Source organism: Benincasa hispida, chromosome 4 (genome assembly GCF_027475165.1).
Source record: "Benincasa hispida cultivar pf3 chromosome 4, pf3_genome.v1.1, whole genome shotgun sequence".
In the NCBI taxonomy this organism is placed as follows: Eukaryota; Viridiplantae; Streptophyta; class Magnoliopsida; order Cucurbitales; family Cucurbitaceae; genus Benincasa; species Benincasa hispida.
The window spans coordinates 5,788,540-5,860,628 of NC_143481.1; the positions used below are offsets into that span (position 1 = coordinate 5,788,540).

General features: G+C 34.1%; 3 protein-coding genes across 9 annotated transcripts; 2 read left to right on the forward strand and 1 right to left on the reverse strand.

Annotated features, from left to right (window-relative positions):
• Positions 1-657: 657 nt before the first annotated feature.
• Positions 658-7,382, forward strand: ERDL6 (Major facilitator superfamily protein). 2 transcript variants are annotated; one of them, XM_039028926.2, is made up of 19 exons: positions 658-1,097; positions 1,202-1,486; positions 1,803-1,865; positions 1,949-2,038; positions 2,135-2,194; positions 2,290-2,355; positions 2,429-2,494; positions 2,598-2,673; positions 3,343-3,407; positions 3,497-3,589; positions 3,737-3,817; positions 3,908-3,992; positions 4,984-5,030; positions 5,115-5,177; positions 5,254-5,313; positions 5,404-5,469; positions 5,550-5,609; positions 6,181-6,295; positions 7,069-7,382. In XM_039028926.2, exons 2-19 carry the CDS (start codon positions 1,295-1,297, stop codon positions 7,179-7,181), a joined length of 1,461 nt encoding a protein of 486 aa, XP_038884854.1. In that variant the 5' UTR covers positions 658-1,097; positions 1,202-1,294; the 3' UTR covers positions 7,182-7,382. The 2 variants fall into 2 exon arrangements, with proteins under 2 accessions (XP_038884854.1, XP_038884853.1); XM_039028925.2 differs by having other exon boundaries at positions 658-993.
• An 81-nt stretch (positions 7,383-7,463) lies between these two features.
• Positions 7,464-13,520, reverse strand: LOC120075490 (plasma membrane fusion protein). 6 transcript variants are annotated; one of them, XR_016529065.1, is made up of 9 exons: positions 13,186-13,515; positions 12,978-13,085; positions 12,776-12,903; positions 12,431-12,531; positions 12,081-12,140; positions 11,451-11,509; positions 9,992-10,139; positions 9,564-9,768; positions 9,172-9,463 (listed from the first exon to the last, which is right to left on the reverse strand). XR_016529065.1 is itself a non-coding variant. In XM_039028928.2 (7 exons), the coding sequence occupies exons 1-7, from the start codon at positions 13,406-13,408 to the stop codon at positions 10,126-10,128; spliced, it is 693 nt and encodes a 230-aa protein (XP_038884856.1). In that variant the 5' UTR covers positions 13,409-13,515; the 3' UTR covers positions 9,303-10,125. The 6 variants fall into 6 exon arrangements, 2 of the variants coding, with proteins under 2 accessions (XP_038884856.1, XP_038884855.1); XR_016529064.1 differs by having other exon boundaries at positions 9,564-9,840; XR_005481344.2 differs by having other exon boundaries at positions 7,464-9,768.
• A 6,186-nt stretch (positions 13,521-19,706) lies between these two features.
• LOC150036425 (uncharacterized) lies at positions 19,707-25,827 on the forward strand. Its single transcript, XM_090313122.1, has 4 exons — positions 19,707-19,854; positions 23,792-23,967; positions 25,024-25,167; positions 25,414-25,827. Exons 1-4 carry the CDS (start codon positions 19,707-19,709, stop codon positions 25,825-25,827), a joined length of 882 nt encoding a protein of 293 aa, XP_090169248.1.
• Positions 25,828-72,089: the final 46,262 nt, after the last annotated feature.

Below are 72,089 nucleotides of genomic sequence, written 5' to 3' on the forward strand. Positions count from 1 at the left end.
ATTAGATTTTGGCTAAAAATTCAGCTTTTCTATTTAAGAAAGATGCAAACTATGGTAAGAAAATGAGAGAATATAAACTTAATTTTAAAAAACAAAAGACGAAAGGATTATCAAACGAGGCCTTAATTTTTAATTTTTCAAAAGTTTTTAATCCATCTATTAAACAAAACATTAACTATTTAGAGGGTCACAAAACTTAAAATTTAAATTCAGGTGTTAAAGTTGGATTAATTTTTGAAATTTTCGAATTTTATCCTAACCTTTTAGATAAAAAATAAGAAAAATTAAATGTTCATATATTTATTATGTGCAAAATTGAGAAAGCAAAAAACTTATTAACACGAAATTAAAAGTTTAGACATTTATTAGACTCTTTTCAGAAAGTTCAACCTATCCAATACAAAGTCAACGTCCATAACTAAATTTGTAATTTAACCATAGAAAAAATTTGGGTGAAGCTTAGAAGTATCCATTCTATATACCAGAGCTTAGAAGTATCCATTCTAAAATATTGTTATGTGTCAATTTAATTTTTTTTAAAAATTATTATTTTATTTTATTTTTATTTTTTATTTATGTGGTAGAGAGGAGGAGAACATAACTGCGTTATCGCTCTTTTATCTATTAGATTTAGCTGCACTAATCATTGCAACTATTAGACTAAAATGAGGTCATTAGCTTTATCTACCTTAAGCAATTCCACACTTAAGAAATTTCAATTCTTAAAACAATGTGATCACTGATAAACAGCATCACTCGATTCTCGACAAACGATGAATTTGAGCTGACGTTTCTGGAATTTTATAAGAATGCGGCTTAAAAACGTGCTCGTAAATTCAAACCAACCAAGTCTAAAGCTCGAAGAACAAATAATTTATAGCGCAAGCTGTACCACAACAACCTCAGATTCGACTGAAGTCGCCAAATTGCCAACCAGTCGCCACGATGATGCTGAGAAGGGATGGCCCAGTAAAATGAGCTCACAAATTATATGTAATCTATTTGTATATTTATACGTATTGATGTATGATTTTTGGTGAATCTGTCCGTTTGTGGCCTAATTTTAGAGAGAAAGATTGAAGGAGATAATTAGAGTTGTGAGTAACTGGGAATATCTTACTTTAGGAAGTTATATATATCCACTATTTTCTTTCTTCAGTATCTACAAAATTATTATTGATTGTGGCATTTCTACAAACAGATCGCGCGCCAGGTTGGGGGTTTGATTACGAAAGAGCTGTTGATCTTCGTCAAAGAGGTTTTGGAGTTGGGTTTCGAGAGAGTGTAACAGAGGATGAGTTTCAGGGACGATAGTGAAGATGGGAGGGATCTCAGGAAGCCATTTTTGCACACGGGGAGCTGGTATCGAATGGGTTCGAGGCAATCCAGTCTGATGGGTTCGTCTCAGGCAATTCGTGACAACTCAATCTCTGTAGTTGCTTGTGTTCTCATCGTTGCTTTGGGCCCTATCCAGTTTGGTTTCACGGTAAGTACTTGTTCTGTCTTATTTTCCAAATCTTTGAGAGAATTTTTTGCTGATTTGACTGCGGATTTTGTGGGTACTGGATTGATTGGAAGTATATTAGTTGGTTTCAGATGAACCTTTAGAATTACTGGGATTGATTTTTTTTATGGAAGAAACTAGAATGAACTAAAAGATCTGATAGAGAAGAGCATTTCAATTGCAATTAGTTCTGTTGATTGTTTTTTTAATTAGAATTTTGCTTGTTGGTAACTCTGGAATTCGTCGCAAATTGTTGATTCTGTTGAACAAGCATTCAGAGTAAGTATTGACTTTGCAGGGAGGGTATTCATCACCGACCCAATTTGCAATAACTCGGGATCTTGGACTTACTGTCTCGGAGGTGTGTCTCTGTTGTCTTGTTTTTTCTTTTCTTCATTCTGCATTTGTGAACTACAATCGTGTCTGACCTGATTCATGAAACAGTATTCTTTATTTGGTTCTTTAAGCAATGTTGGTGCTATGGTTGGGGCTATAACCAGCGGTCAGTTGGCTGAGTATATTGGGCGGAAAGGGGTAATACTGGTTCATTGATTCTTGCTTTAATTCGTCTTGCCGAAAGTTTTCTTCTGTTTGGATGACTAAATCTTACTTTTATGTTCTTAATGTCAGGCCTTAATGATTGCTGCAATTCCCAATATTATAGGGTGGCTTACTATATCATTTGCAAAAGTTAGTTTGAAATATATCCATTTTGTAACCAACACTTTTCCATATGCAGACTGGCAGCATAAGCTATATATAACCAATTTTCATTGTTTATGTAGGATTCTTCTTTCCTCTACATGGGGAGGTTACTGGAAGGATTTGGCGTGGGAATAATCTCTTATACGGTGTGACTTTAATTTCAGCTAGGTTATATCAGATTGTGTATTTTTACTGAAGGGACTCTATCTTCTATTCTAGGTTCCCGTTTATATAGCTGAGATAGCACCACAAAACTTGAGAGGAAGTCTCGGTTCAGTCAATCAGGTTGGTTACATTTGGTTTTTGTACCGTGAACTGGCCTTGGAATTTGTAGTCTTTTTAGTTCCAACCACCTCTCAACTTAGCTACTTTCATTTTTGTGGTGTAGCTGTCTGTTACCGTGGGAATTATGCTGTCTTATCTGCTGGGACTATTCGTACCATGGAGAATACTTGCAGTTTTGGGTAAGTTATCTAAAAGGATCTATGCGAGTGCTATTGTCGTTTGCTATTCAATGATGTAACATAACACCCTAAAAGTTATGCTTACAAATGCAACATAACACCCTAAAATTTATGCTTACAAATCGTCAAGCGTTAAAAACATTATGCAACATTCTACCTAAAATGAAGTTTTGAAATGTGGAAGGTGCTTGGCTATTTTCTCACCGCATATTTATCTAGGCCTACTTCAGTAAAGAGAAGAACCTTCATTTAATAAAGTATTATGAAAAAGACATGCTCTGAAATCTTGTCTTTATGAATGTGGAATTGATGAAAAACCTATAGTTCAACATTGTTTCATTATAAAAATACTGCTCTCAGCGAGGGATCCCCGTTGATACCAAGCTCCAACTGAAGTTGGAAACATGAGCATCAGATTTTGGTTTGTGGTGATGTTAGAAAGTTCTTCAGAGTGAGTGGTGGTTATGTTGAACAGTTTCTAATGCCATGCTGTGACACTATGTCTTCTTCTTCTTTTCCTTTTGGATTGCCATTAAAATAGGGATGATAAAATATGTCATGTACTTGTGTGATCCTGTCCTGGCATCATTAACCATCCTTTCCTCCCTCTTTAACATCAGAAAGTACAAATTTTAATTGATGAAACATCACGACAAACTTCTTTTGCAGGAATTTTGCCTTGTACAATACTGATACCTGGATTGTTTTTCATCCCAGAATCTCCAAGATGGCTGGTGAAAATCATGACATCGATGTCTTTGACTTATAAATTTTAATTTTTACAGTTTTTTTTAAAATATTTATATTGTTTGTAAACCTTTAGGCAAAGATGGGGATGACAGAAGAATTTGAAACATCTTTGCAAGTTCTTCGTGGGTTTGATACTGATATAACCATTGAAGTAAATGAAATCAAGGTACACATAATAAATTCACTGAATTGGTTTTTCCCCAACTGTCAGCCACGAGTCCTGTTTCTTCATGAAGAACCATGGAAAGTATGTTTATCTGTAACCATCTCACACCATCAATTCAAATAACTGCTTCCGACTTACATGATGCAGAGGTCTGTAGCTTCTGCTAACAGAAGAAGAACTATTAGATTTGCAGATCTGAAGCAGAAAAGATACTGGTTGCCTTTGTCGGTATGGAGATTTTAAAGATTCTGTTCACGTATATTTCATATTAAGCCTAGAATTCAGGAACTTACTTTTCCAGCTCTATCACATATGCAGATTGGTATAGGATTACTTATTCTGCAGCAACTAAGTGGAATTAATGGTGTTTTATTCTATTCGAGTACCATCTTTGCATCTGCCGGTAAGTAAATATATCTGGCCTGCTTTAGGTATTTGGTTTAGATCCTTTCTTTGGTCCTTTACTTTTTTCCTTTGTTTTGTTGATTTTTGGTCAGTCTATTGTAGTCTCTTTAATTTTGAATCGTCTATTTTAGTTCCGTACTTTTGAAATGTAATCATTTTAGTCCTTTTGTTTTCATTTTTATTTCATTCTTCTCTATCACAATTTTAACACAACACTCCACTCAATACATTTCTTGAAATCTTGTCATGATATTAAGTGGTTTTTGTCGGTGTATAAAATTTGTGTTAGAATTTTTAAATAGACACCAAAATTGTCACTTTGTAAATTACATGAACAAATATGGATAAAAATGGATATTTTGAAAGTATATAGGCCAAAATGAATATTTTGAAAGTAGGACCAAAATAGAAATTAAACCTAAATATTTCCTTCTAAGTGGTGTATGGGACATTGTTAGAGGCTTGAGTTATAGATTTTTAATTGAACAATGTTGCTCAGGGTCCTAATTAGTTCATCCCTTATAATTTTAGGGGTTTAAGCTGGCCCTGTTTCTTCTATTTTCTAGTGTAATTATGATTACCCTCCATGGTAGGAAACAGAACTGAGACTGAAAATCAAGAGAACTAAAAGCGGAAATATGTTGCACTACCAAACAAAATTAAAGGGTATTAATCATTCGGGAGACTCAGTCCTCTCCTTAACCACTCTCAAAATATGCTAGCCGAATAACACCACTCCAACCTACTCTATTTATAACCTTAGCCAATGAAAAGTATGTCTTCTGAATATCCTAATAATATTCCTAATTTTGTCAAAATAATGATAATAATAATAATAACATTTCTAATATTTTCCCACTCATATTTCTTATATATTATATATCTACTACTTCTATTATGCATCTCTTCAAAAAAGTATTCTTATCCAAAAGTCAAAATAAATAGAGGAGAGAAATGTAATCTCCACCAAATGTCGCATCTTGAAACAGGTATTACCTCCAGTAATGCTGCTACATTTGGCCTTGGCGCTATTCAGGTACAATCTAAAATTGATGTGCTCAGTGGCTGATTTTCTCCATCTGAACTCTGCTTTTCAGCAACAACTTGCATGTTCTTTTAGGTTGTTGCCACTGCAGTTACAACATGGGTGATTGACCGAGCTGGACGTCGTCTTCTACTTATTGTGAGTTTCATGTTACTATTCTTAATTCTCTTAATTTGTCTGCATCTTTGTTAATATCTTAAAATTTTATTTTCAGATCTCCTCTGCTGGAATGACTCTTAGCCTTCTGATTGTTGCTGTGGCATTCTTTGTGAAGGTAAACTGGTTCTTTATTTGTTTCTTTCATAGCCTCAAGATCTTAGTGCAATGCATCTAAAGCTTTGTTGTGTTGCAAAATTGATGTCAGGATGCTGTCTCTAAGGATTCCAGTTTGTATAGTATAGCAGGGATTGTCTCTGTAGTTGGTGTTGTGGTATGTTGAAGTTTACACGTCAATATAATTAGTTGCAAAAGTTTGATCCTGTGAGTCAATAGGAGATATCCTTTCTGCAGGCCATGGTTGTCGCTTTCTCTCTTGGTGTTGGAGCAATTCCATGGATCATAATGTCCGAGGTATTATGCTCATTGTGCTACTTTTTCCTAAAAGATAACTTTTTTGTTTCCTTTTTATGGTTGAATCAGATCAGAGTCGGACTATGAAAAGTGTTGGAATGCCTTGAATCTGTTACATGGCGCTTCGTATTTGGCATGTTTAATTATTTATAGTTTATTTACGATTATGATCCTAGGGTTTAGAGAAGTGCACCATATAAACTCTCTAATTCCAGTGGCATGATTATTCTGTATTTTGTAACATTCTTTCTAATAAAATTGTTCTACTCCTGCTCTGTGGACGTAGCTAACATATTGTTAGTAGTCTTTACTTGTCAATTTTGTATAAAAAAGGATCTTCTCTATTCTTTACGTTTTTTTATATTCTTTACTTGTCGATTTCGTACCAAAAAGGATTTCGGAGTCGAAAAGATTTTTGGTCTTATCTCATCATTTTCCCCCCTCTTTCTACTGTAAAATGATAAGACCTTGAGTTGGTGTGGTTGAGGGGTTAGTAAAGTTATGTTCATTTAGAACATAAGCTACAAATTTCTCTTGCAACTTTAAGCTAACATGTAGTATTGGGGTGCAGATTCTTCCTGTGGATATCAAGGGTCTTGCTGGTAGTATAGCAACACTAGCCAACTGGTTTAGCGCATGGGGAGTCACAATGTCTGCTAATCTGCTCTTAGCATGGAGCAGTGGAGGTATGTTTCTCTCTTAAGTTTTTGCGTCTAGTGACGATCTAATACGACAGGATTGGAGTTTTGGTATAGAATTCTGCGATGTCATTTGCTTCAGAATTGATATTAATAATAGTTCACACCTTAGGTCTTTTTTAAAACTAAATTAACATCTGGGCTCGTGAAAAGTTATATCAACTTCAAAACTAGTGTAATTTTATCGGTTAAGACACGATTTGTAGGTACGTTCTTACGTTTGATGTACTAGTCTTGGAAAACAAAATTAAATTAACATCTAAAATCGCACGTGAGAAGAACAATAGCTGTAGGCAAACATAATTAACATCTGAACTCACTTTGCAGTGTCCTTCGTTCCATTATGAAATGAAGATCTGAAATCACACAAGTTTCTTTATTATAACTCTACAATGTCATTTGCTTTCTATTGGTATTAATAGTTTACACATTCTACTTGTTTTAAATCAATTTTACATTTGTCACACTTGATAAGTAGTATCGACCATATGTGTGCATGGGCATAATTTAGCAAATCTAAAACGGGTTTTAGAGCGAATGAGTTTAGATGATGGTAGCCACTTATGATTTGATATCCTACAAATTTTCTGAACAACCTAATGTAGTAGGATCATGTGGTTGTTCTGTGAGAATTTGAAGTGTATGTAAGCTTGCATGATCGCTTATCGATCATTTGGTGATAATAATAGAAATAGTGAGCTTAAATCCATCAGTTTAAGCTCTAATGAATGTGAATCTGAGGCAAATCATGGATTTGACAGGAACATTTACAATCTACTTGATGGTGACTGGTTTCATGGTGCTATTTGTTACTCTTTGGGTACCTGAGACAAAAGGCAGAACCCTTGAAGAAATTCAGTTTTCCTTTAGATGAACCCTCTCTTTTCTTTTCCTATTCGATTTATTAGTTAGGAAGAGGACATGTCTGCAAAAGTTCTCTTTCTGCAAGCATCAAACCAGAAGTCTTCTCTTTGGCTTTTATTATTCCATATTTTTGCAATATCTTTCTGTTGTTGCACCTCTATTTGGCCAATAATTTTGTTTATATAATTTCATTACATTAAATTTGACTTTATATATGTTTCTGGTTTTTTTTTCTGCATTATATACTTACCGCGAACTTGGTACACATTCGACATTTTCAACTACAAAAATGTTCTGTTTTTTTTTTTGTTTTTGTTTTTTTTTTTTTTTTTACAATGAATGTGAAGCATAGCATGGAGATATGCTAATGGAGATATGCTAATTACCACTGAATTAAACTGGAAAAAAATATTTTTAAAATTTATTTTTTAGAGTTACACAAATAAGCAGTTTTATCCTCGAAGAAAATGTCGTTCTATATTATATTTTTGTATGAAAATGTCCGTTTCGGTTTCAAAATTTTAAGTTCACTTTATAAAATAAAAAATTAATTACGGTTACCACTTGGCGCATTATTTTATTTTATTTTATTATTTAATCAAGTTATATGTGAAATGATAAATTCCAACTTTCAATTTCATGGAAAATTGTTTCATATTTTAATAGATAAATAATTCAGATATAACCATGTATTAATTTTTTTTTTTTGACATAGTTCCACATTTTCATGGACTCGATATTGACGAGGTAAATCTATATTTCCATTATATCATAAAAAATTTTAAATAATAAAATATTTATTTACTAATTTAGATTAATTTTTTGAATTTTTTAATATCGGAATTGAAGTTTATCATTTATATCAAAATTTATAAAGTCAAGTACTTTGATCATAACTTTTAAATCTGTACTTTCAGAAGGGGGTCTTGAGAGAAGTTTGGACACTAATTCCTAAACAGACATGAAATCTAAATCGAGCCTCCAAGAATTGGTGCACCCCTACCCACATGAATGACAGGATTATCATTATTATTAGAAAAAATCATAAACAGTTTGACACATTTATTTCTTTTTGGTTTAAAAATAGATAGGTAAATCGAATATTAATTCAGAAAAAAGCATAAGTCAAACTACAATTTTAGTCCATGAATTTAAAATCAAAAGTTCAAAAAATTAATAGTCCCATTAGGTATATAATTATCGTACTAAAAATAAATAAGTAAACAGATGAAAGAATGAGCTGAATTAAGGAAATAAAATATAGAAATAGAATACACGTTACTATTGGAAAAAGTTTTTACTATCTAAATTAACATACAAACTAGAGAGGTAAGATTCTTACGCTATAACCAAACAATCCCAACCCCAAGACTAGGCCGGCGTGGTAATCAATACCCCGTCCTCAGGCAAAACTAGGGAAATTAGTATGAAAACTTTTCCATGATAAGGTGAACAAAATGAATATGATATTACAATCACCTTAAACTAGTAGTACATTAATCTTACCTACTACTCCCATGCTAGATTATCAATTGTCACATGCACAGAATTAGAATAAGAATAACATTTGTCATCTAAATTTAAAATTATTTTTTTTTAAAAAAAAAACTCATTTAGTAATTATTTAATTTTTTATTTTTAATTTTTAAAATAAGATATACATACACCTCTTCCGCGGTTAGACCCCTAGATTTCTTGTTTTGTTATCTTACTTACTATCCACATTGTTTTTAAACTAAGCAAAGTTTGAAAACTTTTGAAACCTAAAAAAATAATTTTTAAAAATTTATTTTTGTTTTTAGAATTTAGCTAAAAATTTTACGAGAAAGATTTCAATCTGGTAGAAAATAAGAGAAAATATGCTTAATTTTCAAAAACCAAAAATAAAAAATGTAAGCCTTATTTAGTAACTATTTCATTTTTTATTTTTAAAAATTAAGCCTATAAATATTTTTTCCACCTCTAAATCTCTTGCTTTTTGATAACTATTTTTACCCATGTTTTAAAAAAAAAAAACTTGTTTTTTTCTTTTGGAATTGGGCTAGGAATGCAACTTTTTTATTCAAGTTTCATACAAACTATGGTAAACGAAATGCAAACAAGCTGTAATCGTTAGCAAATGCTGCCAAAGTACCTGTAACGTACTCAAAATTTGCCCTTTTCATTAAATTGAGTTTTTTTTTTTTTTTTTTTTTTTTTTCGGGAGAGTGGGGGTAAGCGTTGGTTGTGTGTGGTTCTCTTTCCTTATCCCTTAAAATCCTGCTATATTTTTCTTTCTCGCACACCTTTTTCCTACAAAAACAGAAGAGTGCTTTATCTGCTTCCCTATTTATTATCAATTCTAAAAGCCAGTTTTAAAATAGAAGCATGACTGATAAAGAGAATGGCTCACCAGACACCCAGGGTGGTCTGAGTTAAAGCTTACAGATATGGTTGGCCGACAGTGTACGAGAAGTTTATGCTAAAATTGAGGCTGAATGTGGGATTACCTTCAACGCTTGGAGAAGAACAATTTGGAAGCACGTGATACACTAGCAGAGTTACTAGCTGGAGCCTGAGAAACCTTCATGAGAAGATAAAGAAAGATCGAAGCAGCACTGCAAGAGAGATTTCTGGAGTGATTCTTGTTGGTTTGATTCAAAAATTGAAAGTGCCAGTTAGAGTTCATACTGCATTAAGAGGTCCCAAACATAGCCAGATGGGTTAGAACTAGAACTTAGCCATAGCCAAAATAGCAAAAATAACAAATCTTGTTTTCCTTTTCTAGCAAAACGAGTCCTAATCGGTGTTGGTACTAGGAGTCTAGACATGCAGACTCACCCTGATGTGGAAAACCCTGCAGGCGCTTGTATTTAGTACAGGCTTCTGGTTCGCCTCAGCTACCGTCCATCCCATAAAGACAATCCACAAGATGAAAATCTTTGAGTAAGTTGGATGAATGTCAGACGCCACATCTACCTGCTACATGCTTCATTAAAACAATTCCATAGAGAGGATGTCAGATTATAATGCCCAAGGTTTCTACACCATTCCATATCACAGGTGTAGTCATACACGTGTAAGTTTAGTATGTATCCTATGTAAACTATGCAATCAGAACAAAGACAACTTTGGACCTAAATTGTGCTTTCTGAAAGAAGTAAATTATAAGCATTCCACCACAATGTTTACACTTCTGCTTGTGAAAAGAAATCACCTGTACAAATATGATTCCTGAAATAGGGTCTACTAAATTAATGACAATGGCCTAGAAAATTGGACTTATTTCATTACTCGAGGACACAGTTGTTAAGTAAGAGATCATGAAATTGGACTTGCAATAATTAATTGGGAATCCCGCCTACATTATTCAACAGGCATGTGATTTTAACTCAATCATATGCAACAAGAGAAAAAAATTTACACAACAAAATAGCAAATCATCGGCACATAGTTATTTGATCCCCAGTTTCATTGGTTTTATACACTCTGGTAGTTGGCTATTTAATTTTTTATACATCACGGTGTACTAACGTTGAAAGCATCAAAAGATTGCTGCAATAATCTGTGAGAACGGGATGTCTTTACCTTTGTTAGTACAATGATCTATGTTTTTAAATGTCTAAGGCACAATGGCCCTCTGAAGCTTAAATGTAAAGTGCACAAAAAGGAGTAATTTTTTTTTTTTTTGTGAGGCACACTATATATAAAAATATTACATTAAAAACAAAAAGCATAGTTGAAGTGAAAATATGAAAAAAAAAAAAAACCAAAACATAGTAAACTTGATTCTTTTAGCTAAGAAAGAAGTAAGACACTTGATAATTACTATTTTTTAAAAATAATTAAAAAATTTCAAGGTAGGACTTTGAGTCTGAGAGCTTCACAAAAGGCATGCTAGCATCTTATTTTGTGAGCCTCGTCTTTCCAAGGCAAGGCACAGGACTTACGCTTTGAACCTAGTTTTTAAAACACTGACAATGATACATAACGACTAAAAAAAAGAATGGATTTGCCCACAAATATCTAAATAGCGTGGCTTGGAAAAGAAATTAGAACCAAATGGTTAGACTTCCAGACTTTCAAGATATATAATAATTCTAAACTAAATATGAACGCACACATACACGCACACAGAAGCACATATATGATAGGGTGTACATCCATTTTAACTTTTAAATCATAGATATATCGACAGCATTGCTTTTGGTTTCATCTAGTTGTCGCTTGTTTGGACAAGAAAAATATAATTACAAAAAAATAAATAATTGGACTTAAATTTCAAGACAATCCTTAATACCCTTCTCAAATTTGTCGAGGGAAGACATGGTATCATTTAGTGCGTCCAGTACCCTTTGTCTGCAACAAAATAATAACAAATAAATAAATAAACAAGTATACACGCAAAAAAAATTAGATTACCACAATTTTTTGTACTTAAATTCACAGGAAAAGTTCCCTGCAATATTTATAGCAGAATGAAAGAGCTTCATTTGGTTGTTAAAGTAAGTCAGCAGAATATTGTATCTGAGTTACACGGCTGTTATGGCCTTGAAACCAAACTACAATTCCATTCATCACTTCCATGGATTCCTCAATCTTATAGCATTGCTACCCTCTAGGAAGATCTTGCAGTTGAGTTTCACTTATGCACACCCAAAATACGAATTCCCATAGAATCCAAATCTAGTTCACGTCTTTACCATTTTACTAAGCCATGTAATAAAAGAAAATGGACCACCTACTAACTGAACATCCTAGATTGGGAAAAGAATCATCAAAGGATGTGAAAGAAAATCTAACATTTTGGATAATCTAATTACTAAGTAACAGGACTGTTCTATTAGAATATTGATTTGAGATAAGACAAGTAGCTGTTCAAGAGTAAAAAAAAAAACTTTATTTGAGCCTCAAATGATGGTGTACATACCTATTGGAATCGACTTGAATATCAGTTTCATATGCAAGACTATTAAGAAAAGTGAAAGAGCTGCATCATAAGAGCGAGAAAATATTACAATGACAATCAATACAAACAAAACTAATGACTGTTGGATTATTGAAAGAGAGGATATACAGCTCTTCAATTTTGTTGGAACTTTTTTATCCAATAACCCTGAGAAATTTAATCTTTATTCTTATCTTCACTGTACAAATAAACGTAAAGCAATTACCTTATAAATTAAATGACCAAACAGGTAATGATTACTTATCAAAATCAAAGCACTTCCAATTGAAGAAATAATATAATAGGCATCAGCAAATGAAATGGAAGGTTACCTTACTAGATCTTTTAATAGACTTTCAGCTTCTAGTTTTATAGGATCTTTGTTTCCAAGCAAGGAGGATGCATTTTTCACAATCAATTGAAATGTACAGACCTGCGGAATTCAAAAGTTGAAACCAAAGAACATTCAAGCTGGGATATTGGAAAAATATTTCAACATGTCTAACCTTGTTCAATGTTAATTTAGTACATACTTCAAAAGATTCTATGAGTAGCGGCATGGAATGCTAAAATAATAGTTTGAATTGCACGTTATATTTGGATAATTCATGGTTTACAAACGCAAGTAATTCAAAACGATTGCAGAGAGAAACACAAGCAATATTAGGAAATTGAACCTCGACTCCAGTGCTCGCTTGAAATTGAACAAACGAATTCCTGTCCTTCAAAACGCAATCCCTTGCAGCAGACTTAAGCAGTCTATGAACATCCTCCATATCCTTGTTTGAGTAATCGGAATCGTTGGCTGCAACCGAAGACGATGTAAGAAAATACCGAACGAGGAGATAAAGGAGAAACAAGAGACGGTGAGAGACTTACAAAGCAAAAGGTGAACTGTTTGAAGGCTGTCTCTGGAGGCCTCAATTGGTGCCAAGAGGAATTTGGAGGCCTTCTTCTTCTGCTCCTTCAGCCAATCCTTTGGTCCTGCTGCATAGAAACCAATAAACTAGGGTTCCAACAACAAAATAAAGAACACAATGAAAACGAAACAATTGAAAAATCAACGTTGTGATTGCGTGGTGCTTACAAATGCCGATATTGAAAGCAGTGGCGGGAGCGGGTAGAAACAGAGACGGCACCGCAGAGATAAATGAGAGCATGGTGAGGCCTCTGCGAGATGTTGTAATCGGAAGTTGATGGCGCGGTGGTTGGCTTTCTTGGAATGGATCATTGTTAGGATTTTGAGAAAGTGGAGAAGGTGGTGACACGGCGGCACGAACCGGGGTAAGGCGGAATCCGATTGTTGTCATGCCGGAGAGCGGGGATGCTTCTCAGTTATGAATTGATTATGCAACGAGCGGATTTTTTTTTCTTCTTTTCTCTGAAAAAATATATATTCTTTTAATCCTACTTTGGTTGTACACTTCTAAGTTTGTTCAATTTTATTGTTTATATTTTCAATTGTTCAAATTTTAATTCTTTTACAAAGGTAGTTCATTGTTGATTTTTTTTTAAATGTTATTTATTAATATTTTGAAAATAAATTCACGTAATATATTTCTTCACATGAAAATTATTATTATTATTTAATCAATTTTAATTTGAGGAACAACATTTAAATTTTATTAAAAAGATATAGATTAAAATTGGACAACTAAAAGTATAAGGACTAAATTTGAACCAAATCCAAAGTATAAAAATGAAAATAATAATCTAATCTTTTTTCGTGGGTTCAATCTCCACCATTAATAATATAAGCTTATATGCTTTCTGTTTTATTTTTAAATAATAATAATGACATTTTTATCGAATTTAAATTTAGATACAATTTTTTTTAATGTTAGGATAAATTTTCACTCCAAATATCAATAAAAAAAAAAAAAAAATTGTCTTTGAATTATAGAACATAGGTATGTAATGAAAATGATTTTAAAGAATTATAGACTAAATTAAAATAAGACGAAAATTATAACATTTTGAATTTGACCAAATGCAGAGGTGAGGTGGTGTCAGCTCAATCGGAGTTCCAGTTGAGACTGACGGAGGCAGATGCAGGGGAGGCATTGGCGCTCCTGTCTAGGCTAAAGCCTGCAGATGAATTGGGTTTTGCTTCTACTTGGATGGAGTCTGATGCTGAAGTAGTGGTGAAGAGGATTAACTCTTTAATCTTTGTGTTATTTATGCTCAAATTTTCAATTTCATATCTGAAATTAGGGTGATGGATTTTAATTTCGTTCCTATATCCTATAACAGAGTGGTGCATAATTTAGCGGGCTGTGAAAAAAGAAATACCTTTGAGGTTTGGTTTCCATTTTTTGTTTGAAAGTTAATTGACATCTTATTTAATAATGATTATCTAGTTCGATTTTCAACCATATTCAGAACAACATGAATGAACTTTTTTTTTTTTTTTTTTTTTTAATTACAACAACTCCTAGTAAACAAAGAAATAGTATTCTTAATTCGGCTCATTTCAATTTCTAGTAAGTAAATAGAGTTTTAATTTCTATTTGTCTGTGAAAGTCTAAAATAGTCATTTTCGATCAATGTTACACTTGATATTGCTTGAATTTGCTGGATTTTTTTTTTAATACCATGGAGATAGGGGATCTGAACCACTAATATTGTAACGAGAAAATTTCTAGTCCTACGGTGGTGTGGATTCTTCTATACCTCTTCCTCTCCATGAGTGATATGTGTCACCATTATACATTATTAGGAAAAATTTTGATCATGAGTTTTTAATGATAGGTACCTTTAGTCTAATTTAATCAATTTAGTCTCTCACTTTTGACAAATAAGTTTAATAGGTTCCCAATAAATTATTGAGGTATTTTTAAAATTATTTTAAAACATTTTTAAATTTAAAATGAAAAATTCTCTCTTCCCCTTTCTCCACCAAATTGCTCATCATCTCCGATGGCTGTTTACTATTCACGACGAACACTGCTCGCAAATTCAACAAACCCAGAATCACATTCTACGGTTTCAACTATTTTTACAACTTAATGATGAGAAATACCTACCAAATTCTCAACACCACAGGATCCAAAGACGAGAATTTCATGGTTCCCAATCTTCTTGATCGAATTGAAACCAGCAGGGCAAGATCCCCAACCCCAATTTTTCAAAATCTCAAAGAATTTGAAATCTTCTTAGGCAGAGATGAAATGTAATCATATGGGATGGTGCTAAATTCTTTTGAAGAAATGGTTGAAACAGTAACATAATATATTATGTTGGCCCTATTTCGCTCTACAACACGAACAAAGTGGACAAAGTTTTGAAAAAATAGGGAAAATCACCTAAATTACTAAGTTCCGGGCGTTAATCTTTCCTGAGATCTATCGAGAAAGGCCTAAAAGTCTAAAACCATCCATAAAAAAATAAAATTTTCAACTAAATCTCGTTGGTGCCGGAGGACTACCGACAAAAACTAATTTTACGACTTTTTAAAATGCATGGTAATTTTAAAAGATAGAAAGTTGAGGATGTTATTTCTGATAATTTCCTAAGATATAACGACCCAAGTTCAGGAGGTGAAGGTAAGTTTAATTATAATATCTAACACTCCCCAATTAATATTCATTTCCATTTACTTGTTCTTTTTCATATTTCAAGCTCGCAAATGAGAGGGAGTGTTAGATATTATAATTAAATTTACCTTCACCTATCAACTTAAGTTTTTTGGTCAATCTGTGATTTAAGATGATATCAGAGCAGATTGGTTCAAGATGTCCTGCAATTAATATCTCATGTGACGACCTAGTTTATGTGAGGTACATGAATGAACTGATATCACAGATGCACCTTCCTTTTTGGTGGCTTGGAGTAATTCTATGAAGCATGCAAAACATGCTGAAAAAACCCGTGTTCGTTTGTGGAGGACAACTTTCACTTCTACGAGCATTCAAGACACGTAAGGACGACGAAGCCAGGACGTAAGAGAATGATTTTGGGGCCATCAAGTGTCGAATCCGGATTCCAAATTTTGAATCTGGAACGTTATAGAAGAAATCTGTTGTTGATGAGCATTCTTGTATGAAGTAGCTCGTTTCGCAAGAACCAAGCTTTGTGTCTCTTTGTCTATTTTGGGAGCCTTTGCAATTTGATACCCATTCAATCGATGCTTTCATTTACTCCATATTTATTGTATAGTTCAATAGTATTTTTATTTTCAAATAAAGTTATGTTATATGTTCATTTTCGTATTCCGTATTATCAAAATAATTTATATTTGTTATTAACGTTTGAATATTGGATATATATGGGCTCCGAATTGGATTCCTAACCAACACGCTCCAAATTACAACGACACCCAATTCACTCAAGCAAACACAACTTCGTTTCTAAATAAGAAGCACCAAGATGGGTAAAATCAAATGATTTTGATGTGTGGAGATATACGTGATAGTAGAATTTCAATATGATTTCGATTTTACTTATTGTCTTTTCTCGATATGCATTTATTATTTGCACATCAAAGTCTCTTCTTGATGAATTGTTGATTTAGTTTGTGAAAACATTTATTTAATCATTCAAATCTAAAGTTACAAACAAAAATATCAAAATGATAATCATAGTTATAAATATAATATAGACATAATAATTTAATTGAAATGAATCATATTATTATTGTTTGTTTTATTTTAAAAGTACACAAAATAAATTAAATGGACAGTAAAAAAACAAATAAAATTAGGAATAGAGATGGGAAGTGTTGAAATTAGTTCGAAAATAAAAGTTAAAATGAATATATGGATTGTTATACAAAAAAACATGGGTTGTTAGAGATGAATAAATATAAAGAATAAAAAAAAAAAAAAATTTCTTTTTTCTATATTCAAATGAAAATAACGAAGAAAATGGTAAAAAAGATAAAAATAAGGGAGCGACAAGAAAAATAAAAATAAAAATAAAAAGAATGTGAAGAATTAGAAATCAAATATAAGAAAGAGAAAATGGAACAAATTAAAATTAGGCATATAAACAATAATATAAATTAAGGATGGAGAGAGAAAGTTGTTAGGTGAAAAAAGAGGACATAATTGTTTAAAACTACTGGTAGGGCCCATGTAAAAAATTAATATAAAAAAGTATAATGGTGACACATGTCACTCATGGAAAGTGAGAAGTATGGAATAGTCCATTCTATTGTAACTTTTGAATTTTTTTCCATTGTAAATAATGTATATTAGTTGAGTTATATTCACATTACCTTTTAATTAGTTTACATAAATGTTGCTTTGATATATATATATATATAATTTTTTAAAATTTAGAATAATACATAGTAATTTATCTTGAAACATCAATGGAATGTACAAAGTACAAACTCACGAAGTCTCTAAGGAGTGTTTGAAGCGCAGGTTCGGAATCAAGAGCATGACAATCAAATGTTGAGGGCTTATTTGAAAGGATTCTGAAGCCTAGGTATTACAAATGCCCGTATTTAGAGTGCAAGCATGGGTTTTGGTAATCTGATTTTTTTTTTCCTGTTTTTTAGTGGTTATTTTGTGAACTGTATAACCTCTATGTATCCTGTATTAATTTTTATGATAATTTTGAAAGAAAATTTTAATCTATTCATTTTTAAATGAAATTTATATTAATTTTGTCTTTTGTAATCCTAAATTATTTTATTTGGTTTATTGAATTTCATGACAATAACGTATGAATGATAACCATTTAGTTATTTTTATATAAAAAAATAGCTTTTAGTGACATAGCAATAAAACTTTGAAATTAAGTTCTATAACAAGTTCATTTGCCTTTTAATTTTTAAATACCAACAAGAGCGTAGCTCAATTGCTCAACTGGCATAGTGTTCATATTATCAACCTAAATTATCTCTTTTTCTTGTAGTCATTAAATGATTTTTACCTTTAATGTTTGCATTTAATAGCATTCTTAATCCATTAGTCAGTTTTTTTTGTTCTTGTGAAAAACGAAGAAGGAGAAGGAAATGAGAAATTGAAGGGAAAAAAGTGGAGAAAGGAGGAAAGAAAAAATTGCCGGTGACCGCTAATAGATGACTATCACCAACAACGGTAGTGTAGCGGCCCGTGAAGAGAATAATTTGATGACCCATAACAAGATATCACAAAGAACTCCTAATAAAAATGGGAGATAGAGGAAGAAGAAGAAAGAGGGAAAAACATAAAAAGAAAACCCTAGTGATCAATAATAGTCACTGACACAAAGAACATCTGACTATCCATGAGTCCACGACTAGCATAGTCAACATATTGCTTTAGTAAGAAAGATCCTATAATAAGGGAGATTGTTTTTATTTTTGTGAAAATAAAGAAAGGGAAAAGAATGAGAACTCCAATGGAAAAATGAGAAAGAAAGGGAGACGAAGGATAAAAAAGGTAGCAACGACCAATGGTCACAGGCAGTCTGCTGATAGTAATTGTCGACTATCACCGGTGACCATGCATTGTTTGAAGACGATCACAACAATCAATGGACGATGGCACAATGGTCGTTCAATTATTGACGATTAAGACGATTGCCCACCGACTATGAAGACAGTCAATGGTCACCGACAATTAAGATAATCGGTCGTTAATAGTCACAATGGTCAGTCGTCGACGATCAAGATGATTGCCTACCGATGATAAAGACGGTCAATGGTCGTCGATAGTTAAGACAATTGGTTGGTCGCTGATCGTCGGGTCGCCAAGAGTCATTACATTTGGTCGTTGACCGTCACAACGATCGGCCGTTAGCTCATGATGATTGGTAGTTAAAGGTCACAATGGTCGGTCGTTAACGGTCATAACGATGGGTCATTGATGGTCACAACAGTAAGTCGTCGATGATCAAGATGGTTGCCTGCTGATGGTGACGATTAAGGCGATCGATCATTAAATGTCAAGACAATCGATCATCGACGATCAAGTCAGTCGACTTTTGTTGTCGACGATCATTGACAACTATTGATAAGAGGTAGGAGATGAAGGAAAATTTTTATCAAATCTATGGCATCCATTAAAAATTATATTTCAAACCCATAGATTTAGTTTCTTAATTCGAGAATTTTATTCCGAGTATCCAAACATGAGTTTGCCTTCAAATGCCAAGTCCTCTAGTTCTAAAATTATGGGTCAAACACCTCTTAATATGGTATATTTCTTAAACTATACTATTCTAATTTTTTATTTATTTTTACAGATCTTAAGAATTTCCCGGCGGTATCATATTTTTCATTATTTTTTTTAACCATATTCGTGCATTAACTTTAATTAAATCTAAATTAATCTGAAATTATTTCACCTACTCTTAAATTATTGCAAATATAATTTTGGTTAAATAAATTGAAACTGAGTTATAGCTTTTTATCCTTTTTTAAAAACAAAATTCTAAATCCATATATGTCAAACCAATCCAATATTCTAAACATACAGAGCATTAAAAAAAATCAAAACGAAAAAAGAGTTTATCTCTTCCCATTTTAAAATTTATATAATAAAAAATAATTTCAAACAGAAAACTAAAAATCCATATCTATTTAATGAAATATAATGGAACCACTCATTGGCTTTCTTAACCACTTCAAGAGAAAGAAAGAAAAGAAACTTTGATTCAACGCTACAAGAAAATATGGCATTGGGAAGAAAGAGGCGTAAGAGGAAGAACGAGGCTGTTGATGATAAAGCAAAGAAGGAGACTCGAAGGGAAGTTGTGTTTTCTGTGACCATCGAGATGTCGTCGTCGTTGCAAGACCGAATCGTCGAAGTCGGTGACTACGGTATCCAAATTGTTATTCAAAAGTGACTGCAAGACATAGATGTGGACGAAGATCATGATCAATTCTCCATTTCATTCAAAAAGTTTGAAAGCAATTTCGCAATGAAATTTGAAGGACAAAAGAACAAAGCTAATGAGATGGAAGTGCTTATAATTGATCATTATGTAAGAGAAAGTGTAGTTTTCTTGAAAAAGTGCAAGATTGTAATGTACGAATTCTACTATTTGATGTCGGAGTGGAAATCTGTTGTGCAAAAGAATTCATTGGAGAGTGGAGACTTCAACCAACTTTGGAGTTTTAGAAAGAATATAGTCGATTTTGCAATTGAAACAATGATTTTATACATTTATACTTTGCTATAGTTAAATTCGACGCCTCTCAAAGAATCTTTAAATTTATATAATTGATTTCATCTAAAATTAATCAAGAGAAAATAAATTTTGCAATGTTGAAGTATCTTGAATTTTTATAATTACTAGGATACATACAAAATTTAGAATTTAAATCCAAAACTATTATCACGGTTCATAAATTTTCTTGCTTTTTAAGAGTTGAGTACATTAATATTCTCAAAGTAGACATTTTTTTTGGTAGCCAATAAATATTTTAATTACAGATTATGTAGAAGTTTTTGGATGTTAGCCATGTGATATTTATATTGCCCTGGTTGATTTGAACTCTGAAGTCAAAGTCAGACGTTTCTTTTTCCCATATATATTTTATCCTTTTTTAGCAAAATTAAATAGGTCATCTTTATTATATAGAAAAAAAATACTACCTATATTTTTATATAGGTTAAAATATCTGTTGGTCCACACAGTTTGAAATTTATTATATTGTAATCTTTTTTCGATAAATCTTAAAAAATAAGTCTTATTGTTATTGTGAAATTTGGATTTTTTTTTTCATCAAATTTGAGAAAATAGTAATTAACAATAATTTTACTTTGAGAAAATACACCCAACATGAATATATAAGTTTCGAAAAATATGATAGTGGAAAGATTGACTGAAGACTAATTATATGTATATTATTAACCTTTAAAAAATATTTAACTACTCAATAATACGTTTTTTTTATTATTATAATGTATTTTTACTGATATATAGTTGTATTTTTCCCTGTATTTCTTCTCTGTATTTCCTTGGATATATATCCCTTGCTTCATAAATAAAATGGCAAGGTCAATTTAGACTTTGTATTTTAATATGGTATTAGAGCAAATCAATTCTCTCTGAGAATTCCTTGCACGATGACTACTCCTTCTCTACCAAACCCTAATTCTGATTCTTCCATGAGTTCTTCGACTACAACTTCATCAACGAGTTCTTCAATTATAGAGCACTATGCCAATCCTTATTATCTTCACCATTCTGATTCAACTAATATTGTTCTTGTTTCGAACTTGTTGACGAAATCCAATTACTCATCTTAGAGTCGAGCAATGATGATTGGCCTCACTATGAAGAACAAGTTTTGTTTTGTTGATGGATCTCTTCCATGATCGATTGGCGAACTCTTAAAATCCTGGATCATTTGTAACAATGTTATTACTTCATGGATTCTCGATTCACTTTCGAAGGAGATCTCCGCCAGTGTCAAATTTTCTGATTCTGTTCACAAAATCTGGATCGATCTTCAAGAGCGATATCAACGAAAAAACAACCCTTGCGTTTTTCAACTTCGTCGCGAGTTGTCTAATCTCTCTCAAGATCAAGATTTTGTTACTACATATTTTGCAAAATTGAAGACCTTGTGGAATGAATTATCTTCTTATCGTCTAGTTTGTTCCTGTGGACAATGTACCTGTTGGAATTAAAGAAGCATGCATAGCGGAAACAACGGATCATAATGCTCTAATTACAAATAATTAAGCAAGGATTAAGTATGCAAACAAAGTTAGAGATACAACCTTTGTAGTTTCCATGAGAATCTTCGTCTCCACGATCAATCGACACCACCAATGGTAAATCTTTGCTATTCTCCAATTGAAGAACACGGTTGTGACACCGAATTATTAGTGAAAGATAGGAAATTTCACCAATTAAATTGGAGAGTCAAAGAGAATTTGTGGAAAAAATATATTGAATATTCATTCGTTTTTAAATTTTGAAAAACAAAACTTAGTTATAAACAAAACACATGTAAAAACCCTTTTTACATGGCTTCCACCTCAAACTCCATTAACATGAATAATGTAGGTGTCAAGCTCAGCAAAAGCCACTTTAAAACCCACTTAGTTAGTGGGAAAATCCAAAGATTTTTTCACTAACTATTTTTTTATTAAAATAAATTTATAATAAAACAATTTTTGACAAAAAAAATATGAAATACTAATTTCATATTTAAGAAGTTATTTAATTAAAACAATTTTATTTAAATAAAATAAACAAATTTAATATCATATATTAAATTGTCTTTGATACCTAGCTTTTGATAAATCACATTAATCAATTTTCAAATATTTTCATTCTAATATTTTATAAAAACTTATATAAAATATACTCTCCAATAATAATTAATCAATTATTAAATTGTAAATTATATCTTATATAAAATATAATTTTCCTTAAAGACCGAATTTGAACATCCAAATTCTCACTTCACATAGTTCTTCAATTTTGTCCATTGTGAGCTAGCAATCAAACTTGATGGACCTACAGATCATGGGCTCCACGATCCAAGACTAACCGATCAAACTCTTTAACCTAGTTAATCAACATTCATTAATTAACAGGACTGTCTACTATAGCCTGTAGTTGCACTCTCCTCACTGTAGATATATAATATGTCCATTTGATATAACCATCATCGATAAGTTGATCATTCACAGGTTGTTCGTAACCTCAACTAGGTTAATTACCATTTAACCCTTAAGTTACATATTTTCTCCTTAAGTACCATTGTCTCTCTAATGAACAATTGATTTAGGATCTTAATCACTAAACTCATTCCTTCTTAGGCGAACGAGAGGATTGGGCCCTTTGTTCAAGATCTGGGATCAGCCCTAAAGGAACAACCTTTCTACTGTCCCTAAAATTGGTATGAGTGAATTCCATTTTGCAAATTCTATGTCCCCAGCTATTTACCCAATCTTATCCCTGAAATGGGAGGCATATTGAGCATTACTGTTGAGCTTACCCTCATCTATGCAGATCTAGGGAGAATCCCAAATAAACAGGATTTCATAAACACCTCAGAATTCAGATCAAGTTATCTAGGTCATCAAGAAGTGAAATTAATCAGTTTACATTAAATGGTGTTAATACGTAACCGTGATTATTTCGTGTTCAGTCTTACATAATCTCGTCGTGTAGAACACCCCCGTTCATATGTCTCTACATGAACGAACTGATTACATCTTTTATGACACTTCACAACATTTGTAACAATCATAAAGCGGTCGTATTCAATAGTATCTCTAGAAATAGGTACCCAATCTAATCCAAGTACTATAGACTATTTAGGCTATTATACTCAGATTTTGTTGATGGAGCTCGAGCCTACGATTAATCGTGTTTTTTCCCTCACCATCCAAGAAGTCGAACAATGTGCACTTCCTTCTTCCATTGTTGTTATTGTACCTGATGTTCAGAATGCTATTGCTCTTTTGGTTAAGAGCTCCACTCCTTCTAATTCTCGTTATTAATCAACCTCCAATAGGAAGAAGGATCGTCCTATTTGAACAAATTGTGGAATATCAGGTCATGTTGTTGATTGATGCTATAAGCTTCACGGTTATCCACCTGGACATCGATTTTATTAGAAGCCTTCTATTGCTAAACCTTCATTTGATGCTTCTTCCTCAACTGCTACTGATTCTTTGGGATCGTTGAGTGTTGATCAATGTCAAGGTTATTAGCTATGTTACAGTCGCATACTGCCAAAGTTAAGGCTGATTCTGCTTTACCAATGTCTGGTACTTCCTATGTGGCAGGTATTTGCTCCCCTTCTCCTGTTTTTACTCCAGATTTAAATACTTGGATACTTGACTCTAAGGCTTATGTACATATTTGTAGTAAACGTGAGTTGTTTGCATCTCTTACTGCTATTTCAGATGCTTCTATTTCTTTGCCAAATAAGTTGCACATTACTGTTGAATTTGTTGGCACTGTTTGTATTTCGACGACCTTGTTCTTTAGAATGTCCTGTTCTTACCATCTTTCAGTTTTAACCTAATCTCTATTAGCTCTTTGACTGCAAACTTACCAATAATTGTCAAGTTTCTCGGTGATTCTTCTTTTATCCATGACAAGTTCTCTTCGAGGATGATTGACAAAGCTAGGCTATGACTGGACTTATATCTTCTGCATTCTTATCACAGTTTGTTGTTTCTATTTGTTCTAAACTTATTGATGCAATTGTTTGTAATAGTTCTTTGAAATCCTATTCTATGCATATCTAACATAATCATTTGGGACATCCATCACATAAATATTTGAATGCATTATAGAATATATTGTGTTTTTCTTCTCTAAAGAGTGATGTTTCTTCTTACTTAGTATGTCCTTTTGCTAAACAACGAAGATAATCTTTTACTTATCACAATCGTCTTGCAAATAAAAAGTTTGACTTGATTCACTGTGACACTTGGGGCCCTCATCAGTCCTTGACACATAATGGCTACAGATTTTTTCTCACCATTGTGGATGACTATTCACATTACACTTGGGTTTTCCTGATGAAACAAAAATCTGATGCTTTGGCTATTGTTCTAAAATTTTTCACTTTTGTCGAAACCCAATTTGGCTGTTCTATTAAGTATTTCGGATCTAATAATGCTCTTGAGCTATCCTTCACAGATTTTTTTTTCTTTTCTAAAGGAGTTCTTCATCAATTTAGTTGTGTAGAAAGACAAGAACAAAATTCTGTTATTGAAAGAAAGCATCAACATTTATTGAATGTTGCCCGAGCTCTTATGTTTCAATCTAGGGTCCCTATTCAATTTTGGGAAGAGTGTGTTTTGATTGCGGCTTTTCTCATTAACCAAACTCCTCCCGACCTTGATTGGCAAACCCCTTATTACAAACTACATAAGTATGTTGCAGATTACTCTTCCTTGTGCACTTTTGGATGTCTTTGTTTTGCCTCTACCTTGTCTTTTCGTTGCTTAAAGTTTCATCCTCGTGTTGTAACATGTGTCTTCATGGGATATCCTCGGGGTGTTAGGGACTTGAACTTGCTCGGTCAACTCAAGGTATTTGTCTTTCTCAACGCCATTATGTTTTTCAGCTCTTAGAAGATACAGAGTTTCTTGCTTGTAAACCTTTTGTCGTTCCTATTGATCCGAATATAAAGCTCCAAGCTGATGATGTAATTTTATTAGAAGATCCTTAGGTTTATCGATGTCTCATTGGTTGGTTGTTATATCTCACTGTTAGTCGTCCTGATATCAATTTTGCTATGCATAAACTTAGTCAATTTGTAGCTAAGCCGAGATCCTCTCATCTTGCTTCCGCACATGACCTTCTTAGGTATCTCAAAGGCTCTCCAGGACAAGGACTTTTCCTTAAGAAGTTTGATTCTTTTCAATTTGAGGCCTTTACTGATGTTGATTAGGGTTCTTGTTTGGATTCCCGTAAGTCTACTATTGGTTTTTGCTTCTTCTTAGGTGAGTCTCTTGTTATTTGGAAGGCTAAAAAGCAAACAACTGTTTATCGGTCTTCTGCAGAAGTCGAGTATCGTGCATTAGTCGCAAGAACGAGTGAGCTTATTTGGTTGCATCAATTGCTTAGAGAGTTGCATATTATTTTGCGTTCTCCTTCTTTGATTTTTTGTGATAATACTGTTGCTGTACATATTTCTACTAATCAGGTTTTTCATGAGCAGACAAAACATATTGAATTAGATTACCATTTTGTTCAGGAGTGGATTGTTCAAGGTGATGTGAAGCTGCTACCCATTCAGACTCATCTTCAATTGGTTGATTTGTTTACAAAACCACTATCTTTGACATCTTTTACTAGGGAGTAATCAATTTATTACTACCATCTTGAAGGGGAGTATTAAGATGTATTTTTACTGACGTATAGTTGTACCTTTTCCTGTATTTCTTCTATGTATTTCCTTGGATATATATATCCTTGCTTACTTCATAAATAAAATAGCAAGGTTAATTTAGACTTTGTGTCTTAATATTTTTTCAAAATGTTAAAGGATGAATGGATTATATGAACTAATTTTATAAAAAAAACACAAGATAATTTTAAGTGCTCAAAGGTATATATAAAGATTAAAATAAAATAAATATTAAAATATTATTTTGATTCATATAATTTGAAATTTATTTTAATTTCAGTCTCAATAAATTGTATATTTAGTTTCTACAGTTAGTTTATTATTTATTTTTTAGAAGGGAAAGTTTTTACCACTAATTTAGAAGGATGTTATGTTCGGTTGCTATAAATTATTTTTGAAGTATAAAGGGAGATAACGTATTTTTTTTTTCTTTTTTCTTTCAATTATTATTATTATTATTATTTAATATTTGGTAATCGATGTAAAATTAAAACGCCTTCAAGATTTGAGAAAAATGCTAGGCATATAAGTTCAATTACTTCAACATGAAAGTGGAATTTTGTGGAATAGGCATATGGTTCTAATAGAATATAACGTGTCTTTAAAAGGTATCAAAGAATAGGTTTTGTCAATGATGTTTGATCCAAGATTTGAAGTATCAATATCACTAGAAACATCGAAATTTTAATTTTATGAAAATACCGATATCGATGAAAATTTTGAAAAAAAAATTATGAAAATTAATGAAAATTGTTAGGATTAGTTAATAAAACATTGATTGTGACATAGCTATGTTATAATTGACCATTTTAATCATAATTTAAATAAGTAAGACAACATTTAGATGTCTTTTGTAAATGTTTCTATAAATGTTGATGCGAGAGCATAAATTTAAAAAGAAATAGAAGATGATTACAAAATAATATAAAGCTTAAGAATATATTGAGATGAAATAATGTGAAAATTATAAAAATTTTGAATGGTTTTAAAGGAAAAAAAACTCTCATTAATTCAACTTTGAGGTGAAATGATGCGAAAATTTGCTAAAAAAAATTTGAATAAGGTTAAAAATAAATATATGTTATTTTTTGTGGTTTTTTCAAATTCAAATTATTTAGAAATAAAATATTTAGGTCAAAACTAAAGCTCAAAATTGAAAAAAGATGGAAATTAAAAAAAACAAACAACACATAAAAAAGCTTAATCTTTTGTCAAAACTGATATTGATGTGTAAAACTATAGAATTGTGTGTAATTGGATCATAAAATTAAAAAACTTGAACTTACCTAAAGTAATTAATTAAAAAAATTGAAATTTTCTCGAAATTTTATCGAAATCTCAAAATTTTGTCGAAATGAGAAAGTCAGAATATTATCAAAATATTCTTGGAATTTCAAAATTTCTCGAAATTTGATCGAAATTGGGGAAATTTAAATTTTGAGGTCATTTTAAACCATGGTTTGACTTAACTTAACAAGTGATTTAAATAATCCATTCAGTATTATTTTTACCAAACACACACACAAAAAAAAAAAATAAATAAATAAATAAAATAAAAGCTTAAGATTATTTCATTAAAAAAAAAAAATCAACTTCTTAATGGCAGCTTTTGCCATGGACACTTTTATTATTTTATGGGAGAAGACAATATTTTTTACTAAAACAATAATATAACAACCTCTCATCTTTTAGTCGATATTATATATTTTATGTCAAGTAAATTATAGTTATGTTATTATTTGTTTACTAAATACATGTTTGAAAGTCATTTTTTAAATGGTTTAAAATCACTTATCGTATATTAAATCACTTAAAATTATTATTTTAGTCTCTTCAAATCAATTTAATAATGCTATTAAAATTTTCAAATTATTTAAAAATATTTTTAAGTGACGTCGAAAATGACAAATTATTCCGACTATTTTAAAAACACTCACACCTTCTATAAGTTGGAAATGTTATACATCTGGCTCATTTGTCTTCTTTCCCTTGAGAATATGTTCTAAAAAGTTATATTAATAAATAAAATAAAATAAAATAAAACTCATAAGTTATACCTTATACTTGACATGATGCTTCTAGCTTACTTTTCATTCCAAGATTTTCAATTATTTTCACAAATTTCATCCACTAGTTTTTTCTTCTTTTCTTTTTTAAAATAGATATTACATTAAATTAAAAATAAGCTCGAATAATATAAAGATGGCATATTATTGAACAAATCTTCCGAAATTCACAAAATTTAATAAGAATTTAATCATATTCTCTAACGACTTGTTTGCTAACCATTTAGGCCTTGTTTGATAACTATTTTGTTTTTTTTTTTAAAATTAAACTTATTTCCTTCCCATTTTTTTACCATGATTTATATATTTCTTAAATACCATAGTTGAATTCTTAGCCAAATTCCAAATACAACAAGAAATTTTTAAAAGTTATTTTTATTAGTTTTCAAAATTTGGCTTGATTTTTTGAACAATTAATAAAATGTGGATAATAAAAGAAGAAATTTGAAGGTGTGAGTAGTGTCGATAGACTTAATTTTGATAAACAAAAACTAAAAAACCAAATCGTTATCAAATTGGATTTTAGTTTTGAAAATTAAACCTACAAATCTCACTTTCATCCATTAGTTTTCAAGTTTAGTTGGCCACAGGAGTGTTTTTAAAACTAAGTCAAAATTTGAAAATAAAAAATAAAAGTATATTTTAAAATTTTGTCTTTGTTTTTAAATTTTGGCCAAACTCATCTCTTTTACCTAAAAAAGATACCAATTGTGGTAACAAATTGAGAAAAAATAGATTTTTTTTTTTTTTTTTCAAATGGAGTGGTTATGAAAAAAGACTTGAATATTCTAATTTATTAAAGTAACGTAAGAATTTTTTTAATAGTGAAAATGAATTAAAAAGAAAAACTTGTAACGCTTATGATAAATATTACCGAGAGGATAAATAATTTACAAAATATGGGGACTGTATTTTTTTTTCTTTTATTAAATAGATATAAAAAAGTTAAGGGAAAAAACTAATTAAAAATAATCAAAAGTGTCCTTCCTATGATTAAAATATATTATTATTATTATTATTTAAAATTAAATTAAAAGAAGATAAATAAATTACATCTCACACATGCATTACATGTTTCTATTAGATTTATGATTCTAAGTTTTCAACGAGATTTTATTTTAAATTCCTCTATCAATTATTTAAAATTTAGAGTCCACATGAACCATAAAAGTTGGAAGCATATTGTTTTTTTTATTCAACCATTTATAGGGTGAGAGATTGGAATATATGTCGTCTTAACTATAGTTTATTAATAAATCAAAAATATTTTTTTTTTGTTTAAATGCTATAATTAATAAATTAAAAGTAGAATATTATTAACAAAAATATGATAATAGAAATGTCTTACAAATTATATATAATGTATTTTCTTACAATGATTGCTCTGATATTTAATATATAATTTAAATTAATAATGATTAATTAGGATACTAATTACTATCAGATACGTTTTATTATTTATTTTTATAAATTTAGATATCTATTTTTTTTAACATTTTCATTGTATTCCGTAGAAAATATATGGTTTAATACTTTATAAATACACTATATATTAGTACACTAAAAATAAACTTATTTGAATAATCTTTTAAAAGATTAAATTTAAAATTAAAATAAAATAATTTTCTTCAATTTTGAATAATATATTTTTAAGAGGCTGAAAATGTGTTAGTTTATTTATTTATTTTTTGTTTAATTCCTATCTGAAAAAAAAAAATTGTTTAAAATTCTTTTAAAAAAACACGAGAAAGTAAATAAAGTAAAAAGTAACATTACTATAGCTTAATTTGATAAGACATGAGAAAATCAATTAAAATTACATTAAATACATTAAAGATATATAACTAATAACTATCATGTGTGCACGTGCACGTGTGTGGGAAACTAGAAACTTCTAAGATTTTTGAAATTTTATCTCTTTTTGGAATTTTATTATTAATTATAATTAAATGAGAACTAATATTTTTTTATTTAAAAAAATGGTTATATAAGTATTTAGTCAGCAGAATATTTTACATTCAACATATTCACATTCTTAGGTTTATAGTCTTATCAATTAACGTAATTGATAAATGAAATAATGGTCTTTTTTTTATAAAATATATATATATATATATACGAAAAAATCAAGGAACAATCTATTTCATGATAAAACTACTTTTTTTTTTAAAAAAAAGTTTGATTAAACTAGTTGTAACATATTGCACACATCATTGGAATAAAAAAAAAATTCACTAATAAAATAACTTGAAAACATCTATATGAAATTTTGATAACTACTTGTGAGAGCATTTTGCTAAAGCATATTTATTGATGCTTAACATTACTTTGCTTTTATACAAACTTATAAACTTTGAAAGAATAAATTAAGAATGAGATACTCCGATTTTCGTTAAATAATAATAATAACAATAAAGGAATATGGGATAGCTCTTTAGGTAGTTGAAAAATTCCTTCGATTATATTATTGTAATTTTATTATATGAAAAGTAATGGAATTTTGTGACCTTTGCTTTTCATCTTCCATATGGTTTAAAAAATCGCAATTAATTATTATTAAAGTGAATTTTACTTTAATTATAATTTTACAATGAACATTATTAACAAGCATTTATTTATTTAAAGTACTTTTACTATAATTAATTGAATTTTGTGACATTTCAAAAATCTACCTGTGACCCTTACACTTCTCAAGATTGTTTGAAAAAAGAATGCGATGTATTAATTATAAAGTAATTTTGATTTTAATAATAATTTAAACTTAACTATTTTTTTAATAGTTAAACTTAATTATCCAAAGAACTTAGTTACAAGCCATCTATTCTATCTTGATAAGATATTAATATGTAAAAGTGCAAACAATCTCTCAAAAATTACATAATACACTCGACTGTAACAAAAGATGGAAAGAAAAAAAAAACATTTTGGCAAAGTCCTATGTTCGGCACAAAAGATTTCTTTTTTGTGTTCAGTGGAAAACGCTTAATGATCTGATTTTATATATATATATATAAAAGAGATAAAATGAATATGTAAAAGATTATTCCTAACTCTCTCACTCTACGTATACTAAGATGAGATAGAATATAATGTACACTTATTATATTTAAACCATTAATTAATAATATTAATGTTTATAGCTTAGCCAATAATTAAGGATAATAACTATGTGCATTATATGTATAGTATGTAATTGAATTTTTCTATTTATAAGATTTTCCCTAAATTTATAATGATTTTATATATTTTGTAAGTAACCATAGAAATTCAATATGTTTTTTTATGATATAGTTATTTTAAGTATCAATTTTGGTACCTACAACAACGAATGCCTCATTCAAAAAATTTTAAAAAGTAAAGTTTTTTATTTTAAAATTTTAATGAAAAGTGTAAGTTACACAATTTAAAAAATTAAAAATTCAAAATAAAACTTCAAATTTACAAAATTGTACCTAAAACGGTGTGTTTTTTCTTTGAAAATTAAACTCCTCTCATTCTTTACAATTATTAAAATTAATTCATTAATATTTATTATTTCAAATATTGCTAAAAAGATAATTATAATAAAATATTTAAGAAAAAAAGAAAAGTAAAGAACAAGATGGAGAGAAAAAGTTTCTTCTATTATAAATATTATGATAATAGATGCTCATGTTTAATATCCATTGATAATGTGTCATGCTCTCATTTTCCATAGCGTTGTCCATGTGTCATTATATATTATTAGTGTTCATGTAATCCACCTTCTACTTGCCAAATTGCTTAAATAGTGATATTTTGTGGGTTTTGGAATACATATATTGGGCAAAATCAAAAAAGATTGGAGAGAGTGGAGAAATCCATCTTTTTTATTTTATTTACTTTTGTTATTTATTTATTTCAAATATTTAATATTATATTTAATTTATTTTAATATTATATTTTATTGGTATCATGTTGTGCTCCTCAAATTCACAATACGTTATCAACACGAGCTCCTATCGTTTTCCTTGCTAAAGGTAAGTCCTAAAGGTATGTTGGGTTTTCTCTCTCTTCGTCATAATTAATAAATTAAATGTTGTTTTACATATTTTATATATTAAAATTTTAATATAAATATAATATTTTGTAATAGTGTCACTGTGGAAAACATTACAAAATTCAAATTTGTAGCATCTGATATTAACAGTAATAATTATTTGTCATTAGTGCTTAATGCCAAAATGCACACGGATGGATGCCATAAAAATGTGATCATCAAAAAATAATTTTTCTTCCTAAAACTCGTTGAAAATAAATGCACTTGAGGCTCCAAAATTTTAAATCAATATGTTAGAGAAGACATTTTTCTACATTTCGGATATACTCTTGCAGTAGCAATATTAAGAGAAAGGTTTTAAACAGTATTCTGAACTAATTTCATGTCTTCTCGTGGTCGAATAAAATAACGAGTTATTGATGAAAAATCATGAATCTCGACCAATTGGAGCAACACCATTCCCTGAAATGAATGTTGTGGATGTTAATAATCATGGTCGAGGTCGTAGTCGCAGTCAAGGTCGTGACCGTGGCAGAGGAAGAAATAATTATTATTTTCGTAATGATCATTCTAATCATTCAAATTTTAAAAGAACCACTCAAAATGATGATCACAAAGGAAAAATTACACAAGATAAGAGTTCAAAAAGTGTTGAAAATAAATGCTTCTGCTGCGGAATGACTGAGCATTGGTCACGTACCTGTCGTACATCAAAATACTTAGTTGTTCTCTATCAACCATCTCTAAAGGAAAAAGAGAAAAATATAGAAGCAAAATTTTCATACTAGGATAATGACATATTTGACCCTTCCCATATGACAAATTTGGACGTGGCGGACTTTTTTGAATCTCTTGAAGAGAAAATTGGCAGAATTGATGGAACATCAAATGTTTCATTTGACTTTGAAAATATCTAGATTTAATGTTGTTTTTTTTCACCTCTATGTTTTTATTTCCTCTTCGTAAATGTTAACCTTTATATATTCCGAATGTTGTTTTTCTTCTTGTAATTATTTTCTTTTAATGAAGAAACGGATCATTTTCATATGTTTGGTGACTAAAAATGAGCAAAGAAGATTTATATCTAGCAGATAGTGCAACTATACATACAATACTTACAAGTAGAAAATATTTTTCCAAACTGACAATGCAAAAGTTAATACGATACCAGGTTCTGCAAACCTGATGGAAGGCTTTGGAAAAGAAATTATTATTTTGCCTAGAGGAATAAAATTTGCAATTGACAATGCATTGTTTGCTAGTCAATCAAAGAGAAATCTACTTAGTTTTAAAGATATACGTTGTAATGGTTATCATATTGAGACTGATAGAAAGAATAATATGGAGTATCTTTGTATCATATCTACCATCTAATATGTAAAATATATATTGGAAGAGTTGCCTATTTTATCTTCTGGATTATATTATACTCAAATATGAGTAATTGAAACATATGCAATAATGAACTTGAAGTTCATGAATCCATACATATTTATAATTTGGCATAACAGATTAAGTCATCTAGGATCTATAATGATGAAAAGAATTATTGAGAATTCAAACGAACATCAATTGAAGAGCCAGAAGATTATTCAATCTAATGAATTATAATGTGATGCTTGCTTTCAAGGAAAATTGATAATTAAATCATCAATAGCTAAAGTGGGGTCTGACTCACCTACATTTTTAGAACGAATTCATGGTGATATATGTGAACCTATTTGAAGGAAATCAGACATGAGGATTTCCATGAGCAAGAATTGATCATTCCAAATTTCATTCGTATTTGAACACACACAATTAGAAACGAAAACTAACCAGTCATGCATAATACGAAATTACATCATGCTTTACAATAAGTTTAAGGGATAGAACATCATACCTTTGAAAACTCATCTTCAAAATCACTCGATCACGAACGCTCATACAATCTCCAAGACTGCAACACACGAACGCTCGAACACAGTGAACGCAACACAGCACGATCAAACAACAAACTCGAACTCAATGATCTCCAAGATCACAAACCCAACGAACTAAAGGAAATCAAATCCAAGATTTCCATGAGTAGCGAAATAAAGATCATTTCAAATTATAATCATGAATGAACATTACAAATTACAGTCGTATAGAAACATGCGGTTATGCAATTAATACAGAAATTACAGCATGAATAACTACAAATGAACAATGAGAAAACTCTACAAACATTTGTAGACTCGTCTCCACGCTCCTTGCTCACGAACGTTCGAATACAGCAACCTCGAATGCTCGAACAACACGACTGCAACTCTACACGAACACTTCGCGCTCATCCTCAACGATCACCTCGATCACGAACTTCTCAACAACACGAATGGCCTCCACAAAATCTCGACGGTGTCGAGTTGAGCATGACACCACCAAAAAGGTTACCTTAGTATTCTCGGTGTGAGAATCCAGAGAGTGGGCTCTGTTCGGACTTGGTATGAGGCAGACCAAGGAGGAAAGAACAATCATGTACACGATCGAGCAAGTGGGAGAAGACAGAGATCTATCATATAAGTTGATGCCTAATCGTTTAGCTAAAGCTAAGTGATCGTCTAGCAAAAGCTAAGCGATCATTTAGCTCAGTGTCTGTCGCCTATAGACACTACACGATCATTTACTTTTGGCAAGTTGTCGCTTAGTAAATACTGCACGATCGCTTAGCTCGCCCAAGCTGTCGTTTAGTAAATCAGTATTTACTTGACAACTACGTGAGTTTTCTTTTGCGAGAGAAAATCTCAAAACAAACTTTTCCAACATTTTGTAAAACTTTTCTAAAATTATGAAAACCATTTTCCTTTTAACTCACGGTTACCATGAAAATTCAATAACCACCCACTCAATTGGTTATTAAAGAAAAATAATTAATTATCCAATAATTAATATTATTATAAATATAAATGATAACCAACTTATCATACTATATTTATAACCTATAGTTTTAATATTTCATCTCATGAAACATATAAACCATGTTCTTTTTCTATTCCATGGTTCTTAATGTAAATCTCATTTACATAAATTCTCCACTAGATATATCTCATACATCATACCGATTATATCATATATATAATTAATATACCTCTTGTCAATTTGAACATTTCAAACACCAAGAACTGATCCTCAACTGAATCCATTGAGCTACCAAGGGGACCTTATGAACCTGTAGCTCGAAGCTCCAACGGTACGTGAATAACTGACTAAACTCTTTAGTCACGGGATCCACCATCCGTTAGCTGCCAGGCACTCCACTAAAGACCGAAAGCTGAACTTTCCTTGCCACAGATATATTATATGTGTCCATCTTAACCAATTAGCAGTGCGACAACCCTTCATAGATCGCTCGTAAGTACAACTAGGCCAATAACCGTTATGCCCCTGCTTCGGGGAAGGAGTGAATCCATCTTGTGTGACTGAGTTCCTAGCTCCCAAATCAGACAAATCCCCAAAAAGGTAGATAATGTTGAGTTGACAATCTAGCCACTCTCTCACCCATACTAATCAAAGAACCACCCTCAAATGCAAGAGTTCCCAAAACACTCAAGATTGAGGTCATGTCACCTATGGTCGTTTAGATGAGATGTAAGTCTTAAGTATCAACGACGTTATATAAAGAGACTAGTCATCTCGTGGTCCGGTCTTATACAAACTCTTTGTATAGGACACCTCCGCTCGCATGTTTCCACATGAATGGTCAGAATCTATCTGTAGTGGTTCACAATACTTGTAAACCTCTACAAAGCAGGTCGTATCCGTAGTGCCACCAGGATTAGGTATCCTTACATAATCCTTATACTACATACCTATTTAGGTTATCACTTAAGGCATGATCCACTTGTATATCTCATATAATGCTTAAGTTTACATACAATAACCATTGAGCTTTGTTTATTGGATATGAGTAAATGCCAAATAAAATAACTCTTATTTTATTCATAACAATGTGTACAGTTTACAAACTGCAAGACTTCGGGAGAATTAGCACACCAATCCCAACAATCTTCCACTTGTTCTAATGCCTTGGAAGACTAATGTACAATACATGAAAAAATACAAGTATAATATACAATAAACTAGGGCATACTCTATACCCCAGTATCATCTCCCACTTGCCCTAGACAAGATGCCGCATGTCCGTAGACCTAAAGATTCCAGATGACCCTCGAACACTTTAGCCGCGAGAGCCTTTGTAAACGGATCAACAACATTATGCTCCGTCGCGATCTTCGTGACTATCGCATCACCGTGATGGTATTTCCATTCGGTATGCTTGCCTCGACGATGACTCCGAGGTTCTTTCAAATTTTCCACAGCCCTGCTGTTATCACAATAAAGAGTGATCGACAAATCCATATTTGGAACAACTTCCAAATCTGTAAGGGATTTCCTCAGCCAAACAGCATCCTTAGCTGATTCACAAGCGGCGACGTATTCGGCTCCCATATTGGAGTCTGCAATGCATCCTTACTTGATGTTTTGCCACACTACAACCCTTCCATTCAGAGTGAACACTGACCCTGATGTCGATTTACGAGAATCTTTATCAGTCTGAAAGTCAGAGTTCGTATATCCTGTAAGGATCAGATCTCTATCTCCATACATGAGCATGTAGTCCTTCGTTCTCTGAAGATACGTGAGGATCGTCTTGACTGCTATCCAGTGATCAAATCCTAGATTGGACTGATAACGATTGACAATCTCTACTGCGTAGCAAATGTCAGTTTTGGTACACAACATTGCATACATTAAACTTCCAACAACTGAAGCATAAGGAATCCGTCTCATCTCCACAACCTCTTGAGGTGTCTTAGGATATTGATCCTTAGACAAAACGATTCCATGCCTGAAGGGTAACAAACCCTTCTTGGAATCCTGCATCCTGTACCTGATCAACATTTGATCAATGTACGATGCCTAAGACAAGGCTAATCTCTTGTTCTTACGATCCCGAATGATATAGATCCTTAGACTATACTGTTCCTCACCTAAATATTTCATTTGGAACTGTGAAACTAGCCATTTCTTGATGTCAATCAGAAACCCTACATCATTCTCAATGAGTAAGATATCATCCACATACAATACCAAGAAAGCTACTGAGTTGTTGATGATCTTCTTGTAAACACAAGGCTTATCAACATTCTGATCAAATCCAAACGATTTGACTGCACTGTCAAATCTAATGTTCCACGATCTAGATGCTTGTTTCAGCCCATAAAAGGACCTATTAAGCTTGCAAATTTTTTGCTCTTGATCTGGAACTACGAACCCTTTTGGTTGAGCCATTAAAAAAGGCAGACTTGACGTCCATTTGCCATATCTCATAATCATAAAATGTGGCTATGGACAGGAGTATCCTGATAGACTTGAGCATGACAACAAGCGAGAAAGTTTCCTCATAGTTCACTCCCTCGACTTGGGTATAACCTTTTGCCACGAGTCTAGCCTTAAAGATTTGCACTTTTTCATCTACACCTCGTTTTCACTTGTAGATCCATTTATACCCAATAGGTTTTATCCCATCAGGCTGATTCACAAGCTCCCAGACTTGATTAAAGTACATAGACTCCATCTCCTGGTTCATGGCCTTAATCTACTCATCCTTGTCAACATCCTCCATTGCTTGCTTAAAAGACAATGGATCCTCGACTCCATCATTAAAAATGACGTTCTGGGCTTCAATCAAACCCATGTAGCCATCCGGTGGGTTTATAACCCTCCCATAACGTCAAGGCAGTCTCAACTCTTGAGCTGGTTGACTAGATGCACCGACCTCAATAATGCTTGTTGATCTGTCAGTCTGTTCAACAACTCTTGTTGAACCCTCAGTAGTCTCAGTCTCATTAAAAATCTCACGTAAAACAAGCTTACTTCGTGGTTTATGATCCCAGATGTGGTCTTCTTCCAAGAAGATAACATTTGTTGAAACAAACACTTTGTTCTCACTCGGATCATAGAAGTATCTACCACTCGTTTCCTTGGGGTAGCCTACAAAGAGGCAAACTTTTGAACGTGGTTCAAACTTTTTTGGGTTAGTCACAAGCATATGGGCCGGACACCCCCCAAATCCTGAAGTGATGTACACTACCTTTACGACTTCTCCACAACTCAAAAGGTGTTTCAGAAATACTTTTCGAGGGAACGTCGTTCAAAATGTAGCATGTAGTCTCCACTGCAAAACCCCAAAACGAGTCTGGAAGATGAGTATAACTCATCATAGACCGAACCATGTCCAACAAGGTTTTGTTTCTCCTTTATGATACACCATTTTGCTGAGGTGTACCTGGGGCCGAGAGTTGGGATGCAATCCCATGTTCTATCAGATAGTTTTGGAATTGGAGGTCTATATACTCTCCACCATGATCAGATCGCAGTGTTTTTATCTTCTTACCTAACAAGTTTTCAACTTCAGTCTTATACTCCTTGAACTTATCAAGGGCTTCAGACTTACGTTGTATTAGGTAGAGATACCCGTACCTTGAATAATCATCTATGAAAGAGATGAAATATTCATGCCAACCTCGATCCCCAACACTCATCGGACCACAGAGGTCTGAATTTACAAGCTCCAAAGCTTCCTTGGCTCTATAATCTTTTCCAGTAAAAGGTCGTTTGATCATATTGCCTTCAAGGCACGAGTCATACACCGACAAGGAGTTTTCTTCTAAACTCTTTAGAAGTCCACATTTCATCAATTGCTCAATCCTATTAAGGTTGATAGATGCCAAAGATGGGCATTTTCCTTAGGAGAAACCTTTGGTCTTTTAGCTGTTGTTGCCGTACTGAACATTGCAGTGTTAAACAAGGCTTTTATGACTAATGACCTTAGTACATACACATTGCTTTTCATTGAACCAAAACCAATCTCCATTTCATTCTTGAAAATAAACACTTTACTCTCAGAAAAGGAGACGGTATAACCTTGTTCAATGAGACAAGAAACCGAGATTTAGTTCTTCTTGATATGAGGAACTACGAAAACATTATCCGGTAACAAATAACGTTTCTTGTCCAAAAATAATTCCAGCCTACCTACAGCAACAACTGAAACAACCTCACCAATACCGACTCAAAGAGTCAACTCTCTCTATGCCAACGTTTGCCAGGAATTAAATCCTTGGTAAGAGAAACTGACGTGATTAGTAACACCCGAATCAAGGATCCAGGTAGAATCATCATTCTCTACCAAATACGTCTCCAAGACCAATAAATCATATTTACTATCTTTAGACATCCTCCTCTTTTGGAGAGTAATGGGATCAGTATCAGAACCTAAATAAGCTCCAAGTTCAATTTTAGAGAACATTTCTCTTCTATGAACTTCAAGAGTCAACAACACTTGCTTTCTCTTCCTGAAGTTTAACTTAGGAGCTGACACTACTAGTTTTGTCATCCATCCCTTTGTACTAAAAAAGTAAGAAGTTACGTTCAAACAAATTTTGCAACGAGTCCATGATCTTACGTGCAATGGCCATGTTCTCAACCCTTTTGGCCAAAGCATTAGGTATGCTAGCCAAAATGTGAAGTCGGGCCAATGAATTAGCCTTCATCCACATCTTATATGCATTACGAACACTACGCAGTGCATCAAGGGTCGGGACTTGAGGACACTCCTCAATCATGACAAACTCGAGGTCGTTTACCACGAACTATGTTTTACAAGACTCTTTCCACTATATGTAATCGGTCAATCTAGAGGCATTAAATGGAAAATCAAACATGTTGCTAAAATAAAAAACACATTGACCTACTTTAGGTTTTAAGCAAATACTCATTGAAAAAAAAAAATACAACATCCAATACAGTTTAACAAAACTAACATGAACCCGATGTGACATATAGTTTCACAATGACGCTTCAAAGGTTTAGGACAAAAGCCGTCCAAGTGTGGTCAATTCATCCCTCTTCTGAATTGAGACATTCTCAACTAGCCATTAATACCAGAACAACTCTTGCTCCTATAACGACTAGCCATCATTGATTTGGTCAAGAAATCACTAACTTACTTCACAATTTCCCGTAAGTGTGTCTGATTTCCTTATTATGCGTGCACTGCGCCATAAACTTGACAGATGAATCTTATTGTCTTAACTTACAGCATGTGAACAAATATGAATGTGAATGAATGAATCATGCAAGCTCATGTTGCCATAAACTTGATGACATAAAGATGGAATGTTATGCTGTGTTATCGTTTATGCATACTACGTCTAAATATATGCGTTGTTAATGATATGCTTGTAGTATGCGATGGAGTAATGCATGTCACAAGTTTCCTTGTGCTGAAACCAAGTATAATTCCAACGCAAGTTTCTCAGAATAATCCGAGGTCGAACACAGGGATTTTTTTCGTTAATGTGTTACTCATGTGGTATATGCATCCGGTTTTTACAATTAATAAAGAATAGTTGTTTATACAGTAATCTAAAGTGCGATGAAAATAAAATTACGTTAATAAAATAAAGTTGCGTTGATAAAATAAAATCCTAAACTAATATGATACAAGATACAAGATACATGACACATGATATTGAAAGAGTAATTAGTAAAAACAACACAAATTTGTCAATCGCGTTAAAGATGTAACTAAGGTTCCACTTTCCCTTGGTGTACACCTTTCGGTAATCGGCCATGTTCCCATATCTCTATGGTGAAACAGGGATGAACGTGATGAACGCAAGGTTGCTTCCATCTCTGGAAGTACTACTCGCTTTAGTTAACGCATTCTTCCAACCTTCTTTCGATAGTTGGAATAACATCTTCACTTCTACTCTCACAGGTGAAGATGCCATTGAGCATGCTTTAGCTAAACTTAGTTATTTCCTTAACACAAATTAATTTACTTGCTTAATTCTTATTAATTACCCAGGGAATTAGGAAACCATCATGAAGAAAATGGATTATGGATGAACAGAAATAGACAGAGAGATGATAATGGTAATGATCATATCATTTAATACTAAGATTAAGTGTTCGATATATGGTGTGAATGAAAGATTAAGAAGATTAATACAAGTGATGAAATAGAGATTAGAAACAAATACAGAAGGAGTGTCAACGTCTTGACACAGATTCCGAATGGAGGTTTTGCTTGCCGGTGTGTGGTAGAAATGGAGAGGAGAGCTTCCCTTTCAGGCTTGCTCTTCTGGTAGAAATGACCTCCGTATAGGGCTTCAAGACGAGGATTGGAAGGATTCATTGCCCGGAGACTCACCTCTCGGCCTTATCTCGTAATTATCCTGGATCTACTCTGGAAATCAGTTCAGACCAGTCTCTCTCTCAGATCAGTATATACATGTCTCTATGTATTCAAGTATATCCCTCAGTGATTTTGCATAAGCTATTTATAGGTGAAGCTTGGCTCTTTGACTTCGTGGTTTCCACTTTATGGTTATGGTAGTTCCTGAAATGGTGGAGTGAATATTCCTTCTGTTATGCAATCAACCCATCAGAAATGCACAACTGAAAGCTGTATATTTGTCAGAATCCTCCGCAAATGTGTTGCTCTTTACATCTTCGATTGATCGCCGCATGCGGTATTGTTTTTTATTACCGCATGTGGTTGAATTTGCATTGATCGCTAAGCTCTTGATCGATTGTCACATGCGCCATAATTGTGTTGATCATCTCTTCATTCCTGAATGATGGGTATAATGCGACGTAGATGCGTTGTTTCTTTTATCCTTGAGCCATTAACGCATGCGGTGACTAATTTCCTGCAAAACAAAAATTAAAATACTCTATTCTACCATCGCAATGGTGTTAGTGGGTGTATTGACGACATTTTATAATTCTCGCATTTCTTAGCCAATTTCTATACTATCGACGCAATTTTTCTTTCTTTTTGCCGCAATATCTAAATAAAACAGTATAAATAACTTGTATTTCTACAAGTTATCACACCCCCAAATTTAGATATATGCTTGTCCTCAAGCATATCTTCACTAAAGCAATATTGTTCAGATCTTATCCTAAATTTTACGTCGATTGTTTGCTCCGAATGCTCCACATAAGCAACATTACTTAACAACACAATTTCTTTCTATCCTTGATAATTCATAAACAAGCCCTACTTTATTTTTCTATACAACAAATCTCTACTAAAAAATTTTCTTCTAGTTTTAAAAAGAATGTTTACCTCTTCATGCAAAAACAACTTGGTACAACTTGAATGCGGTGGTCGGGTTGCATTATTTTATTAGAGACTGTTGATCATGGTTACACCCTTCGTTTTGGCTTGTTCCCACGGGTGTCATGCGAACATCCAACTACGGTTGTGTGCCAATCTCAACTTTATCTCTTGATTTTCAGCTAAGTTTAACTTTTGCTGGTCAGAGGAATTGTCTGTTATATTCTTTTATTTTTCTCTCTTTTTTTTTTCTCTTTTCATATTGCGTCGTTCTTGGAAACCCATCTTCGTTTTGGCTTGCCTCCACGGGTGTCATGCGAACATCCAATTACGAATAGGTTCCTTTCACAACTTAACTCTTATCAGGTTGGGATTTTTTTGGAATTTCCCGTGTGCTGACATTGGAGTTTTTATGATATATATATATATATATATATATATATATATTATAATGAACGCATTTTTCTAATGACCACATCCACTTGATCGCATCTGCTCAGACCTTCCCCACCCCCAAATTTAGAGATACACAAGGTCCTCATTGCGTTGTTTTGGATAGAATAGACAAACACTTAGTCAAAATTTTGAAAAGAAGGTTTGAGCAGAATTTTGAAGGATAAAAGGTAAAGCAGTGCTATTGCTACGAATTATCTAAATGTTAGTCAGAAAATACAAAGTGTAGGAAATGTTTTTAAGGTAATGCATATAATTCATCATGGCATCACAATGAATAACGCAAAAGAAAAGATAAAGAATATCGTAATAATTGACAAAGGATAATAAATAAGAGACTAACGCATACAGACGGAATTGTTACTCAGTTGTATTAAAGATTAACCAAGTATACAAAGAATTACAAATAACGCAATACATAATTTTAAGAATGTACAAAGAATCAAGAATTAGTTTCTATACATAGAAAAAGAATGAATGAATTGAAAATCAAAGAATGACCGCAAAAGAATTTTGTAGAATATTGAGGAGGAGGGTTTTGTCAAGGAAAACGAAGAGCTTCTTCAAAGTGCAAATGTTGTTGTAAGTGCGGAGGCACCATGGGACCATGGAGATAAGCTGTCAAGAAGTTGAAGTACGCATGGTTGCACTCTGCTACTTGTCTTTGGTTCAGGTGGATCGTGTAAATATTACGTTGAATATTGATTAGCACCTGCCTTGTCATCGCAACACTGCATTGCAACTCTTCATGTCGCTCGTTTACCTCATTTATTCACTGGCAGAAAAATTCATGTTGATGAGAAAGAAGAGAAAGCATATCAGCAAGTTCAGCAGCTAAGGTGGCAATGGTGGGTTGTGCCTGCGATGTTTCACCATCAATGTTTCGGGGTTGGGCAAAAGTGCCTTCACCCAAATCACGTGGTTCATCAACATGCGGCGGTGGAGGGGAAAATTGCGGTGAAGATGAAGGGGAGGATGGAGCTACTGGATATACGTTGGGTGAAGCAGGAGCGAGGAGAAGGTTGGTGAAATGTTCGGGGAGTGGGGAGAGGGGTTCTGTGGTAGGGCTTGGAGAGTGAATGATCAAAGGCAAAGGGTCCAAGGGTTCTTGATCTTGCGGTGATGGCTCTTGGACTTTTTCCTTTCATTTGTCAACCTTGTGCTGTTTCTGGGTTTCGGCTACTGCGGCGTATTTAAATCGCCCATGGGCCTTTTAGATGGGAGTTCGGGACAATGTGGGGAATCTTTGAGAAGCATTCTCAAAATATTGACTTTGATGAGGCCATGTACTTCCGGCATTGGTTCCTCTTCAATACCCACACCTAGTGAGAGGCATAAGATTGAGATTGTCCAAGGAAAGAAATATTGGCCTCTTATATGCCCCACAAAACCTCGAATCTGTCTTGTGATCAACTGGCCCACGTCTATTGGAATGCCGTGCGATGCAGTATGCGACCATGATTCTATCCCTCGAAATTGTTTTGTCATGTGAAGTCGGGATGAGTCGCCGTTTCACCAAATAAACCCAAAGCCGCACTTTTGGAAGCAGTTTCTTGGACGCAAGGGTTCTGATGCCTTTTAAGGAGACCGACCACTGAGTGCCTGATTGCGTTAATACCTTTAGTGCATCTTCCATCTGTTCTTCTGTGGGATCATCAATGATTTTATTACCCGACGCATTCGGGATGTTCTTCATCAGATATAATTCATTGATGTCCTTTGTACCGAAAGACACCACTTCCCTTTTCATGGTCACTGCATCTTTGGTGCCATGGAGCCGTCCATTATAGAAGTCTCGTACTACCGTTGGGATGACGATGGATGGACACTTGTGATCAAGTCTGGTAGTGGTGTCCTTTGCACTGAAAGACACCACTTCCCCTTTCATCTTCCATCTGTTTCGTTTCCGTCAGCTTAAGTACCCCAGCCTAGACAACACCTGCCTTAGACAAAAGGTCCCTTATAGATAGATTTAATACAATTTTAATCTTTTATGCCAATCAATTTAATCCTATTAAACTAATTTAAAAAGATTAAACTAGGTTGCTAATTCCATTAGAACCTTGAACTTAGGTCTATCTCAATCTAATTTTAAAACCCTTTTAAAACATGAGTTCACCTAAGTCCGCATGCAACTCTTTCTTATCGATTTTAGTTCTAATTTCTATTATAACTCTTATATAAAAAACAACCAAAACCATGCACAACGCAAGGCAAACACATACAAGACATTCATAACGTTTACAAACAGCCTAAGTGCCATGCTCCATGCATTGTTCATTCTTTGCTACGTTTATATAACACTTTTACAAAACAACAATGAACCAAGCAAACATGCTTCCATTCACCAGAGTGCCATATTATTGGGAATAACGAAAGCATCTCTAAATACTCATTTTTGCATATCTGAAGCAAGTTTTCAAGAAACAACTTGACACATACTATAACAATCATTTGAAAAAAGAAAATAAATCCTCTTACAGATATTCCAGATGTAGAGATAGATCCAAAGCCATTATACTATAACGCTTATAATATAAAGATGATGCATGAATATGCTTACTGCATGCATAAATATAACTCTTATATTTCATGATGCATGCACATGCTCTCTTGTAATTTCATCATGCCATATTATAACACTTATAATACATGATGCATGAATAATTGCACAACCTAAGGTGGGTTTTAAATCTATATGTCATACACTATGCCATATAAACCACATAGATCTCGTATATTAAGTAAAAATTGATGAACGGGGAAAATTTGCCTCAAAATCCTCAAAACTAAAGCTAACTATTACAAAAGCAAAGAGTCACTAGTTTAAACAGGCGAACCAGGTCTTGAACCGTTCGGTCGAAGTCTGCGTCTCCACTGATCGTGTACCAAAACCCAAGCGATTGTCTACATGAAAGAGTAAACACTTTACTCAATCGTTTACTAACGCTTCCAGAGCTAAATGATCGTGTACCTTTTACTATGTGATAAAGCATGAGGTATGCAATTATGCAACGTGCAACGCATAAAACAAACATTAAATGATCGTCTAAACAACGACGATGCGGTGAAGCACAATCGTCTAAACCATCGCTGAGCGAGCGCCTAAGTATCGTATACCGCATGATCGTTTAGTCAATGATGTTATGATCATACTAACTACACGATTGTTTAGTGCACGTCTTTTATTAAACGATGAGAATCAAATGCTCCCACTCAATCGTTTATCTCGAGCATCCACGCGATTGGGCAACCAATGTTACGCGATAGAGTAAACACAGCTAAACGACCGTTTAGTAAATACTACGCGATCGCATAGAAAAATCTACACGATCGTTTAGCCTGATCCTTACAATCGTCTACCTGAGGCTAAACGATACGACCAACTCTTGGTCTTCTTCTTCGCTGAGAACCGCATCTCCATCTTCGTAACGAACAACTCGAAAAACTCAAACACTTTGAATTAAAGACTCGATTGCTTGTTAATTATGCCCAAAAACACAGGGGTCCTTACAAATTAACACTTTGTAATTTAAAGAAGGCTTTAAACAGAGGCAATTAACCTGTAAACATTCATCAATGCCATCCACAAATGAATTTAATATTTAAATATAAATGTAGAAAACCCACCATGACTGTAAAAGAAGTTCAAAACAGAAGTGAAAATTGGGATATCAGAACAACCTGGCTCTGATTCTAATTGAAGAAAATCAAACATGAGGATTTTCATGAGCAGCGGAATGATCATTCCAAATTCCATTCATATTTGAACATACAGAATTACAGTCAAGAAATGGAAACTAACTGGTCATGCGTAATACGAAATTACAGCATGCTTTACAATAAGATAAAGGGATAGAACTATTGGGATTGGTGTCCTAATTCTCCCGGAGTCTCATAGTTTGTAATTTATACGCATTGTTATGAACAAAATAAGAGTTATTTTATTTGGCATCTACTCATATCCAATAAACAAAGCTCCATGATCATTGTATGTAAACTTAAGCATGTATATGAGATATACAAGTGGGTCATGCCTTAAGTGATAACATAAATGGGTCCATAGTATAAGGATTAATGAGGGATACCTGATCCTGATGACACTACGAATACGATCCGCTTTGTAGAGGTTTGCAAGTGTTGTGAACTACTACAGATGGTACATCCTAACCATTCACATGGAGACATGCAAGCATGGATGTCCTATACAAAGAATTTGTATAAGAATGAACCACGAGTTGATATGTCTCTGTATATAACGCCGTTGATACTTGAGACTTAAATCTCATCTAAATGACCATAGATGACAGGACCTCAATCCTGAGTATTTTGGGAACTCCTGTCTTTGAGGGCAGTCCTTTGATTTTTATGGGTGAGAGTGGCCAGATTGTCAACTCAACATGCCTATCTTTTTGGGGATTTGTCTGATTTGGGAGCTGGGAACTCAATTATACAAGATGGAATTCACTCTTTCCTCGAAGCAGGGGTAAGTAGATAGATTGCTCCCTTAAGGGCTGATTCCGGGTCTTGAACATAGTGGCCACAACTTCTTTTTGGAAGAGAGGACTCAGTCACAATAGAACTATGACTTATGTTCATTAGAGGGATCAGTGGTACTTAAGGAGTTAGATGTAACTATAGGGGCATAACGGTTATTGGCCCAGCTGTACTTATGAGCGATCTATGAAGGGTTATTGCAATGTTGGTTGGTTGATATGGACACATAATATATTTGTGGCAAGCAGAGTTCAGCTGTTGTTTATACGAGCTAAGCTTCCTACATTTGTATGGGGACATGTTATTTTGCATGCAACAACATTTGTACACATTAAGCCAGTAACTTATCATAGGTACTTGCCATTACAATTAGCTTATGGTCATGAGCCAAATATTTTCCATCTGAGAATTTTTAGATGTGTAGTATAAATTTCAATTACTCCACCACAATGCACTAAAATGGGTCCTCAAAGGAGGTTAGGAATATATATTGGATATGATTCTCCATAAATGATCAAATATCTTGAACCTCTGATGGGTGATGTATTTATTGCATGATTTGTTGATTGTCATTTTAATGAGAAAAATTTTCCAAAATTAAGGGGGAGGAATTAAGAAGTTGGAAAATTATATGGAATGCATTGTTATTGTCTCATTTATATCCCCGTACAAATGAATGTGAACTTGAAGTTCAAAAAACAATTTATTTACAAAATATAGCAAATCAAGTACCAGATGCATTTATAGATTCAAAGAAAGTAACTAAGTCACATATACCAGCTGCAAATGTTCCATAAAAAATTGATATCCCGACACTAGAAGTTGTCACTAATGATTCTGGAACACTTCAGAAGCGTGGCAGACCAGTGAATTCCAAAGATAAAAATCCTCAAAAAATAAAAATAATAAATACTCAAGAAGACTTGGTTAAGGATATAAATACCCATGAATAAATTCTTGACATCGCTAGTGAGGAAGGTGAAATACCTAAAGATAAGAATGAGATTTTAATAAACTATGTCATGAGAGGAAAAAGATGGAACCGAACTCATGTAGTTCTTGACAACATTTTTGCGTATAATGTTACTCTTGATATTGTTGGGATTGGTGTCATTATTCTCCTGGAGTCTTGTAGTTTGTAAAGTATACACATTGTTATGAATAAAATAAGAGTTATTTTATTTTGCATTTACTCAATCCAATAAATAAAGCTCCATGGTTATTGTATGTAAACTTAAGCATGTATATGAGATATACAAGTGGATCATGCCTTAAGTGATAACCTAAAAAGGTTTGTAGTATAAGAATTAAAGAGGGATACCTAATCCTGGTGACACTACGGATATGACCCGTTTTATAGAGGTTTATAAGTGTTATGAACTACTACAGATGGTTGATTTTGACCATTCATGTGGAGACATGCGAGAGGGAGTGTCCTATACAAAGAGTTTGTATAAGATCAGACCACGAGATGATTCGTCTCTTTATATAACACTGTTGATATTTGAGATTTACATCTTACCTAAATGACCATAGGTGACATGACCTTAATCTTGAGTGTTTTGGAAACTCCTGCCTTTGAGGGCGGTCCTTTGATTAGTATGGGTTAGAGTGGCCAGATTGCCAACTCAAGCCTACGTTTTTAGGAATTTGTCTGATTTGGGAGCTGAGAACTCAGTTACACAAGATAGTGTTCACTCATTCCTCGAAGCAGGGGTAAGTAGATAGATTACTCCTTTAAGGGCTGATTTGGGGTCTTGAACATGTGGCTACAGCTTCTCTTTGGAAGAGAGAACTCCGTCTTAGTAGGACTATGACTTATATTCATTAGAGGGATCAATGGTTCTTAATGAGTTAGATGTAATTATAGGGGCATAACGGTAAATTGGCTCAGTTGTACTTATGAACGATCTGTAAAGAGTTATCACATTATTAATTGGTTGATATGGACATAAAATATATTTGTAGTGAGAAGAGTGCAGCTGTCGGTCTTTAGTGGAGTGCCTGGCAGTTACTGAATAGTGGATCCCGTGACTAAAGAGTTTGGTTAGTTATTCACATACCGTTGGAGCTTCAAGCTATAGGTCCATAAGGTCCCCTTGGCAACTCAATGGATTCAAGTTGAGAATCAGTTCTTGGTGTTGATTTGAAATGTTTAAATTGACAAGATGAAATTCGATTATATATGATATAATCGGTGTGATGTATGAGATACATCGAGTGGATCATAAAATAGAAAAAGAACTATGGTTTATATGTTTTATGAGATGAAATATTAAAACTGTAGGTTATAAATATAATATGGTAAGTTGGTTATCATATTTATTTATAATAATTTTAATTATTTGATAATTATCTCTTTTTCTCTAATAATCAATTGAGTGGGAGGTTATTGGTGGTTTTATGGTAACTTGAGATAAAATGAAAAATGTTTTTCTAAATTTAGAAGGGTTGCCTCTTTCGGAAAGAAACTCATTGAATGTTATCAAGTGAAAGTGTTTTCACTAAATGATAGCTAGTAGAGCGACCAAACGATCGTGGGATGTCACTATATGATAGTTCACTCAGCTGGTCATAGCTAAACGATTGTAGGGCATTGTCTATACGATAGGCTGCCTTCTTCTACACGATTGAGCATTTCGTCTATACGATAGACGCTTCTCATCTCCCACTTGCTCAATCGTCTACACGATTTTTGTTCCTCTAGTCTCTTCCTCTAACAAGTTCATACAGAGCCCACACTTCTGGATTCTCACATCGAGAATACCAAGGTAACCATTGTGGTGGTGTCCCCTCACACAACTCGATTGAGTTCGAGGTTTTGGAGGTCGTTCGTTGTGTGTTCGCGTTGTTCGTGTGGTGGTTGCTATTGATTGTGTTGTGTTATGGTCATTGTGTTCGAGTGTTTGTGTACTGCTGTCTTGGAGACTGAACGAGCATTCGTGATTGAAGGAGTTTGAAGAATGAGTCTTCAAAGGTATGTATACTTTATCCCTTGATCTCATCTGTAAGTATGCTGTAATTTCGTATTGTGCATGACCTGTTAGTTTCCATTTCTTGACTGTAATTGTGTATGTTCAATATCGAATGGAATTTGGAACGATCATTCTGTTGCTCATGGAAATCCTCATGTCTGATTTCCTTCAGACATTATATCTGAAAATGAGGATTCTGAATCAAAATCTGTTGAAGAATATTGTCAGAGAAAAAATTGACTTTAGTGGAAAGAAGTAATCGATGCAATTAAACTCACTTTCAAAACTTCAGGTTTTTGGACCAATAGTCCGAATACCAAAAGGAACCAAACCTATGGGATACAAATAGGTATTTGTGAGGAAAATAAATGAAAATAATGCGATCACAAGATATAAAGCAAGACTAGTTGCACAAGGTTTTTCATAAAGACATGGTATTGATTATGAGGAAACGTATTACCCGGTGGTGGATGCAATTACACTAAGATATTTAATTAGTCTGACTGTGTATACAAATTTAGATATGCATCTTATGAATATAGTCACAACACACTTATATGAATCTCTTGATAATGATATTTATATGAGAATTCGATAAGGATTTAAAGTACCTGAAACATATAAATCAAATTCCCCGAAATTGTATTAAAAAAAGTTACAGAGACCGCTATATGGATTGAAACCATCAGGACGAAAGTGGCACAATCACTTGAGTGGATATTTATTAAAAGAAGGATATCAAGACAATCCAAAATATCTATATGTTTTTACACAGAAATCACAACCTGAGATTTATTATATGTTGATGGTTTGAGCAAAAACTTTTGAAGGGATTTCAAAGGCAATAGAATTTATGAAGAAAGAAATATCTCTAGAAATAGGTGCCCAACCTAATCCAAGTACTATTGACGGTTTAGGCTATTTTACTCGAACTTGATCTAGTTTATTTCTCCATATAAAGTCAAAGTATTCATTACAATAGCCAAGGGTTCGATTTTATTGGATTTAGAGTTACTAAAAAATCAACAACATTTGTCTGAATAAACTTCATATATGTTTACTATTTACAAACTACGAGTTTTAGGACATACAAACCAACAAACTCCCACTTGGACTAAGACTCCTAGTGGGTTACAACAAAGTTGAGTACTGTGAGAGAAAACTAAATACAATAAACTAGGGCATCCCATACCCACATCCTACTTGTCCTATTTATTCTACTCGTAGCCTTAAACTCTTTAGGTGACCCTCAAAAATCTTAGTTGGGAGGGTAATAGATCTATTGGGGTTTGTGGCCTAAAGTCTCATGTCCAGTCGTTTGTAAACAACTTTGTACGAACACTTGTGATGTATAATATAAATGATATTTACTTCACTACTTGACTTTGACATTTTTCAATTTACCACAAACCAATAAACTTAATATCTCTAGTTATCTTTATGTAACTTAAGCATGTATGTGGTGACATACAAGTGGATCATGTCTTGAGTGATAACCAAAATGGTCTGTTGTATATGAATATAGGAGGGAAACCTTATCCTGGTAATTCTACAGATGCGACCCGCTTTGTGAAATGGTTATAAGTTATGATTTGTCACAGATGGTTTGATCCTGATCATTCGTGTAAGGGACATACGAGCAGAGACGTCCTATACAAAGAGTTTGTATAAGACCTGACCATGAAGTGTTAATATCTTGTTATATAACACCGTTCATAACTGAGACTTCACTTCACTAGGATGACCATAGGTAGTATGACCTCAATACTGAGTGAGTTGGGAACTCCTGCCATTGAGGGCGGTCATTTGATTTGCATGGGTGCGAGTGGGCAGAACACCGACTCAAACCTACCATTTTGGGGATTCGTCTGATTTGGGAGCTGGGAACTCAGCTTCACAAGATGGAATTCACTTCTTCCCCGAGGCAGGGGCAAGTAGATAGATAACTCCCTTAAGGGTTGATTCCAAGGCTTGAACGATGTGGTGCCACACACCTTCTCATGGCTCGAGAGGTGTTCACACATAGTAGGACTATGTTGTATTGTTCATTAGAGGGATCAGTGGTACTTAAGAAGGAAAATGTAATTACAGGGGTAAAACGGTAAATTGGCCTGCTGTAATTACGAACATTTGTGAAGGGTCATCGTACTAATGATTGGTTATATCCAATGGACATAGAGAATATATCTATGCTAAGAAGAGTTCAACTGTCGGTCTTTAGTGGAATGTCTGGCAGTTAACGGATGGTGGATATCGTGATTAAAGAGTGTAGTTATCTATTCACGTACCGTTGGAGCTTCGAGCCATAGGTTCATAAGGTCCCCTTGGTAGCTTGGATACAAGTTGAGAATCAGTTTTTGGGTAAGTTTGAAATGTTCAAATTGACAAGAGGGAGTTCGATTATATATGATATAATTGAACGAGTTAATTAAATATGATATAATTAATTTTATGTATCAGATACATTAATTTGGAGGAAATTGGATATAAATATGATTTATATCAAGTAGAAAAAAAATATTATAATTAATATATGATATTAATTATATGTTATGAATATAATAAAATTACATTCATTGAATGGTTATAAAGGAAATGGGAAGGCGCTTCTTCGTTCTAAATAACGGATGAGTGCATTATAAATAGCAGACGGTGTGTTGATCTCGGAGTGCGCTGACATTGTGAAAAGATAATGTCATCGTTTAGAAAACCAGTGCCTATACGATAATGACTGCATGATCTTTTACATATACGATATTACTAAGCGATCGCATACTGATTACACTGTCGCACACTATTATCTAAAAAATCGTTTACCTTTTTCCTAAACGATCGTTGAGCTCTTGTTATTTACAAAACGATCGTATAGACAATTGCTTAGTTTTTCCTACGCGATCGTTTGGTCGATCGCTCACCTTTTCGTACACGATCGTTTAGACGATCGCTTACTTTTCCTACACGATCGTATACTTCACCTAAACAATCAAGCATCCTGTCTATGCTATAGACGACCATATCTTTCACTTGCTTGATCGTTGTGTACAGTCGATCTTCCTCCTTCCCTCTACCAAATCTGAACAAAGGCCACACTTTGGATTCTCACTCCAAGAATACTGAGGGCTCTGAGTGGTGTTGTCTTCTTCGTTTCCTTCTGTCCGAGTGGTGATTGTTCGAGGTAGACGGTTGGTTTTCAGACTCGTTGTGAAGGAGAAATCCTCATCTAGTATGATTTCTTGATCTATTTAGCATTATGAATGCATATTATTATGTTTTGAATGTATATGCGGTAATTCTGTCACAATGAATTGGAAAGATCCGCTTCCGCTCGTAGGTACTCTTGAATAAGAGTTCCTTCAGGATCAGCAATATTGTCCTCAAACGCTATTTATCTCACAATAACGTCTCCTCTTAGCACAATCTCTTTGATTAGATGATATTTGCGCTCAATATGTTTTCCATGCTTATGGATTCTTGGTTCTTTGGAGTTCGCTACTCCCCCACTGTTATCGCAATATAGAGTGATTGGCAGATGCATATCTGGAACAACTTCCAGATCATTTAGGAACTTCCTAAGCCATACTACTTCCTTGGCTGCTTCACATGTAGCAATATATTCTACTTCCACTGTGGAGTCTACAATGCAGCTCTGCTTAATACTTCTCCACACTACTGTTCCTCCATTTAGAGTGAGCATCGATCCTGAAGTAGATCTCCTAGAGTTTGTATCAATCTGAAAATCGGAGTTAGTATATCCGGTAAGGATCAAATCCTTATTTCCATATATGAGCACGTAGTTCCTCGTTCTCTTAAAATACTTGAGGATATTCTTAACAATAGTCCAATGTTCATAACCAGGATTGGACTGATACCTACTGACAATCCTTACTGCAAAGCATATGTATGGTCGAGTACATAACATTGCATACATTAGACTTCCGATTGCTGATGCATAGGGAACCTATCTCAAATCCTCAACTTCTTGAGGTGTCTTAGGACATTGTTCCTTTGACAAATGTATTCCATTCCTAAAATGTAAAAGACCTCTTTTGGAATCCTGCATCTTAAACCTAGACAAAACCTTGTCTATATAAGATGTTTGAGATATGGCTAGCATTCTGTTCTTTCGGTTTTGAACTATTTGAATCCTAATAACATATTGCGCCTCTCCCAGATCTTTCATCTGAAATTGTGTTGCTAACCAATTTGTTAGTTAGGTAACCTACATTATTCCTAATAAGTAGGATATCATCTACATACAAAACGAAAAATGCTACAGTGGAGTTGATGATTTTTTTTATACACACGGTTCATCAACGTTCTATTCAAAGGCATAAGATTTGACTGCAGTATCAAATCTTATATTCCAGGATCTGGATGCCTGTTTCAATCCAAAAATAGATCTCTTCAGTTTGCAAACTTTTTGCTCCTGGCCTTGTTCAATTAACCCTTCTGGTTGGACCATATTAATACTCTATTCAAGATCTCTATTTAGAAAGACAGTCTTGACATCTATTTGCCAAATTTTATAATTATAAAAAGTGGCAATGAACAAGAGTATCCTGATTGATTTGATCATAGCAACAGGTGAGAAGGTTTCTTTATAGTCCACCCCCTCAACCTAGGTATAACCCTTTTCTACTAATTGAGCTTTATAGGTCTGTATTTTATCCGTATGGTCTTTGTTTGGAATTCGGGACGCGCGTTGTCGTAACCGCCCCCGGCTTGAGCAAAGATAATTTATTTTCACCGATCCAAGACTTATACCACAAATGCAGTAAAGGGGTAAGATTGGGGTCAAATCCGCAGAGAGACTGTTGAATCAACTTAGAAAAATTTATGAATTCCACTTGAAAAGGGGTTGTTTTGGTTTTTGTTTTTTTTATAAAGTAAATCAAACAAATAGAGAAAAACAGTTAACATAGAAAAAAGGTTGAATCAAATTGAGGGAAAAATCTTGGGATTAGTTTATATGTTTTTTATTTTCTATCATTAGACACTAGTTAATTTTTCCAATTATGTGAACCCCTCAACCTATTAGAAATTCTAATAGCCCAATTAGCGAATTTTGAGAAAAATCCAAAGTAGCACTAATTCAGTTTAAAACTTTTCCTTCTTAGCGACATACAAGTTAAAACTGAAAAGCATTAAGAAAGGGTTCAATTACTGAGACATACTACAAGCTGGAAAGTCATGTCTTATAGCATGACTTATTTGGGAAAGATTATACTAGGGCATACATGAGTTTAGCCAGAAAAAGTCTAGACCCTGAACATGCGATCCTAATACGTGCAACTTAATCAATCAATAATGCATAGGCTAGAATGATTTTGCATACAAGAATTTCAACAAATTAGTTTGCCAGAAAAATTCATCGAAACTCTATTAATAATAAAATGAATCCACCCAATGGGTTCACAATAATTGAATAAATTAAACTAGTAAACCTTCTAGAATCAAGACATACAAACTATCCCAATAAAATTACCTTGCCTCTAAAAGGTATATCGGAATTACAACGATCAAAAGAGAATTGAGACTGACTATGGCGACACTTGCTCAATCATTTGACTTCAATGGCTCCCAAAACCGGACTAATCTCTCAGATTTTACTCTACTTGGAGTTGTATTTCAGTATGAATGAGGTGTCTTGAAGGTTGACCCGAGCATCTTATTTATAGGTTTTGCGTAGCGTTGCAATGCTGCAACACAAATGAGAAAGCATCAAGGAGGCGTTACAACAGTTCCTCCAATGCTTGGTTGCGTCGCGCGTCGCACCAAATTCCTGTCAATTGTCGTAGCGTCGCAACGCTCTGAAGGATCGTTGCAATGCTGAGTGTTTTGTCTTTAGGCGTTAGAGTGAAGCGTCAGGATGCATTGCAATGGTGGCGATGATCCAACTCGGGAGCGTCATGACACTTGGGACAGCATTGCATTGCTGCCCTGTACCTGATGCTATTGCCTTACAACATTTAATGAGCGTTGGACTTCGGCTTATGAAGAGCGTTGTAACGCTAGAATAGGGCAGAATATCCCTTTTGCATCTCAGCTTGATTTGGTGCGTTTGACTCCCAATTTTTCCTTCCTTTTTTCTTGATTCTTCATCCTTGCAATGTACTTGCTCCATTGGGTCAATTCTTCTATAAAACAAGACAAATAAAGCACAAGAATTACCTAAATATAAGAACATTAAGGCCATAAACTTAGCTCTTTTTTAGAGCTAACAAACACCTTCAACTTAAGACTTGATTGTTTGGAGCAAGACTATAACACTCAGTCATGGAAATTGATAAAAATTATTCACTCCATTCATCGAATCCTTTCTTTAATCTCAACAGTCAGAATCAAACAATCACTCAATTGAGACTTGTTATAAAAGGTTATTTTTAAATCAAAGCCATGTATGAATGAAACACTAAGACACGAAACTTTTTCATAAATCGAAAAACCCGAAAAAGTTTTATTCTACTCCCATTTCATCTTCCCTCTACTCTGGCTCGATCATAAGCTCGAGACATACTGTTATTGCATATCAAAGAGCAGTACAGTGCCCAAAACTTACGCACACAAAACATAAAGGGCATCGGTTTTACCTAGAAGGCTAGCTTTCACACTCAACCGTCGGGAACCTATCACTCTTTTCTCACGAGCCCTAACTAGACACGACAGAGGTAGCTCTTTTCACCTCTATCCATGCACATACATACACTTATTATTATTTTTTTTTGCAGGCACACCAGTTATGCCTCATTTTTTCTTCAAAAGAGAAAAGCAACTAGTATGATTCTCTTTTATTCAATTTTTTTCTTATACGTTAGGCCACTATTTTCTCACTATCTAGTTTTACTTTCAGGCACTAAAAGTTGCTCCCAAGAAAATAGGGGGATTTTCGAGGTGAAACCGAAAATTCGAGATGGATAATTTGTTTCTAAGACTTTAAGGGATTTAAAATAGAAAAGTTTTCAACTAGGTTCATTTTACATGGATCTCATGAATTTTTTTATAGAAAAAGCTCAAATTGTGAAAATTACTCCTTTTTAGAACAAGCAACCCATTGAGTGCGTCATCAAATTGTCATTGAAAGGAAACGACAAATAAAACAAACAGATATTTAAGCATTCATCATGATAGAATCAAGACCACAATTCATATTTCTAATCAAATATCAATTCACACGAAGCATGCTTTGCCCACCCCTAACTTAAAAGCTATGCATTGTCCTCAATGTATATTTAAGGCTTTAACTCATGCTAAAGACAAAAAGAAAAAAGGGTAAGGGGGAACAGAAAAACGCCCCTATATTTTTGGGCACAAGCATGATCATTTGAAAGCATTCCTCCAAGAGCAAAAATTTTGATTCTCCTAAGAAGAAAGGTAAATGTAGTTAGCCATTTTTTTTAAAAAAGAAAATAAAAAGAAACAAAAGAAAAGAATAAAAAGAAAACAAAACAAATGAAATTTAAACTCCTGGTTGCCTCCAGGTAGCGTAACATTTTATGTCTTTTGTTCGACCCTTAGTGAGGGCTCAAGTGATGGAAGGTGGAGTCAACATGAAGCTTGAGAAAACAAAGTTGACTTTTTCTTCATTAGAAATTTTAAGGTAGTGCCCGTTCACTTTGAATTCCTTCCCCGTCTCCAGACTCCTAATCTCCACTGCACCATAAGGAAACAAGTTAACAAACTCAAAGGGACCAAACCATTTAGATTTCAGTTTACCGGGCATAAATGATAGTTGTGAATTGTAGAGCAACATTTTCTGTCCAACTCAGAATTCCTTCCTCAAGAGAAGTTTATCATGTATTAATTTTAACTTTTCTTTATACATTCTTGAGTTCTCATAGGTTTCCAAGCACAGCTCCTCCAATTCCTGTCGTTCCAATAGTCTATCCTCATCAACTTGGGCTAGGTTCATATTACATTGCTTGACAGCCCAATATGCTCTATGCTCAATTTCGACCGGTAGATGACATGCCTTGTCGTAGACAAGCTTAAAAGGCGTTGTTCCAATAGGAGTTTTAAATGCAATTCTATAGGCTCAAAGAGCATCGTCAAGGCGCGTGCTCTAATCTTTTTTGGTTGGATTGACAGTCTTTTCTAGGATACTTTTAACCTCTTGGTTCGATATTTCAGCTTGTTCGTTTGTTTGAGGGTTGTACAGAGTGGCAATCGAATGGTGAACTCCATACTTCCTCATGAGCACCTCGATGGTCCAATTGCAAAAATGAGTACCCTGATCACGAATTATAGCTCGAGGCACGCCAAACCTAGAAAATATGTTAGCTCTTAAGAAACCTGAAACTACGACAACATTATTAGTTCTAATGGGAATTGCCTCAACCCACTTCGAAACATACTCAACTGCCAAAAGAATATATAAGAAATCATATGAAGAAGGAAAGGGGCCTATGAAATCCATGCCTCATAAATAAAAAATTTCACACATAAGTATAGAATTTAGTGGTAGTTCATTCCTCTTAGAAAAAGATCCTGATCTATGAAATCTCTCACAAGATTTACAGAATGTAGAACAGTTAGTAAACATAGAATTCCAAATCAACCCACTATCCAACACTTTCCTAGTAGTTCTCTTAGGACTAAAATGCCCATCACAGGCCATCTCAAGACAAAATGTAAGCACGAATTCAGACTCCTCATCTAAGACATACCTCCTAATGATTTGGTCAGAACAAATCTTCCAAAGGTGCGACGGATTCCAAACAAAATACTTTGAATCACTCCTTAATTTAGCCTTCCTAGAACTAGGCATGTCGTAAAGGAACTTATCAGTAACCCGGAAATTTATCATATCAGCATACCATGGAGTGGGTGTGGCGACCTGGAATAAGAACTCGTTTAGAAAATCCTCTCGTAAGGGCACGAGGTCCTCTTTTTGTACTATCCTGCTCAAATGGTCAGCTATCGAGTTTTCTGCTCCCTTTCTATCCTTGATAGTCAGATTAAATTCTTGAAGGAAAAGTATCCAATGCATAAGTTGGGGCTTCGACTCCTTCTTGGTCATTAAATACCTAAGAGTAGAGTGATCAGTAAAGATAGTAACAGGAAAACCAAGAATATAAGAATGGAATTTATCTAGAGCAAAACTGATAGCCAAAAATTCTTTCTCAATCGTGGTATAATTAATTTGGTTAGGATTTAGGGTCCTTGACATAAAGCATATGACATGACTTTTCTTGTCAACCCATTATCCTAGCACCGCTCCTACAGCTAGACTGCTAGCATCACACATGATCTTGAACAGTACGTCCCATCTTGGAGGTTGCAAAATTGGGGTGGTGGTCAGCTTCTCTTTCAAAGTATTGAAGGCCTCCTGACACTTCTTGTCAAAATCAAATGGAACATCATTCTGCAGCAACGTTGATAATGGTAGTGCCAACTTCGAAGAATCCTTGATGAAACGCCTGTAGAAACCTATGCTACCAAGGAAAGAACGAATCTCCCTAACACATGTCGGATAGGGGAAGTTAGCAATAACATCTACCTTAGATTTGTCTACCTCAATTCCTCTTGTAGAAACTATATGTCCTAAAACAATCCCATGAGAAGCCATAAAATGACATTTTTCATAATTCAATACTAGGTTAGCCTCAATGCAATGTTTCAATACTAAGCTAAGATTATGCAAGAAATCCTCAAAAGACTCTCCGTGAACTGTAAAATCGTCCATAAACACCTCTATGCACTTTTCTATAAAATCGGAAAATATACTCATCATACACCTTTGGAACGTACCTGGGGTATTGCTAAGCCCAAACAGCATCCTCTTGAAGGTATATGTACCATAAGTGCAAGTAAACGTGGTCTTTTCCTGGTCTTCTAGGGCGATGGGGATTTGGTAGAATCTAGAGAAGTCATCAAGAAAGCAGAAAAATGGTTTTCTGGCAAGCCGTTCCACCATTTGATCTAGAAAAGGTATAGGAAAGTGGTCTTTCTTGGTTAGCTCGTTGAGCTTTCGAAAATCGATGCATATTCTCCATCCGTTTTGTACGCGCATTGGTACCATTCCCCTTTGGGTCATGTCGATCTTTTTTGGAACTACATGAATAGAACTTACCCATTTTCTATCAGGAACTGTGTAAATAATTTCGGCTTCATTGAGCTTGATTATTTCCTTGAGAACGACGTCTTTCAAGTTGGGGTTAAGCCTCCTGAGGGGTTGGACTATGGGCTTGGCTCCTTCCTCTAGAGTAATCCTTTGTATGCAAAGGGAAAAGCTCACTCATTTGAGGTCATCTAGAGTCCACCCATTGGCCTCCTTATAAGTCTTCAGGATCTCAATCAAGGATTCCTCTTGGGCAGACGTCAACTCCCTAGAGATTATGATTGGAAGGGTGTTTCCTTCGCCCAGGTACACATATTTCAGATGGCTAGGGAGAGCCTTCAGCTCAGTCCTTTGTACCTGCAAATCCAGAATATCAAAGTTAGAAGAAGGTTTCTCTAAATTGCTAACATGAACAAAAGAAAGAGATAAATCATGGAAATCTAAGTCAATGCTTGGAGCAATCAACATGTCAGAATTATTATCACCATCATCCTGTTGGGGTTGTTGCCTTGAAGTCTTGTGTCCTGTAGTTTGTATGAACGCTTGTGATGTATAATATATGATATTTTACTTCACTTCTTGATTTTGCTCAGTTGTTTGTTTTATTTTCTTTACCACAAACCAATAAATTTAAAATCCCTGGTTACCTGGATGTAACTTAAGCATGTATATGGTGACATACAAGTGGATCATGTCTTAAGTGATAACCAAAATGGTCTGTAGTATATGGATAAAGAAGGGAAACCTTATTCTAGTAATGCTTCGGATGCGGCCCGCTTTGTGGAATGGTCACAAATGTTGTGACTTGTCACATATGGTTTGATCCTGATCATTCGTGGAGGGGACATGTGACTGGGGGCGTCCTATACAAAGCGGGGGTAAGTAGATAGATAGCTCTCTTAAGGGCTGATTCCAGGGCTTGAACGATGTGGTGCCACACACCTTCTTTTGGCCCGAGAGGTGTTCACACATAGTTGGACTATGTTGTATTGTTCATTAGAGAAATTAGTGGTACTTAAGGAGTGAAATGTAATTACAGGGGCAAAATGGTAAATTGGCCCAACTGTACTTACGAGCATCTGTGAAGGGTTATCGTACTCATGATTGGTTATGTAACACCCCAAATATATATATATATATATATATATATATATATATTTGTAATTTCAGTATTTTCTTTTATTATTGAGGGCATTTTGGAATTTAGTTGCGAAATTTAATTTTTGACGTTGAATTTATTCAATTTGGAAATTAATGACAGGAATTAATTTCATTTTAGGAAGTAAACGAATTTAATAGTATAAAGTGGAATAAAGAAAGGAATAAAATAAAGTTTATTTTATTTCCTTTTTAGTTTTTATTTGATTATTATTTTGATTATTATTTTTATTTTTTTTTAAAAAAACTTAAAATCTTCTTCTTCAACCTCACCGTACGCACCCCCCTCCCCCTTGAGAAAATCTAGCCGTCGACGACAGCTTAGTTTTTTGTCAAACCCAACGTCGACGAGCAGTCGGTGATTCGAAGCCCCTCAGCGTGCCGGCTGGTCAGAGCAGACGCCTCATCCGCTATGTTCCGCCAAGAGCCCAGATCCGAAGGCGTCCGCTGCGTTCCATTGTGAGTCGCTCGCCCAAGCTTTGTTGGTCGTTCAGTCGTCGATCGCGGTAAATCTCGCCGCGCAACCCTCCCCTATAACCTTCGCTGACCGCTGCCTCCCTTCACTGCCCAGATATGAACGCCGCTGCACCGCCCCTTCACTCATCTAGATCACGAAGCAGTCGCCGCCACTTGATTCACGCTCAGCCACGCCTTTGATCGTTGAATCCCGACGGTATCGCTCGCCAACCCGCATTGCTCTCCGTGGGTTGCAAGTCGATGCCCAGAATCTCGAGTTCGACAGTCATGCAAGGGTGCTTCGGATCAGTCATTCCTTATCGTTTGTACTGTCAACAGTAAGGGTCGTCGGAACTTGTGGATTTGGAGTAAGATTGTGCTATTTTTTACTTGGATTTATTGGCTAATGGTGTTTTGCTTCAACCTATTGACACATATTTTTTTGGGTTTTAAAAATCAAGTTTTGGAGAAGCTTTGATGTTAAAGCTGTTAAGAGGATGTTGGTTGTGGTTTCGACAAGCTTTTGGGTAAGATTATTGGGAATTATTTGGTTAATTTGGTTGCTGGAACTAAGCTCTTTATATTAATTGTAAATTTGGGTTATGTTTAGGCCTAATTCAAGATCCATCTAAGCTAGGAGGAAGATTAATTTGCTTGTCGTTTAGACATAATTTTTGACTTCGAGGTAAGTAATCTTACCACTGGAACAGCCCAAGGGCTAGGCTTTAGCTGTATGCTAGCATGGTAAGTGTGTGTTATGGTAAATGTTGGCATGTTGATTGACAGTATAACCTGAATCAAAGTATGTTCTGGCACAAATTCTGATTTGTTTACATACACACTTAAGTGCTTGATCATTAGTATGTGATAGTATATGTTTTCATATGTCGATGTCTAATCTGCTAGTGTTGAGGCATACTTGCATGTTGTGGATTTATGATATAAGTTATACATGGATGATGTATAATATGTTATTAAGAATTATGTGTATGTGATGAAGCCATGGTATCAAGGATTTTTATGTATGTTTTAGAACTGTACAATGTTGAATCATAGCACGTTAAGACTATGTGAATATCCTCACTGATTAGTTAGATGCTCACTAGTTTGTGTTTCCTTCGGGATTCACCAGTTTGTGTTTCCTTCGAGATTCGCCAGTTTTGTGTTTCCTTTGGGATTCACCAGTTTTTTGTTTCCTCCGGGATTCATTAGTTTTATGTTTCCTTGGGGATTCATCAGTTTTGTGAGCATACTTAACTACAATAGGATAGGACACAGTCTCTCATCTGTTACATGTATTTATGTGTCATATGCGAGTATCTAGAGGACATAGATGCCTAGCTTGACCCCGGTGGTGGGGCTACTTACTGAGTATTTCATACTCATTCTTTCTTATGTTGATGTTTCAGGTAAGGGTAGAGATGCACCGACGATGGCGCAACGAAATTCGTGATCGTGTCACTGGGACTAGTTTTTACGCTTCCGCATCATGAGATTTAGAGTTCTTTTCAGGTTTCTCTTAATGTTTAGTTTTGATGTTTGAAACTTACTATTAAGAATCGTTTTTCATATGTATTTATTAACCTTTATGATTTATGGGTACCCTATTATTGTTGCATTTAATAAATGTCTTTTGAACTTCTCTTGTTTTAATTAGCATTTATTTCAAATAACTAAGCGTCGTTTTAAATTCTTTGCATGTATTTATTTTAGTAACGACCTTACCTAAGTCCTAGGGGGTTGTGTCGTTACAGGTTATATCCGATAAACACAGAAATATATCTGTGGTAAGAAGAGTTTAGTTGCTGGTCTTTAATAGAATGCCTGGCGGTTAAGAGATGGTGGATCTCATGGCTAAAGAGTTTAGTCAGCTATTCACATACCGTTGGAGCTTCGAGCCACAGGTTCATAAGGTCCCCTAGGTAGCTTGGATAAAGTCGAGAATCAGTTTTTGGGTCAGTTTGAAATGTTCAAATTGACAAAAGGGAGTTCGATTATATATGATATAATTGAATTGGTTAATTATATATGATATAATTGACTAAATGTATGAGATACATTATTTTGGAAGAAATGAAATATAAATATGATTTATATCAAGTAGAGGAGAAATTACTATAGTAGATATATGATATCAAACTATAGGTTAAGAATATAATATAATTATATTAATTTATTATTTAATTAGGCAATTATGTGATAATTAGCCGAAAATTTCTCCTGAATTGTGCATTAGTGGGAAGTTCAATTTCGGTTATTGTAACTGAAGAATAAAATGAAAATTGTTTTCATTTTGCATAGAGATCGTAAAATTCGCTCAAGGTGTGAAAACGTCACGATCGCTTAGTTGAGAGCCTATACGATAGCGCCAATCGCCTAAATGATCACACACCAGCGTACTAAACGATCTCTAAACGATCGCTTAGTTTCTCTAAATGATCGCTTAGCGTGCCGAGTTTTCTAAATGATTTCTTAGTAAAACCTACATGATCGTGTACCTTTCTCTAAACGATAAGTACTCGACTATATGATAGTCACCTACTATCTCCCACTTACTTGTCGTTCTACACGATCGCCCTTTCCTTCTCCTCAACCATTTCCATCAAAGTCCGCTCTTTGGATTCTCACTCCGAGAATACCAAGGGCTTCAAGTGGTGGTGTCGTCTCTGGTTGCTGCTTGTTCGTGTAGATGATCATGCTCTTAGGCGACTGTTTGTTGGGCGATAAGGACCGTAGAAGAGTCACTTTCGCCGATTGAGTTCGAAGTGAAAATAGTCTTCAACTGGTACGTTTACTCAATATGTTTTTTTTTAATTGTTAAAGCATGCCTATAAATAGTGTTAAAATGCATACCTGTTTGTTAGAATGTGTGTGTGGTAATTCGGTCACAATGAAATAGGAAAGATTCGAACAGCTCATGGATACTCTTGTTTAAGAATTCCTTCACACGCAACGCAATGTCATCTATAAAATCATGTGCCTCAATCAAACACAAGGACATATATTCCTCAGGAAATTTCATGGAATCATACATGTTAAAAGAAACAACTTCCCCATCAAACTCTATAGATAGACAACCTTTGTTTACATCTATTTTTGTCTTGGCAGTTTTCATGAAGGACCTACCTAGCATAACTGTAGAAGATGATGGAGAAGAAATTTCATCCATCTTTAATATATCGAAATCAACTGGGAAAATCAAGTCCTTTACTTGTAAGAGAACATCTTCGACTATTCCTAAGGGATGCATATAAGATCGATCAGCTAGTTGAATGCACACAACAGTTTCTTGTAAATCATTTAATTTTAAATCCTCATAAACATGATAGGGCATAGCATTTATAGAGGCTCCTAGATCTAACATGGCATGGATGATTACTCTATTTCTAATAATGTAGGGTAAAGTGAACATACCTGGATCTTGACATTTTTCGAGAATATTATGTTTTAGGAGAGCTGATACATTCTTACTTACCATTACCCTTTCTTTATCTTTACCTGTCCTCTTTTTGGTGCACAGCTCCTTGAGGACTTTGGCTTACCTGGGGATTTTCTGGATTGCATTCAAGAGACGGATGTTTATCTGAACCTTTTTGTACATCTCAATCAACTCTTCGTCCCTATGTTCTTGTTTTGGTCTTACTAGCCTACTAGGAAACAAAGCTTTAGGAATATAAGGTTCAATAAAAGGTGAAGAACGAGTACTTACCTTGAGGGTAGACGGTTGTGCCTCATATTTACCCTCATTATTCTCAGCTTCTTCGTTGGACTTACCAGGTAGAGATGGGTTGTCAGAGGGGGTCGTAGGCGATGGAAGCTCTTTACCACTTCTTAGCATGATGACACTTACATTGGCGTCGTTTGGTTAGGCAGGCTGCTTTCCCAAACCCTTATTCTCTATTCGACTCACTGCAACAGCTAACTGTGTGACCTAAGTCCCTAGATTGGCCATGCTTGCCCTGGTTTCTTACTGATAAGCCTTGGTATTCTGGGATAACTGGAGAGAGTCCTTCTGCAGTTGTTGTATTTCTTGCTAAAATTTAAGGGAGTTATCAGCCAAAGATTTGACAATGTCTTCTAAAGACATACCTGAGGAAGGCGATGACGGTTGGTTGGAATGATAGAATTGTCATGCCCCTGTCCTTGGCCTCGACCTCCCCATTTGAGGTTAGGATGATCACGCTAGTCTGGATTGTATACTGGGCCATGAAAGTCATACTTCCTTTAGCAACCCTCAACTGCGTTGACTTGTGCTTGAGGACATGCTTCAGAGGCGTGTCCTAATATTCCATAGGCTCCACAAGCCTTGACTTGAGCGACTTCTCCTTGGGCCAACTGTGTCACAAGAGAAGTTAAGTTAGAAATTTGAGTCTTTAATTCTTTAACCTCAAAATGACCAATTAAATCAGATTCAATGGCCTTGGTGCCAAAATTCTAGTTGTTCTCAGCCATGCGAGATATCAATTATTGGGCTTCCTTGGTCGTCTTGTCTGCAAGAGCGCCCCCAGCTTCTGAGTCGATTAAGTTTTTGTCATTGATAAGCAAACTACTATAGAAGTATTGAATCAGTAATTGATCAGAAATTTGGTCATGGGGAAAGGTAGCACATAAGCCTTTATAACGCTCTCAATATTCAGACAAAGATTCACCCACAAATTTTTTTATATCATAAATATCCTTCCTTATAGAATGGGCTCTAGAAGCCAGAAAAAACTTTTCAAGGAATTTCTTTTTAAGCTCATTCCAAGTAGTGATTGACCCTAGGGCCAAGTTGTATAACCAATCTTTGGCATCGTCCTGTAGTGAAAAAGGAAACACCCTTAGGTTCAGTTGTTCTTCTATGACTCCATGGGGTCTCATACTTACACAAACCATGTGGAAGGCCTTGATGTGTCTATGGGGGTTATCTCCTGCATGCCCTCTGAAAGTTGGTAATAGATTGATCAGCCCCGGTTTGAGTTTGAATGACACCGTGGTAGGTGGAAATACAATGCACAGGGGCTGCTAGTCCATGTTAGGCCTGCCAACTCCCTTAAGGTCTTCTCATGAACTTCTTCTCCCATTGTTGTGTTTTCAGCAACTTTTAGATTTTCTTCTTTTGGGACTTCTTCTCTGCGCCTCCTTTGGATTATCCTCTCCTTTTGGTCAATATCTACAAGAAAAATGAAATCCACACTCCCAGAGTAGCGGGTTCATAAACCAAAGGGAAGCAAAACAAAACTCTTTATATATATATATTTGAAAAAAGGGATTAAAAAAATTTCCTATGCTGATTGTCAAGTCTCCCTAGCAACGACACCAATTTACTCAGAATCCAAGTCTAGCGTTGTCGTAACCGCCCCTGGCCCGAGTAAAGATAATTTTTTTTTACCGATCCAAGATTTGTACCACAAACGCAGTAAAGTGGTAAGATCGGGGTCGAATCCACAGAGAGATTGTTGAATTAACTTAGGACAATTTATAAATTCCACTTGAAAAGGGGTTTTGATGGTTTTTTTTTTTTTTTTTTTTTTTATAAAGTAAATCAAACAAACAGAGAAAAACGAGAGTTAGCGCAAAAAAGGGTTGAATTAAATTGAGGGAAAAATCTCGGAATTAGTTTGTATGCCTTTTATTTTCTATCATTAGGCACTAGTTAATTTTTTCAATTTTGTGAACCTCTCAACCTATTAGAAATTCTAATAGCCCAATTAGCCAATTTTGATAAAAATAAAAAACTAATATAGTTTAAAACTTTTCCTTCTTGGCGACATACAAGTTAAAACTGAAAAGCATTAAGAAAGGGTTCAATTGTTGAGCTATACGAAAAGCCGGAAAGCCATGTTTGTTAGCATGATTTATTTGGGAAAGATTATACTAGGGCGTATATGAGTTTGGGTAGAAAAAGTCTAGACCCTAAACAAGCGATCCTAATATGTGCAACTTAATCAATCATTAATGCATAGGCTAGAATGATTTTGCATATAAGAATTTCAACAAATTAATTTGTCAGAAAAATTCATCGAAACTCTATTAATAATAAAATGAATCCACCTAAAGGCTTGCCAAGATATACGAGTAGTGATCATGGGCTCATGCTTCTTGGTCGAGACTCCTACGCTCATGCTTCTTGAACACTTCCAGTGGCATTTGGAGCAGGAATAGGAGGAAAATCCTCCATAAGGATAAAACAGAGGTCATCAACGATTAAAATCATGTTGATTGTGTTGTTTCAAGCGGTATAATTTTCGCTCGTTAGTTTTTCGGCGATGAGAAAATTAAGTGTCGCGGAAGTCATAGTTAATAAATTGCCTAAACCATACAAATTATTTATATTAGTAATCTTTGCATTAACCTAACCGTTTTGGAGATTCGTCTGATTAGGGAACTGGGGAGTTGGGAACAATAGACGGAATTTAGCTTAGGGAGCTAGGAATTTTGGGGATTCGTCTGATTGAGGAGCTAAGAATATAGCTACACAAGATGGAATTCACTCCTTCCCCGAGGTCGGGGTAAGTAGATAAATTTCTCTCCTAAGGGATGATTTCGAGGCTTGAACAATGTGGTGCTACACCCTCTTTGGCCCAAGAGGGGTTTGGACATAGTTGGACTATGATTTTGTTGGGGTTGATGCCCTAAATCTCATAGGATCCTATAGTTTGTAAATGTTTTGAACAAACTCATTGTTTATTTAATAAAATATATGAAATATTTATAATACTCCCCTTTAGATGCCCATTATATATATGTAATATGCCTCGTTAAAACAAAAAACCCACGGTAAAAAGATCCTAGTGAAGGAAAAATGATACATATTTCATATAATCTAATACTTTTAAAAAGAATACAGTATATTTACTCCAGCTCATGGAAACATCACTTGAGATCTCTGGGACGCCGCATTCCAATATTGTGCGTCAATTTCTCAAAGGTTGCAGTTGGTAACGATTTTGTAAATAAGTTTTCTGAGTTATCCTTCGAACAAATTTGTTAAACAGTGATGTAATCATTTTCTTCAAGATCACGAATGTAGAAAAACTTTAGTGAAATATGTTTTGTTCTATCTCCTTTCATATAATCTCTTTTGATTTGGGATATGCATTTTTTGTTGTCTTTTGTATAATAACATTGGAAGATTTTTACTATAAGACAAACCACATATTCCATGAATGTGCTGATTCATCGATTTTAGCCATACACATTATTGACTAGTCTCGTCAATTGCAAGAATTTCAGCATGATTTGAGGAAATCGTTGTTATGGTCTATTCCATTGATCGTCATGATATAAAAACTATTCTCCATGTACTAAGTAACCTATTTAAGATCTAGCTTGTAGGTGTTAGATAACTAACCTTCATCTTCATAACCAACTATATCATAATTAGATTTATTAGAATTAAATAAATCAAGACAAACTAATTCTCAAATAAAACATACCATATGTTTAACTCTGGTTCAATATCCTCCTTTTGCAGGAATATCATATATGTAACAAAATTACGAAAAATACTACAAAATGCAGTGTATAAACTAGTAAAGCTATATAAGTGCACTTATTTTTCAAAATTTATGGTTCTTCAGGATCTAATATTGTTCATCATCTTTCTGAGATCAAATGATATATCCTTTTTTACATCAAGTGAATGAACTACCATAGGAGTATTCGGTGACGTACATATTGAGTCGTATGCCCTAAAACTCCTAGATAGTAAATGTTATTAATTCACCATCATCAATAAAGAGTTATCAATGTTAATTCAGTAAATGTTATTTATTGTGTTGTATTCTATTTTATCTGAATAACCCTAAATCCAACAAACTAACATCCAAGGCTACCTTATGAGCCTTGAACTATATGTGGAGACTGAAGGAACCGGTTAAGGTCCTTGAGCAGAAATGGGATCGGACCCAAATCCCAAAATTTTACAGGTTAAAAAATTTACAAAAAAGTACAGAATATTATGCATTTGAAAATAAATTTTACAACATGCTATAAACAATTAAGAAAAGAGAAAAGAGAATAGGGAGATGGAAAATTCACCCTTGAAGAACTTTTCTTCACGTTTTTCCTTCCTGCAAAAAAAAAAAAAAAAAAAAAAAAAAAGAAAAGAAAAAGAAAAAGAAAAAGCACGAACTCGAAACCTTAATTTAACCGAGATGGCCACTACCAATTGGTTTCCTCTGTATTCTCTAGGATGAAAATTTAGGAGTTTTTGTGGGCTCTGTCTTTTTGGAAGAAAAGGGGATTAAGAGAGAGGATAAACGAGATTGGGAGGCTAAAACAAATTACATAACTCTTCCATAAGAAAAATCTTTGTGAAAACAAATGAAGAAAAAGAAGAAAAAAATCTCCCAACCATCCACGCAATACGTGGGTTGAGAGATAATAAGGGTGGGAAGTTATTTCCCTCCCTTAATTTCAAATATTAAAATTAAAAAAAATTATATATATATACATATACATATACATATATATATATGACTGAAACACCAGAAACGGCGACTACTCGAGCTAATGATAGAGGCAAGAATACTTTCCGGCCAAGTCCCATTAATTGATCATAACGATATCGTGGAAATGCTGCACGGACCCATACATATATATATATATATATATATATGTATGTATGTATGTATATAACTATATGTTATATCATATATAACCTATAACTTATGGTATAATTATCACATACAATATAACCTATAGTTTTAATTCCCCCAAATATTTATTTCCTCTAAAATAAACTTTATATTATAATGTATCAAATACATTATAGTAATTATATCATATATAACTAAATTAAACTAATTATCACATTTAATTAATTCCCTTAAATTAATTTAAATAATTAATTAAAATAAAGGAGTTTAATTAATTATTCAACATCCATTAATTGTCGGGCGCTCCACTAAAGATTGATAGCTGCATTTTTCGCACTACAAATATGTTTTTGTGTCCATTAGATATAGCCAGTCAACAGTACGATGACCCTTCACAAATTGTTCATAAGTACAGCTAGGCTAAAATTACCATTTTGCCCCTATAGTTACATCTAAATCCCTCTAATAAACAATAAACCATAGTCTAACTATGATCAAACCTCTCTCAAGTCAGGAGAGGATGTGGCTCCACATTGTTAAAGCCCCTGAATCAACCCTTAAAAGAGCAATTTATCTACTTACCTCGACCTTGGGGAATGAGTGAATTATGTTTTGTGTAGTTGTATTCCTAGCTCCCCAATCAGACAAATATCCAAAACGATAGGCTTGTTGAGTCAGAAATCTGGCCACTCTCATCCATACAAATCAAATGACCACCCTCATAGGCAGAAGTTCACAACTCACTCAGGATTCGGTCATATCACCTATGGTCAACCCGGTGAAATGTAAGTCTTCATTATAAATGGTGTTATATAATGAGACTAGTCATTTCATGGTCCGATTTTATACAAACTCCTTTGTATAGAATACTCCCGCTCATATGTCTCCACATGAATGATTAGGATAGGATCATTTGTAGCACTTTACAACAATTGTAACATCTACAAAGCGGGTGTGTCACCAGGATAAAGTATCCAGTCTTATCCATCTACTACATACCATTTAGGTTATCACTTAAACATGATCCACTTGTATATCTTTATATACATGTTTAAGCTACATAAGATAACCTTGGATGTTAGTTTATTGGCTTGTGGGTTTAATACTACTAAATATCAAATAAAACATCTCATATTTTATTAAATAAATAAAATGTTTGTACAATACAATTACAAACTATAGAACCCTACGAGATCTAGGGCATCAACCCCAAAAATCTCCACTTGTCCTAAAGCTAGTGGGGTGTACAATATACAAGTCATACTAATATACAAGTACACAAATCAATAAACTAGGACGTAAAATGCGCCCAGTACAAAATCTCCCACTTGCCCTAGACTAAATTTGGCATGTCCCGTAGACCCATACTTTGCAGGTGACCCTCAAACACCTTAGCCGCGAGGACCTTTGTAAATGAATCAGCAACATTGTGCTTTGAAGCTATCTACGTGAGATTACGTCCCCTCGATGCATAATCTATTGGATGAGATGATAATTCTGCTCTATGTGCTTCCCACGTTTGTGACTTTGAGGCTCTTGGGAATTAGCCACTACACCACTATTATCACAGGGTGACAAGCTTTGACATGTCTGGAAACACTTCCAGATCAGTCGGGAATTTCCTGAGCCACACAACTTCATTAGCAGCTTCATAAGCCACTATGTACTTAGCCTCCATGGTGGAGTCAGTAATGCACCCTTGTTTGGTGCTCCTCCAGACTATTGTCCCTCCATTAAAAGTAAGCACTGATCTTAATGCTGATTTCTTAGAATTCTCATCCGTTTGGAAATCAGAATCC

What these genes read in the sequence shown, in the direction of transcription:
- ERDL6 (XM_039028926.2), top strand. Translation starts at nt 1,295, where the DNA reads ATGAGTTTCAGGGACGATAGTGAAGATGGGAGGGATCTCAGGAAGCCA. An exon ending in GAGAATACTTGCAGTTTTGG is followed by an intron (nt 2,674 to 3,342) that starts GTAAGTTATCTA and finishes CTTCTTTTGCAG; the next exon opens with GAATTTTGCCTTGTACAATA. An exon ending in TTGAAGTAAATGAAATCAAG is followed by an intron (nt 3,590 to 3,736) that starts GTACACATAATA and finishes TACATGATGCAG; the next exon opens with AGGTCTGTAGCTTCTGCTAA.
- LOC150036425 (XM_090313122.1), top strand. Translation starts at nt 19,707, where the DNA reads ATGGCATTGGGAAGAAAGAGGCGTAAGAGGAAGAACGAGGCTGTTGAT. An exon ending in CTGTTGAATTTGTTGGCACT is followed by an intron (nt 23,968 to 25,023) that starts GTTTGTATTTCG and finishes TCGGGGTGTTAG; the next exon opens with GGACTTGAACTTGCTCGGTC. An exon ending in TAAAGCTCCAAGCTGATGAT is followed by an intron (nt 25,168 to 25,413) that starts GTAATTTTATTA and finishes GATGTTGATTAG; the next exon opens with GGTTCTTGTTTGGATTCCCG.
- LOC120075490 (XM_039028927.2), bottom strand. Translation starts at nt 13,408, where the DNA reads ATGACAACAATCGGATTCCGCCTTACCCCGGTTCGTGCCGCCGTGTCA. An exon ending in AAGCGAGCACTGGAGTCGAG is followed by an intron (nt 12,532 to 12,775) that starts GTTCAATTTCCT and finishes TGAATTCCGCAG; the next exon opens with GTCTGTACATTTCAATTGAT. An exon ending in CTATTAAAAGATCTAGTAAG is followed by an intron (nt 12,141 to 12,430) that starts GTAACCTTCCAT and finishes CTTATGATGCAG; the next exon opens with CTCTTTCACTTTTCTTAATA.